This window comes from Macrosteles quadrilineatus, unplaced genomic scaffold (genome assembly GCF_028750875.1).
Source record: "Macrosteles quadrilineatus isolate MER2022 unplaced genomic scaffold, UCM_ALF_1.0 Scaffold_2__2_contigs__length_208266976, whole genome shotgun sequence".
NCBI lineage: Eukaryota > Metazoa > Arthropoda > Insecta > Hemiptera > Cicadellidae > Macrosteles > Macrosteles quadrilineatus.
Genome location: NW_026542595.1, coordinates 3,243,210 through 3,315,298, shown reverse-complemented (window position 1 = coordinate 3,315,298; position 72,089 = coordinate 3,243,210). Strand labels below are relative to the sequence as shown.

Below are 72,089 nucleotides of genomic sequence, written 5' to 3'. Positions count from 1 at the left end.
CAGCCACTACCTCAGGCAAATTTTTATTTCTCTACATACCTCATTTAAAATTTAAAAATATTTAAACTAAACATATTTATAATATATATTTAATTATTTAAAAAAATATTAGTAAAATATTGCGTTAAGGTCGGAATGGTTATAGAGGACGTACACGGAGAGCTCACGGTCTACACTGGCTGTGACACATTTGATAAACGCTGGACGTGATTGTCATACAGAGTGGCCTGAGGGTCAGAGGTCACCGTGCAGGAGTAGTCTCTGGCAAGTGTTTGGGTCACTGAGAAACAACTGTAAAACAAAACCGGGACAAATGTATGGACTGGCTAAAATGGTGTTCACATGATGAAAATAAATATCAAACTATTCTATCACGGAGTTTTATAACAAAAGGTATATTTCAGTAGGCCAGCATGTAACTGAGTTCGCGGTTCCGTAACGGGCAGCTTGCTACTTATTATTTTAATGTGGTTCAATTAAGATATATAATTCTAGATAGGCGTGAAAGTAGATAAATTCGCCTCCATAAAAGCAAAGTTATAACAGTTTATCTACTAATGACGGAGGCCGACACAGGAACCAATTTGCCAAGCAATCTAATTCGTGTCGTTGAATAAACAGAGGTAAATCACGAGGCCACTTATCCTTCGGTTATTGTATTGTTTGGCATCTTCTGAAGTTCCAGGCATTTGTGTGTATTCAGTGCAAGGCGTATGCACTTGCTGTTTCAGTAAAAAAAAAAACTCTATCACTAACACTGTCCCAAAATTATCGTAATTATTAACCGTACGATGTCCACTTACCTTGATTCTTGAACCTTGTTAAAAATTGTATTAGGGCTGTGCTGTTATATTTATATAAATACAAAAGTAACTTAAGTAGATTTACTAATTAGGACAGTTTTTAGATAACGCTTTTATAACCTTGTATTGTTAACTTTTTATTACTAGCGTAGGACTTTTTAATACACTCCAAACTATCGGAATCGTTTAGATCTTAAAATATCATTGAGATTACTGAGAGCTACCTGTGTACTACTATCACTACTATTTTATACTGCCACTACTTCTAATCTACCACTCTGGATTGCCACTAAGCACTGAAACTAACTATAATAAGTACTAGAAGCGTTTCGCCGACGAATATCTATTAATATAAATATAGAAATTTTAAAATTGTATCATTAATATTAAATTACTTCGTAACGAACACCTGTCATTACATACACCGAGTAGCATATAAATAGCACGTTTAGAGCTCACTAATATAAACATAACCATAGTTATCAGAGGGAGAAGTCTCGACGTGGAGAAGCAGAGATTACAGTAATCTCCGCAACACGGCGCAGCGTAAGGCTATCAAGGATCTTAATAATTATTGACCATCACAAAAATCTATTAGGTGATGAGTGGCTGTGGGATTACTGGAGATTTGAAACTTTCGAGGGTACCCGCAGGTCACGTTATCGGTACATCACTTATGATTATCAATTTCCTCGGACGATATCAAAAGTTGATTATTTTCATTATCACCAAATAAAGGTGTTATGCTTGATTCGTCTAGTATGGCCGGGTTTAGTAATTTTCAAAAGATAGTACGGTACGTAAAAATGTTAACACAACTTTTTATATGCCTAGTTGAGTAGCGTAAGAACATTGAAAATAGACATCCTTACATCTGTATTCAATGGAAGAACTACAAGACAAAATAACGTTGTCCTCATTTAAATACATCCACCTACATTAAAAGATTTCATATTCATCCATCGGGTAACTTATCTAAACATAACCATTATGTTCACAATAGCAGTGTTATAAATAAGTCAATTTTGAGGACACGTACACACGGCCAGACACTATGAAGACTTAAGACTCACTAAACGGTAAATGGACACAATAATCAATGTTTGATATCGGTGAATAAATAAATTGACATTTTACACAAATATTGTCAACCTTACTCATAATCTATTACCAAATAAATCATCTTGCACACATGAGCGTCAACTTAAAAATTACACCCACAATCGTTCTTCCACTTCCATTGGATGTATCATGTGATGATCCGCGTTGTTAGTACAGCAGAGTCCCCTCCTCCTGATCTTGTTTCCTCCTATTATTTCAACGCTCTTCGTCTAACAACAATGTTTACTGAGCAATGACTTTAAACCATTTTTTATTGCCTACTTGTAAATCGAAGTCATCGAAGTGAGAAGTGATAATGTGATGGAATTATGAGCTGTATTACTGGATGATGATAAGTTAGTTATGAAGTTTATTATGAACTTTAGATTGGCTTTGAACGGTTTGTAAATACAGAAGGGGAAGGTGGGGCAAGATGGGGTACTTAAGCATTCAATGATTTTTGGAAAGCTTCCTAATTGATTAACAAAAATAATTGATATTGCAACTTAAACTTCAGTCTTTATAGAGTATATATAAATATTTGTACTCGTCCAGCTTAAAAACTTATATATAAAAACCCTGTTTTTGTATAGTTTACCAAGTACCCCATCTTGCCCTACAGTGAGGGCAAGATGGGGTGCACTGATGGGGCAAGATGGAGTACCATTACAAAGTAAGATAAATAAACAAATAAACACTATTCAAAATTAAAAACATTTGTTATAATATAAAAAGTATTATGTTGTCAATAGTGATATTACGTTTTAACCGAAAACATAAAAATTACTCCTATAAACAATAACAAATTACTCCGATTTATATTATTGACACTTTACTATGTAGGATTGCAGTTACTAAAAAATTAATGATATTACTAACTAAAAAGATTCTTCTCCTTAAAATAAAAATGTCTGCAGTTAAAAAATTATAAAATAACAAACTAAAATTACTCTTCTCCTTCAAATAAACCTTACCCGTCTTGCCCCCTAAAAAGTACCCCGTCTTGCCCCCGTGGACAATGTTTAGGTTAGGTTAGTAAAATTTATCAACAATAATCAATGAAGCTGTATGTTGTAATAATTACTTCCCTAAAAAAACTCTCATTTAATGATAAAAATAAGTTGTATGAGAAAAAAGCATATCTCTGAGATTTTTTTGCGTAAAAACAAGCAAAAATTACATCACGGTTGGTGAAAAACGGTATTTACTCAGGGTAGGTATAGAAGAGCCTACGATGACAGCTGTGGGCTTTTATTAGCCGAGGGACCGCCATTACCGTCAATACAGTTTGTATTCCATCGTCCAACTAGACCAACTAGTGGTTAGTGTGCTGGGCTGATATGCTGAAGGTCACAGGTTCGAATCATTCCGCTGGTTGCATTAGCTTTTTGTCTAAGATTTTTTCATTCTCAGCAAGTTTGGTTGGTTTGGTTCGGTTATGACAGTTTAATTTGGTTATTAAGTCATTATAAAATTTGTTTTGAGCAATTTCTAGTTTTATTTAATGAACAGATTTATTTTTCTATTAGTAAACTTTTTTTATATTATTTCATTATCAGCAAGTTTGGTTAGTTCGGTTAGGTTATAATAATTTAATTTTATAATTAAAAAATTATAAAATTGAATTTGAGGCATTTATAATTGTATTTTATGAACAGAACTATTTTTGAGATTAGTAAACCTTCATTGCCAAAGTGCTCTCTACTACAGCGCTGTTAACGGAGGAATTTGGAACTAATGCCTCATTCGTACCTCCCCTAAGCCAGACCCGTGAAAAAACACACTATGACCCGTACACAACATGTGGTTTGCTTTAACTGGCTGGCTGCATTATCAGACAAAGGCATAGCAATAATCTACTACTTCAACTATTTACCGATAGGCTGAGACACCCACTAAGGTAGACATCACAAAAACCCCGTCTTGCCCTCAACCCCGTCTTGCCCTTCTTGCCCCACCTTCCCCTATGTAATCAGAATCGTGTTTCATGACCAACAATGTTAGTCACGAATTTGCTACAAAATAAGAGTTCAGCCTGTTATAGTCCTTTGGTTTGGACATTTAAATATCTATTATGTATCAGAACAATAACGACACACTGAATTTCATAAAAGTTAAAACACAAGCATGATGTCTGTATATGTGTAAATAAAAGTAAAACACACTCTCGTGACAGGGTGCCATACTAATCTTAGAAACCTTTCCTGAAAACGAAAACTATGAAATACGAAGATCGTACAATCAGATGGTGGTGGTATGTGAGTTGAAAAGTTTTTTTACGGTGGATAAACGAGCCGATAGCCTTGATCACTATAAACAAACCACGCTCAAGAATTAGTACGGTTTCTCAGTCAGTAACAGAGCTTTCTCGTAATTTATTCAGTATTCTTCCTTTATTCGCTTCATCCCTTAGCTGGGAAGGGTGGGTAGCGTACTGATGTATCGGCGCCGTAGTTCCATGATTAAATATAAAACTAATTAATTAAAGTACAATTTGTAATAACAACTATAAAAGTTATTGACGTTATAGCATTATTTGGTTAGAGATTAAAAGGTTTGTATTGATGTATTGATAAGTTCTACAAGGATTAATTAGGCTGTATCGTATTCACTTTCCCTTCGTCTTGAAATCCCATATTCAGATTTATGCACATTTAAAAAAGTGTACTAACTGATTAACGTTTTCCTAACTTTTTAAAACGTACCAACCGTTTGATCCTGTATATTGGGTCGCAAAATGCATTTTATATAAATAAAGAAAATATACTATTTTAGTGAATTTCTCATATAGGAAGTAAGCTATTGCCGTAATACTCATAGTAAGACCTGGACCCGGGACCGATTTACTTTTTTCTTTTTGAGGTCACCAGAGGCAAAAACGCCATCCGTTCAAATTCATATATACCGGGTGTCCAAAAAGTAATGCACTCATTTGGTGAAGTCCCTGCAACCAAAACTGTGAACAGAGAACACTGACAATAATTGTTTTGGTGAAGAATAACACATCAAGTTTTGTTTACTATGCAACAGTTTGTGACATTGTTTGTTGTTAACCGTTAACGAATTTACACGTGTTTTCACAGTAGCAATGGCGACACCGCAACAGAAAGCACAATGCGTACGTAGTTTGACTGGTTTAAAAGAAGTCGTTTAATTATTAACGTTCAACGCAATTTATGCCGTGTGTTTAGTGGTAATTCACCGCATAAAACTACAATTCGTCGGTGGGAAGGAGCAGAAAGTGTTTTAAATCGAAAGAAAACTAGAATGCCATGAGATTCCGAAGATACTGTTGAAGAAATCCGCATCACGTAGTTCAAAGACGCCAGTTAGGCGCCGGAGTTTGCAGACAGGAGTACCCAAATCAACCTTTCACAAAGTGATTCGTAAAAGACATCGTCTAACTCCGTATAATATTCAACTATTACATGAATTTAAGCCAATGATCAAATCGAGAAACTTTACTTTGCTGTTTCTACGACGGAAAGAATTTCGGAATATGACACTTTTTCTTTAAACAAATAGCTTTTACAGATAAGGCAATATTCCACGTTAATGGGGTTCACGGTTCACAGCCACCACATGAATTTGTCGAACATCAGAGAAACTCCCCGAAGATCAATGTTTGTTGCATCTTGATGCATAAAAGTGTTATTGGACCATTCATTTTGCTGAGAATGTAGTAAATGATCCATGGTGATAAGTTAGAACTGTATGTTTTTCCTCAGTTGGATGATATTGAAGAAGATGAGGGCCTCTAATCTTTTCAGCAAGTTCAAGCTGGAGCTCCTTCTCATTACAAGGACCGAGTGTGCCAAGCTCTGACCAACAGGGTTGAAGATCTATGGATTGGAAGAGCAGCACCAATTCCTTAGCCACCACGAAGCCCGGACACCTAAAGCGGCGTTTTCCTAGCGACGCGATTAAGCCTGTTACGCTGCGTGCTTCGTGCTCCGCGGTTGCCGGAACCACCGATCCCTTTTAAACTAATGAGACTGAAGGTGCGTTTTCCTCCAACTTCAGTAACCGCGCTGCGTGCTACGCGATTAATCTAAAGAACGCAGCGTGGACAGGAACAGCGTGATTAAAATTTTACGCTGCGCAAAAGTGTTTTCCTAGAAATCCGGCAATGCGTTGCGTAACATCAGATTCGCGGTTTCCACAGTAGCGTTCTGCTACGGATCTCAGAAAGAAGAGTCTCATACATAAATAAATGATAAATAAATGTGGTGACTCATACATTGGGGTATGTGAAGTTGGCCTATCAAAAAAAACCTACCCACAATTATTAATTCCATTTGTTAGTTCCGTGTTAGTTCTTCATAGTTCCGTTAAAATTTGCATTTGTTAGTTAGTTTGTTCGTTAGACGGAATTATTGGGAACTAACTTGTAACTAACTATTGACACTGTTTGAAACCCAATTTAGGGCATGGATATGCTGGCGTAAAGTTAGCCCGCCCCAAGGCCACACACGTGGATTGTGCCGGTTACATAGTGTAACATGTTAACTAAAAAAAATTAAACTAAAATAAAAAAATATTAAATTAGGGCCTAAGTTAAATTGAAATTTTTTGATATGATGTTTAGTTTAAGTATTTAATGTATTAAATTAAAGAAACGTCCTAGGTACAACACTTTAAAAATGTATTTACACTTATACTGTTTTCAAGACTTTAAATATACATGAAATTGGTAAAAGTTTATCGATTTCGAATGGTCACACCAAATGATCACACAGTCAATTAATAAACTGTCATCATCAACAGTGAACTTGGTAACATCACTACAACTTATCGTTTTCTCCATATTTCCAATGTAAACAATGGCCCAGTTCGGCAGCGTGGTTCACAACTGACTGCTCTCGAGGCAGTGGTCCCAATCACGCTGCGCGCTGCGCACTGCGCAGTTGGCAGTTAGTCGCGCACCGCGCCGCTAGGAAAACAGTCACATTCGTTTAAAAGGGATCGGTGGTTACGGCAACCACGGAGCACGAAGCACGCAGCGTAACAGGCTTAATCGCGTCGCTAGGAAAACGCCGCTTGAGACTGTTTTCCTAGCGGCGCGGTGCGCGACTAACTGCCAACTGCGCAGTGCGCCGCGCTCAGCGTGATTGGGACCACTGCCTCGAGAGCAGTAGTTGCGAACTACGCTGCCGAACTGGGCCATTGTTTACATTGGAAATATGGAGAAAACGATAAGTTGTAGTGATGTTACCAAGTTCACTGTTGATGATAACAGTTTATTATCGGACTGTGTGCCCGATTTTGCAATTCTGTGGAAAATGAGCCATCCTGATTTTAAAAATAACTTTAAGAAGGACAATTAAGCTTTGGAGTTGGATAGGTCAATGTCGAGCTATTAGTCGATGTTATAAATATGTCGACATCTTCGTCCATCTCTTCCTCTTCCACCAACAACATAAAAGCGAGACTCTTCTTTCTACGATCCATAGCAGAACGCTACCGTGGAAACCGCGAATCTGCTTGTTACGCATTGCCGGATTTTTAGGAAAACACTTTTGCGCAGCGTAAAATTTTAATCACGCTGTTCCTGGCCACGCTGCATTCTTTAGATTAATCGCGCAGCACGCAGTGCGGTTACTGAAGTTGGAGGAAAACACACCTTCAGTCGGAAAAGTATTCAGTCAACTTTGAGCTTATGGGCTAACAGACTTTGACCAACACTCATCAAAATAGCCTTAAAATTAATTACACAGTACAATAGTATGAGTTGACTTATTTATTTGGGTAAGGCCAATTACTTAATATAGCTCGCAAGAACAAACAAGCTATCAACATTAATCTATGCTTTCATCTTCGTTATAATAAAAGCCAAAACATATACTGTACCTCTCTGTATTCATCTTCTCCTTCACCAGCTGTTACGTCGGCTACGCTAAAGCGAGAACGAGACGCTAAAAAAAAACTACAACCTAACCTCTCATATTTCTTTGTTGTTATTTATTTACACTTATCAGTAGGTTGGTATGTAAACTCATTCAAATAAGCCTACAAGTTTACTTCAAACAAACCAAACTTTACAATGGCTTTAGTAAATGTGACTGAAGAATCAATTGAGATGGATCAAGAATTAGCGAAAAAACTATTTGTAGAAGGAGCTTGTCTCATCATTTTAGGTGTTCCACTTGGAACCGAAATCGGAATTGATTTGAAATCTTGGGAAACTGCAGAAAGATTTAGAGGCATAAAGATGATACCTCCAGGACTGCACTTTGTGTATTACAGGTAGGCCTAGGTCTATCTATTTTTAATCTTCATTTACTGTGGTTTGTAAAATTTAAACATTTGTTGAGTACCGTAATCCAAGCTAGGAATAGCTTTTGGAACAGGGGTTAAGCAAGTTTAAATTAAGTCCAAAGACCTGGGTTTATGTCCCAACAATCTGCAATGGATTTTATTAAATAGCACAGCCCTTTCTCAATGAAATTATATTTTAATGTATTCATCTAGACATTGTATAAGTTAAGTTATTTTAGATGCACATAGGCCAAGGCCTAGAATGGCAAATACCTAGGATGACCAAACGTCACCGAATACACTGACTGTCCTGGTTTTTTTTGTCATAACACATGTTGCATGTTGTCCCAAAAAATTGTCTTATGATGCCTAAAAATCATAGAGGTAACTTATGTATAAGTTACAATTATTTATGTAAGTTAATTTACAAAAATAGTTATCAAGTAATTTTATTCATATTTTACTTAATACAAATTATCTAGGCCTATACATTTTTTAGACTAACTTAAGTAGTTAACTTAAGCACACTTACTAAGTTATCCGAATCCTGTAAAACATTTCATGATGCCATACAAAATGTACGATTTAGCCTATGTACAGGCGTTCCTTAATATCCAAGCAATTATTGTAGCAGCTTTACAGATCAAATAGGCCTTACTTCAGGCCCGTTTTTGACCATGTCAGCGCCCTAGGCACAACTAAAATAGTAGCGCCCCTTTGCAATATTGCAATATATACAGGGTGACCACCAACCGGGAAATCCGGGAATTAAGCGTGATTTTTTTGAACCGGGAATTATGTGTGCATTTTGTATTTCTACCTGGAATTTTCAATTTACCGATGGCGCATGACAACAGTGACGTTTCCATGACCACGGTAGACGGGAGACGATAATATGTCTCCACAAGGCCGCGAGAGATGATCAGAACTTTGCCGTGGTCGCTTGAGATGATGATAATGTCTAAACGACCACGGGATTTGATCATGCATGATTTTACTGCGATCGCGCGAGACGATGATAATGTCTTAACAACCGCGGGATATGATCATGATTTTACCGCGATCACGCAATACGACAATCAGATCTACAGAGCCGCGAGGGATGTTCAGAACATTGCCGCAATCACAGAAGACAAAGATAATGTCCACACAACAGCGGAAAACAGTCAGAAATTTGCCAAGATCGCAGAAGACGATAATGATCTCCACAACTGCGGGATATTATTAACATTTTGCCGTTATCGCGGGAGACGATTACGATGTCTACAGGATCGCGGGAGTTACAATAATGATGTCTACTCTACACGGCTGCGAGGGATGATCAGAATTTTACCGCAATCGCTTAAGACGATGATAATGTCCACTCGACCACGGGAAAGATAAGAATTTTGCCTCATTCGCGAAAGACGATGATGATCTCCAAACAACCGCGGGAGATGATTACCATTTGCCGCAATGGCGAGAGAGGATGACAATGCCTCACGACTGCGGGAGACGATGATGTCTTCACGGCTGTGAGGGATTATCAGAATTTTATCGTGATCACACAAGAAGATGATAATGTCCACACGACCCCGGGAAAAGATTACAATTTTGCCTCATTCGCGGTAGACGGTGATAATCTCATCACGACCGCGGGATGTGTTCATATATTGCCGCGATCAAGGAAGACGATAATTATGTCCACACATCCGCTGGAAATAGTCAGAACTTTGACGCGATCGTGGGAGACGGACGATGATGACGTATATACAACCGCGGTAAATAATTAACATCTTGCCGCAATTGTGGGAGACTGTTAAGGTGTCTTCATGGCCGCAAGGGATTATCAGTTTACCGCGATCGCATGCAAAAACGGCCACATTTTTTTTTCTTTTTCCAATATTTTTGGCGCCCCCCAAAAATGCCAATTGCCTCGCGCCCTAGGCACGTGCCTACCTTGCCTATTCGGTAAATCGGCCCTGCCTTACTTATAAACTTAGTCCGCTTACTAATGAAGAATAGTTAATAATAGTGATCATAATCAGACTGGCTGAGTGGCTATATAACTCCACAACCAACAACACGAGAGCACACCCCAAGGGAGGGGGTTTTGGTTTTTTTTTTATTTTACAATTAAAATGTAGTCGGATTGAACCTAAGAAATGTCCAAAAAGTTGTAGCAGTGTTGTAGCCAAAGGGGGATTATGACCCTCATAACCCCCCCCCCACCCCCCCCCCCTACCGTGACTAAAGGATTTTGCCATGAATGTGAAAGATGTTTAGGGTTTTGCCGCCATTGCGGGATACGATCATTATATGTCCTTGGTCTATGAAGATGTTAATAATGTCTCATTGAGATATCAGAAGATGTTCATGATGTCTCTATAACCGCAGAAGGTATTTAATGCCCCCATGATCGTAGGAGATGTTCAAGATGTATCTATGATCTCGAGAGAATATGGCGAATTCGCCACACTAGTGGTAGACGATCACTATGTCTCTGTGATCGCCGAAGATGATCACAATAATGCATCAGTGATCACGGAAGGTGTCCATAAATTCCACTGTGGAAGATGTTCATTATGTCCACATGATTACGGGAAATGTTTATCGACTCCGTAATCGCAGAGGATTTTTTAACATGACAACAATGTGAATAAAGGGCAAACGAGAATTATTGGGTGAACTTACCAGCCATTATTTAAATTTGTCGATTTCTCGCTCGGCTAAACATCCTGTAAAACATCTGTATAAGTACTGAACCAGAAAGGGTGCACCCCACTTACCGTCACATTTTTTTAACTTAGCACTCACTAGAAAATCTTATTATTCAATATTCAAATATGGTGCATTTGAAAAAAATACACAAATATATTAGAAGGTAGGTACCTACCCAACAAATTTTTAGATAACATTTTACTTTTTGAACAGAGAACACTGACAATAATTGTTTTGGTGAAGAATAACACATCAAGTTTTGTTTACTATGCAACAGTTTGTGACATTGTTTGTTGTTAACCGTTAACGAATTTACACGTGTTTTCACAGTAGCAATGGCGACACCGCAACAGAAAGCACAATGCGTACGTAGTTTGACTGGTTTAAAAGAAGTCGTTTAATTATTAACGTTCAACGCAATTTATGCCGTGTGTTTAGTGGTAATTCACCGCATAAAACTACAATTCGTCGGTGGGAAGGAGCAGAAAGTGTTTTAAATCGAAAGAAAACTAGAATGCCATGAGATTCCGAAGACACTGTTGAAGAAATCCGCATCACGTAGTTCAAAGACGCCAGTTAGGCGCCGGAGTTTGCAGACAGGAGTACCCAAATCAACCTTTCACAAAGTGATTCGTAAAAGACATCGTCTAACTCCGTATAATATTCAACTATTACATGAATTTAAGCCAATGATCAAATCGAGAAACTTTACTTTGCTGTTTCTACGACGGAAAGAATTTCGGAATATGACACTTTTTCTTTAAACAAATAGCTTTTACAGATAAGGCAATATTCCACGTTAATGGGGTTCACGGTTCACAGCCACCACATGAATTTGTCGAACATCAGAGAAACTCCCCGAAGATCAATGTTTGTTGCATCTTGATGCATAAAAGTGTTATTGGACCATTCATTTTGCTGAGAATGTAGTAAATGATCCATGGTGATAAGTTAGAACTGTATGTTTTTCCTCAGTTGGATGATATTGAAGAAGATGAGGGCCTCTAATCTTTTCAGCAAGTTCAAGCTGGAGCTCCTTCTCATTACAAGGACCGAGTGTGCCAAGCTCTGACCAACAGGGTTGAAGATCTATGGATTGGAAGAGCAGCACCAATTCCTTAGCCACCACGAAGCCCGGACACCTAAAGCGGCGTTTTCCTAGCGACGCGATTAAGCCTGTTACGCTGCGTGCTTCGTGCTCCGCGGTTGCCGGAACCACCGATCCCTTTTAAACTAATGAGACTGAAGGTGCGTTTTCCTCCAACTTCAGTAACCGCGCTGCGTGCTACGCGATTAATCTAAAGAACGCAGCGTGGACAGGAACAGCGTGATTAAAATTTTACGCTGCGCAAAAGTGTTTTCCTAGAAATCCGGCAATGCGTTGCGTAACATCAGATTCGCGGTTTCCACAGTAGCGTTCTGCTACGGATCTCAGAAAGAAGAGTCTCATACATAAATAAATGATAAATAAATGTGGTGACTCATACATTGGGGTATGTGAAGTTGGCCTATCAAAAAAAACCTACCCACAATTATTAATTCCATTTGTTAGTTCCGTGTTAGTTCTTCATAGTTCCGTTAAAATTTGCATTTGTTAGTTAGTTTGTTCGTTAGACGGAATTATTGGGAACTAACTTGTAACTAACTATTGACACTGTTTGAAACCCAATTTAGGGCATGGATATGCTGGCGTAAAGTTAGCCCGCCCCAAGGCCACACACGTGGATTGTGCCGGTTACATAGTGTAACATGTTAACTAAAAAAAATTAAACTAAAATAAAAAAATATTAAATTAGGGCCTAAGTTAAATTGAAATTTTTTGATATGATGTTTAGTTTAAGTATTTAATGTATTAAATTAAAGAAACGTCCTAGGTACAACACTTTAAAAATGTATTTACACTTATACTGTTTTCAAGACTTTAAATATACATGAAATTGGTAAAAGTTTATCGATTTCGAATGGTCACACCAAATGATCACACAGTCAATTAATAAACTGTCATCATCAACAGTGAACTTGGTAACATCACTACAACTTATCGTTTTCTCCATATTTCCAATGTAAACAATGGCCCAGTTCGGCAGCGTGGTTCACAACTGACTGCTCTCGAGGCAGTGGTCCCAATCACGCTGCGCGCTGCGCACTGCGCAGTTGGCAGTTAGTCGCGCACCGCGCCGCTAGGAAAACAGTCACATTCGTTTAAAAGGGATCGGTGGTTACGGCAACCACGGAGCACGAAGCACGCAGCGTAACAGGCTTAATCGCGTCGCTAGGAAAACGCCGCTTGAGACTGTTTTCCTAGCGGCGCGGTGCGCGACTAACTGCCAACTGCGCAGTGCGCCGCGCTCAGCGTGATTGGGACCACTGCCTCGAGAGCAGTAGTTGCGAACTACGCTGCCGAACTGGGCCATTGTTTACATTGGAAATATGGAGAAAACGATAAGTTGTAGTGATGTTACCAAGTTCACTGTTGATGATAACAGTTTATTATCGGACTGTGTGCCCGATTTTGCAATTCTGTGGAAAATGAGCCATCCTGATTTTAAAAATAACTTTAAGAAGGACAATTAAGCTTTGGAGTTGGATAGGTCAATGTCGAGCTATTAGTCGATGTTATAAATATGTCGACATCTTCGTCCATCTCTTCCTCTTCCACCAACAACATAAAAGCGAGACTCTTCTTTCTACGATCCATAGCAGAACGCTACCGTGGAAACCGCGAATCTGCTTGTTACGCATTGCCGGATTTTTAGGAAAACACTTTTGCGCAGCGTAAAATTTTAATCACGCTGTTCCTGGCCACGCTGCATTCTTTAGATTAATCGCGCAGCACGCAGTGCGGTTACTGAAGTTGGAGGAAAACACACCTTCAGTCGGAAAAGTATTCAGTCAACTTTGAGCTTATGGGCTAACAGACTTTGACCAACACTCATCAAAATAGCCTTAAAATTAATTACACAGTACAATAGTATGAGTTGACTTATTTATTTGGGTAAGGCCAATTACTTAATATAGCTCGCAAGAACAAACAAGCTATCAACATTAATCTATGCTTTCATCTTCGTTATAATAAAAGCCAAAACATATACTGTACCTCTCTGTATTCATCTTCTCCTTCACCAGCTGTTACGTCGGCTACGCTAAAGCGAGAACGAGACGCTAAAAAAAAACTACAACCTAACCTCTCATATTTCTTTGTTGTTATTTATTTACACTTATCAGTAGGTTGGTATGTAAACTCATTCAAATAAGCCTACAAGTTTACTTCAAACAAACCAAACTTTACAATGGCTTTAGTAAATGTGACTGAAGAATCAATTGAGATGGATCAAGAATTAGCGAAAAAACTATTTGTAGAAGGAGCTTGTCTCATCATTTTAGGTGTTCCACTTGGAACCGAAATCGGAATTGATTTGAAATCTTGGGAAACTGCAGAAAGATTTAGAGGCATAAAGATGATACCTCCAGGACTGCACTTTGTGTATTACAGGTAGGCCTAGGTCTATCTATTTTTAATCTTCATTTACTGTGGTTTGTAAAATTTAAACATTTGTTGAGTACCGTAATCCAAGCTAGGAATAGCTTTTGGAACAGGGGTTAAGCAAGTTTAAATTAAGTCCAAAGACCTGGGTTTATGTCCCAACAATCTGCAATGGATTTTATTAAATAGCACAGCCCTTTCTCAATGAAATTATATTTTAATGTATTCATCTAGACATTGTATAAGTTAAGTTATTTTAGATGCACATAGGCCAAGGCCTAGAATGGCAAATACCTAGGATGACCAAACGTCACCGAATACACTGACTGTCCTGGTTTTTTTTGTCATAACACATGTTGCATGTTGTCCCAAAAAATTGTCTTATGATGCCTAAAAATCATAGAGGTAACTTATGTATAAGTTACAATTATTTATGTAAGTTAATTTACAAAAATAGTTATCAAGTAATTTTATTCATATTTTACTTAATACAAATTATCTAGGCCTATACATTTTTTAGACTAACTTAAGTAGTTAACTTAAGCACACTTACTAAGTTATCCGAATCCTGTAAAACATTTCATGATGCCATACAAAATGTACGATTTAGCCTATGTACAGGCGTTCCTTAATATCCAAGCAATTATTGTAGCAGCTTTACAGATCAAATAGGCCTTACTTCAGGCCCGTTTTTGACCATGTCAGCGCCCTAGGCACAACTAAAATAGTAGCGCCCCTTTGCAATATTGCAATATATACAGGGTGACCACCAACCGGGAAATCCGGGAATTAAGCGTGATTTTTTTGAACCGGGAATTATGTGTGCATTTTGTATTTCTACCTGGAATTTTCAATTTACCGATGGCGCATGACAACAGTGACGTTTCCATGACCACGGTAGACGGGAGACGATAATATGTCTCCACAAGGCCGCGAGAGATGATCAGAACTTTGCCGTGGTCGCTTGAGATGATGATAATGTCTAAACGACCACGGGATTTGATCATGCATGATTTTACTGCGATCGCGCGAGACGATGATAATGTCTTAACAACCGCGGGATATGATCATGATTTTACCGCGATCACGCAATACGACAATCAGATCTACAGAGCCGCGAGGGATGTTCAGAACATTGCCGCAATCACAGAAGACAAAGATAATGTCCACACAACAGCGGAAAACAGTCAGAAATTTGCCAAGATCGCAGAAGACGATAATGATCTCCACAACTGCGGGATATTATTAACATTTTGCCGTTATCGCGGGAGACGATTACGATGTCTACAGGATCGCGGGAGTTACAATAATGATGTCTACTCTACACGGCTGCGAGGGATGATCAGAATTTTACCGCAATCGCTTAAGACGATGATAATGTCCACTCGACCACGGGAAAGATAAGAATTTTGCCTCATTCGCGAAAGACGATGATGATCTCCAAACAACCGCGGGAGATGATTACCATTTGCCGCAATGGCGAGAGAGGATGACAATGCCTCACGACTGCGGGAGACGATGATGTCTTCACGGCTGTGAGGGATTATCAGAATTTTATCGTGATCACACAAGAAGATGATAATGTCCACACGACCCCGGGAAAAGATTACAATTTTGCCTCATTCGCGGTAGACGGTGATAATCTCATCACGACCGCGGGATGTGTTCATATATTGCCGCGATCAAGGAAGACGATAATTATGTCCACACATCCGCTGGAAATAGTCAGAACTTTGACGCGATCGTGGGAGACGGACGATGATGACGTATATACAACCGCGGTAAATAATTAACATCTTGCCGCAATTGTGGGAGACTGTTAAGGTGTCTTCATGGCCGCAAGGGATTATCAGTTTACCGCGATCGCATGCAAAAACGGCCACATTTTTTTTTCTTTTTCCAATATTTTTGGCGCCCCCCAAAAATGCCAATTGCCTCGCGCCCTAGGCACGTGCCTACCTTGCCTATTCGGTAAATCGGCCCTGCCTTACTTATAAACTTAGTCCGCTTACTAATGAAGAATAGTTAATAATAGTGATCATAATCAGACTGGCTGAGTGGCTATATAACTCCACAACCAACAACACGAGAGCACACCCCAAGGGAGGGGGTTTTGGTTTTTTTTTTATTTTACAATTAAAATGTAGTCGGATTGAACCTAAGAAATGTCCAAAAAGTTGTAGCAGTGTTGTAGCCAAAGGGGGATTATGACCCTCATAACCCCCCCCCCACCCCCCCCCCCCCCCCCTACCGTGACTAAAGGATTTTGCCATGAATGTGAAAGATGTTTAGGGTTTTGCCGCCATTGCGGGATACGATCATTATATGTCCTTGGTCTATGAAGATGTTAATAATGTCTCATTGAGATATCAGAAGATGTTCATGATGTCTCTATAACCGCAGAAGGTATTTAATGCCCCCATGATCGTAGGAGATGTTCAAGATGTATCTATGATCTCGAGAGAATATGGCGAATTCGCCACACTAGTGGTAGACGATCACTATGTCTCTGTGATCGCCGAAGATGATCACAATAATGCATCAGTGATCACGGAAGGTGTCCATAAATTCCACTGTGGAAGATGTTCATTATGTCCACATGATTACGGGAAATGTTTATCGACTCCGTAATCGCAGAGGATTTTTTAACATGACAACAATGTGAATAAAGGGCAAACGAGAATTATTGGGTGAACTTACCAGCCATTATTTAAATTTGTCGATTTCTCGCTCGGCTAAACATCCTGTAAAACATCTGTATAAGTACTGAACCAGAAAGGGTGCACCTCACTTACCGTCACATTTTTTTAACTTAGCACTCACTAGAAAATCTTATTATTCAATATTCAAATATGGTGCATTTGAAAAAAATACACAAATATATTAGAAGGTAGGTACCTACCCAACAAATTTTTAGATAACATTTTACTTTTTGTCTTTTAAAGTGGCACTTAAAAAGACCTCTAGCCTTTAGATCACGGGGTTCCCCTTAGACACCTCCCTCCTCCCCCCTATTGCAATTTAACCCCCCCCCCCCCCCGTGCTTTGTAAGCAGTTTAGCTGTGACATGGGTTTTATTTAATAAAACCTGGTCGTTTTATTTAATAAATTTAATAGAAAGAGATTCATCTCTACCTTTAATATGCTGAATAATAAGGGCTTTGCATTTTATAGCTATAGATTATACTGGATGCTAAGTAGCCAAATTTTTTTTAATCTTCACATTTCCAAAATATATTTTTGAATCTTTCTAGCGGGACAAACAAGTATGGAGAAGTTGCTCCAAGGAGTGGATTCATTCATTCCTTTAAGAGAGCTGAGATACTTGTAAAAAAGTGGGATTCTGAAAAAGAAGAAATCAGCAACGAAGGTACATAGGCATGCTATTTACGTATCAATTCTTATTTAGGTGGGCCTACCTAATTTGGTGCGCAGCAAACTTTCGGAAACAAACTAAGAAATTAAGTCCTAGTGCAATCAAAACTGTCTTTTTCATTTCATATTTCTCCCTATCTTAACATTTTTCTTTTCAAATACAGGTATATACAATTCTTACGAAGCCTTTACCAGGCTACATTTTCTTTTTTTGCATAGATTTATTTAAGTTAATTGAAAATAAAAATAAATTTATAACGTAGTTTCAATAAACAGTTGACAGTATGCTTCTGGTTTCATAATGAAGTACTTATGTCCCTTTTTGCAAAGTTTGCTACCTTTTTAGCGAATTTCCCATATAGGGAATAAGCTATTACCGAAGTACTCATGGTAAGACCAAAATATTCGTCTAGTTGCAGGGTCAGATTTAGCATTTTGGGGCACGGCCCAAATAATTTTCCGCCCTCTAGTCTGGTCACAGTTACTTTCCTTCAAACCTTTATTAAAAACTATATGGGCCTAATGCCTATAGGCCTATGGTAATTAATTGCTTGAATAGGCACCACTCCAATTGAGTTTTATCTTTGCAAGTTTTTTGAAGAATTGACTTGTTTAACCTTAACAAAATGCCGTCTTAAACACTTTTAGCAATTTTATGCTTTTTATAAATGCTCACGTTTGTGGGACTGAGACTGAAACAAAACAACTCAACCCACAAAGCATTCCTAGACAAAACATGGCCATTGATTCCGAATTCAGGCCCAAAAACATGAACTCCATACAGTATGTGATACCATAGATTAAGATTAAACATACTCTTTCAGTAGATTTTTCATCTTTATTAGCTGAAAACAATTATTGTTATTTAAACCTAGTTTGTCCAAAATAAAACGATCTAATCATAAACAATAGTTCGTCTCCTGGTTGTATTACAAGAAATTAAAACACACATCATAGAACGACAACTAACCCTAAAATAATAGAAACAAAATTATGTAGGTACTAATGTCCAGTGTCACCAACATAGACTAACTTAGACATGAAACGAATTTAGAATTAACAATGTGATAAGACGTCTACTTGAGTTATGTTTAATCTATGGTGGTTCTGTATCAAGATTATATTTCCAAAGCAAAACAGAGCAATATTCCGGCCAGTCAAACGGATCCTTAGGTCTGAGGAGAAAATGACAGCATTAATGGTGCTTTGAATTTTTCTAAAACCTATTGCAAACTGAGATTAATATTTTTTTTGTTAATTTTAACAATCTATATATATAAAAGGCAAAGCCCTCACTGACTCACTGACTGACTCACTCACTCATCACTAATTCTCTTACTTCCCATTTACCTAGGAGGCTGAAATTTGGTACACTGATTCTTTAGGCATTAAATAGGAAAACTAAGCTGTTTTTATTCTGATCGAACTCTCAGGTTCCGCCCCAGTGGCCCTGGAGTTTCCCATGTTAACCTTACGAATGGAATTAATGAATCTTAACAGCTGTTTCAATTAAACAAGTTGGTTCTGTTCTATGATGTTCAATAGCATTTAAGTTACAAGGATTACCAACAGGGTGCAGCACTATTATTTCTTTTACATTTATGGCAACAGCTAATTTGCAACCAAAAGGTGAGTGAGCGTAGCGAACGAACTTCTACCTGGAGGCGAGTTAGCGTAGCGAACGAACTTCAACCAGGACGTGATTGAGCCATGCGAACGAGCTCACTTATGAAGTTAAACGGGGCAAAGCCCGCGGGTACAGCTAGTGAATTTATATTTTTTAAATATTCAACACAACGTATTATATATTTTAACTTGATCCTGCAGATTGTTGTAAACTACCTAATAAAAAGATTAGTTAATAACCTTCGTTTTGTGAGGTAAGGATTGTAACTGTGTCTAGCACGCATGCGCCCCTACTGATCAGTAGCGCCAAGCTGGTGATACGAAAGCGTACCGCTCGTCAACATCCCTACAACATACTCCAGTTTAACTAATGTTCGTTACCAATTTTTTAACAAAATTGATGCCTAATGTTAAAAAATACTTTAAATTTTGTAACAATTATTTCTTCTAATGAACTTCAAAATCATAATGCTTTATTAGCCAGAGTTTTTTAATCAGCTCAAAAATATGTTAATTAGCTATATGACTAATTGTTTTCATTTTTAGATGATAAATAAATATTATCCTCTTGGCTGTGCGCCCTCTGGGAGCTCGCGCCAGCTGTCTTAGATTTGCAAACTGACCTTACATTTTAAAGTTCCCATTTTATACTTAAATACCCCCGCCGCAGCAAACCTGCCGTCTAAGCAAATTTCCATTTGGATGAATTGATTTTCAATTGATCTATTTAAATAACATTAGGTTTAACGAGTACCTAGGTTTGCTGCTACAAGGAATCTAATAAAGTGTGTGTTTTAAGTAAAATAATTATTGCTTAGTATTAAATGAATATATTTGCCAAATTTGATCAAAAGATATCCATAAACAAGCAAACTACAACATTTTAAAATATTCTCCATAAGAATAACATGGGAATTTTAAATTTACAATTTTTTTAGTTTTCTCCGTAACCAATAACTGTACAAAAACACTTTGATATACTGAATTGTTTGTTTTTTTAAGCTCTTTAAGAAGGTTTAGAGAAAAATTAGGAAATTTTGTGTTTTGAGGGTCAAAAGTGAGAAAAACCAATTTTTACCCCATAAAATCCCCCATAAAACCCTGTGCCCATGCTCCGATCATGCTGGATCGCAAACTCATTCAAGTTTATCCCGCCTTACACCTTCAAACCAAATTTTATCAAAATCGAATACAAATTACTCAAGTTATCGTGTTCACGGACACATATATATATATAAATCTATATATATATATATATACATACATATATAAAAATTTGAACGAATGGTGTTTTTGGCCTCTGGGGACATCAAAATGAAAAAGTAAATCGGTCCCGGGCCTAAGTCTTACCATGAGATCTACGGTAATAGCTACTTCCCTATAAGGAAATTCGCTATATTTTTTTGCATTTATGATCAGCTGGATAGTTTAATTTCTGTTAATATTTTAGTTGCAATTTCAGGAAATGTGTGCTACAAAAATTTAATGACTTGGTTGAAATGAAATATTTACTATTTGAATTTGGGTTTACGTAAATATTACTATGAAAAAGAGATAAAGCCTGGACAATTTGATATTACTAAAAAGAAAACTGAATTAACAATGTGCTGCATTTCTTGAGCAATCATTGAAATAACCCATTTTCAAACTATGGAAACATAGGAAAGTCATAGAACACCACCAAGTAGAAAAAATAGAATTAATGGGTTTTTTTTTAATTTTGTTGTTATGGACAACTTAATGCGTCTATGAATGGGAAACATTTGTAGAAACACTATAAAACAAGATCAGCTTTTGAAAAATAATAAGATATTTTCATATTTACAAGAAATGTTGATTATATCGAACTGTTATGTAAATCCAAACGTAAGCATTTAAACTACATTTAACATTTAAAGCATTTAAACTAATGTGCTGATGTGATTAATTCCATTTGAATAATAAATGATCCGATGGCAGGATTAAACTTGAGTCTCCATCAAAGGTTTTTCAATGTGTATTTTTCTGAGGAAGGGCTTACTTTGTGATATATTAGTTTTTCCCCTTTATTTACAACACATCAATTTAGAAAATATGTTTGATACGAGTCTACAACACAAGTTTCCAGGTTGTATTTTTCTAAAGAGGGGGGTGACTTTTTAAGATATATGTTTTTACAACAAACATTTATACATCTTGATTCTTTTTTACAACACCTGAATTCAGAAAAATCATATCAATACCAGTTACTAATAGCCCACCATGAAAATAACATGTGGGTAAGTAATAAATGAAGGGATGTATTCTTATAGGAAAGGACTAATTAATTAAAATCATTGCAAAACAGGTCTTTGATACCTTAAAATTTAATAAAATCCATAGTATGTACTCGATTATGTTAAGCGTTAGAGGAATATTTACCTTGTGGATTCTGAAATGTAGAACTTCCATTGGTAATCTATTTTAAATTAAAATATTAGGCCTACATTTTGTGTTGCAGAAGTTCCTGTTGAAACTGTTGAGAAAATAAGAGAAGACATCAAGAATTTAGACAAAAATTTAGGAGTCTATCCTTATGACATATATGGAAAATGGGTGAAACTGGTAGATCATATTTCAGGTATATCTTAAAAAATGTATACCTAGTTTGAAAAATAATTAGGCCTAAATATGTTACTAGCTCAAAATTGTACCAAAGAACTTCAACAGCAAAGAGGGTACCGGTAACCAGGATGGTTGCCAGGAAAAATGTGCTTACAAACATTATTGTAATGAATTTTTAAAATAGTTTTTTTTCTAGGACGCTAGGCGCGAGCCTGGGATTGTTTTTCACATTACTTAAGGCACTTAGATAAAAGTATTTATCTGAATTTGCTTAGGTTTACAACTTGAGACTCCAATCCCAGTATCCCTTGTCAGCAAACCTAGGGTCACAAGGAATGAGTATGGATCATTCTGTATCAGTGCTAAAGTACCTGTGTACCTCCCTTGTGTTTTCCTACCCACCCCTCTTAATTCTTTATGAGTAATTCCTTATTCACTTATGATTTACTGCACATGACTATTTTAAGTAATTGTTATTAATGAAAAAATATCAGTCCATCAAAATTTATCCACACAGTAGTGTCTCAATCATCCAATCTTTGGTTATCTGGCCTTCTGTATTATAAACCCTCCTGCCAAACAGCCAACAATCGAGTACCATACCGTGGCATCAGTGGCGTAGCCAGGATTCTGCTTTGGGGGGGGCCCGATCCGGGGGGTCTGGGGGTCCTCCCCCGGGAAAAATTTTGGTATTTTATGGTGATAAATTGCAGTTTACAACACCTCTGGAGGCTCTAAAGTAGATAATAATATTGGTGTATTACTACTAAAAATTATTTTTTTACTGTTCTGAAATCTAAACAAGTTGCCTAAACTACTATTAATCTGCGTGACGTAATTTTAATAAAATAAATCAAGCTAATAAAACTGCACTCAACTTATAGAATAAAGCATACTAATGGTCGTCCAGTGATCGAAAACTCGACCAAAAATATGTAATGTAACCGCAATGACTATTGGATACTGAAGTAGACACTATATGTACCAGTTGCCGTCATTTTTTTAATTATAAAACATTGTACAGAAGACCCTATATAATCGGCACTGTACCACTCCGGCACTCCAGTAATCCGGCGTCTTTTGGCGGGAGGTCTTCCGCGGTCGCGGCAAAATTCTGATTATCTTCCGCGGCCGTGTAGATATCATCATTCTCTCCCGCGGTCATGAAAACGTCATCGTCGTCTTGCGCGATCGCGGCAATATCATGAACATCTCCCGCGGACGTATAGACGTTATCATCGCCTCCCACGGTTACGGAAACGCCATCGTCGTCTTGTGTGATCGCGGAAAAATCATGAACATCTCCCGCGGTCATGTACTGTAGACATTATCATGGTCTTTCACGGTCGCGGCGAAGATTTTATCATTTCCCGCGGCCATGTAAACATCATTGTCTACTCCCGCAGTCACAGAAACGTCATCGTCGACTTGCGCGATCGCGGCAAAATCATAAACATCTCCCACGGTCACGTAAACGTCATCGCGGCAATAGCGGTTTCCGATCGCGCGATCTTCGGAGACGTGTTTTAATTGCATTTTAAGTGTTTTTATTGATAACATTCCATTAATCCGGCATTTTATATAATAACAACATGTATTGTGTAGTGTGTACGCACTCATTTGAGTGTTTCTAGAACGCGCATTGCAACGCTCCCGTGTGCCGTGTGTACAGGGTAACTAAAAAAAAAAAAAATTCGGGGGGGGCCCGGCCCCCTTGGGCCCCCTCCCTGGATACGCCACTGCGTGGCATTGTGTGTTTTTTCTTTACCTCCACTTAACTGAACTCTCTAAATACTGTAACTCGCTTCATATCACACAGTTTTTCAATTGCTCATACCTGCATAGTTGCCATGTCTTAGTTACAGTGCTGCTAGTGCTTTTCTTATTTTTTACAGTTAATTTTCAGTAGTTACTTTGACTTAAGTTCTGGTTGTGGTTGTACAATACTTACATAATAATACTTGTTCTGAACAAATCTTTTTTACCACTTTTTGCGAATTTCCCTATAGGGAAGTAGTTATTACCCTACTTCCAACGTAACGTAACGTAGGTGGCACGGTAACACCTGGAGCCGGGACCGATATACTTTTTTTCATTTTGATGTCCCTAGAGGCCAAAAACACTATTTGTTAAAATTTGTATATATATATAAATGTATATATACGTCTGTGAACGCGATAACTTATGTACTGTATTTGTTGTCCGATTTTGATGAAATCTTTTTGGGATAAACTTGAATGAGTTCGCGAAACAGCATGATCGGACCATGGGGACAGGGTTTTACTGCTACCTGTGACGTATACGTACACTCTAATAGCCAAATATGACAGGTCTAGTTACTAGTATACTTAGAGAGGTTTTATGAGGTAAAAAATTTGTTTTACTCATTTTTTGACCCTTAATACAAAATATTTCCCAATTTCTCTCTAGACCAGTTAAAAGAGCTTAAAATAACAAATGATTTGGTATTTGAAATTGTTTTTGTACAGTTATTGGTTACAGGGAAAATTACAAAAATTGCCAATTTAAAATTCCCACGTTATTCTTATGGAGTATTTTGTAAAATAATGCAGTTTGCTTGTTTATGGAAATACTTTGATCAAACTAGGCAAATTCATTTATTTTATAGCAAGCTACTAATATCTTACTAAAAAACACACTTTATTAGCCTCCCTGTAGTAGCAAACCTAGGTACCCGTCAAACCTAATTTTATTTAAATAGATTTAATTTAAAATCAATTTAGGCAAATGTAAATTCGCTTAGTTTTTAGGTTTGCTGCGGCGGGGGTATTAACTAACACATGAGGATTTCTTGTGAAGAACCTATACAGTTAAAAATTTCATTTTAAACTGCTTATTTTCATATTGTTTATTTCATCCTAATTAGTTATTTACAAAATTAATACTTCCATAAGATGGAATTGGTCGGACAGTGAACTTGTTTTATTATCAAGGTTAGTGAGAAAACACTTCACTTATGTTGTAGAGAAGCTAGTAGAAAGGCTAGTACCGGAGTCTGGATGTATCAGATCAGCACTGGAGTATACATGTGCTCCAGCTACCAACCAGCCAACCGCACGCAAACGGCGCAGTAGACCCTCCACTGCAGAAGAGAAGGAGGAAGATCTACTACCACAACTGACACCATCCCCCGGCACTCAACTGCGGCTCACGGAGTATCCAGAGCACAACTATCCTGAAGGATCTACTCCACAGGATATCACCCGACACTCCTTGGATTCAACTTACACTCTGGATACCCTGATAGCCAAATATGACAGGTATGACTAGTATACTATCAAATTTGTAAAAAAAATCTAACACAAAAAAAGTATGTAAAGGTACTAAGAATAAGCATTTATATTTTCAGATGATTTATGTAGGTCTTTAAGGTAGACTAACACTAAGAGAGTTTGAAAATATAGCTCATGTTCGCATTCTTCGTTTAATCAGAACCTTATTTAGGGACTATAAAAGTATGATTTCATACGTCCAAATAAATTATTATAAATAGATCAAAAGTTTTAGTTTAGTCTCTGATTTAAGAAACTGGAACAAACTGTCTTTTACTAAGTGAATAATTTATTGTACCTATGTGTTTTCTGTTGACCTTTCACACAATTTTTTAAAGGGTTCGTTCCTATGTCCATTTTAGTTAGCAAATAGTATTTTATTCAATTCGTATTTTGTCAAAGTTGGCCAAAAAAATTGATAACTTAAATATAATTTTTACCAATATTTCACTTAGTAAGTCTCAAACGCAAGCAGAAAGCTGAATTCAGCATTTAAAGTGTCCGTTCAATTTTTAACCGTTAAATTTTAATTTTACTGTTACTGTTGTACAGTTTTTCTTTGACATCAAATTCTGCTACATACTCTTCTTCGTGTGTAGTCATGTGGACCATGCCATTTTCTTGTACCTGTACTCCTAACATTTTTTATGCTACCGTATCAATTATGTATTTGCTTACTCTTGATGTACTAACTAACTGTAATAATTGTTTCCAGGCCCAATGATCTGCTCGGAGAGATTCAGTTCTGTTTTGTTTGTTTCCTGGTTGGTCACTGCCTAGAAGCCTTGGACCAGTGGAAGCAGCTAGTCAGACTGATGTGTAGTTGCGAGTCTGCGGTCTTTAAACGGACTCAAATTTACTCTCACTTCCTCGATGTTTTAGAAGAGCAATTACACCAAATACCTGAGGACTTCCTTGTGGACATTGTAGCGTCAGTCAATCTCATTTACATAAGTCTAAGGTGAGAAAAGTTTTCAAATAAGCAGGTTAAGTTTAAAATTCAAAGTAAAGATGAAAATTGATTAGGGTGGAAATTGGGAAGGGTAATGGGAGGGACAGAAGCCTTTCCCCACCTTTCTTCTGCTACTTTGATGAATACGACTTACAAAATAACAAAAGAGATGGTTGTGGAAAAAGGGACAAATGCACATGGGCATCCTGCTCACCACTCTATATTATGATTCCATCTATAATAGTAGAGATAGTAATGTTAATTTTAAATAATTTATGTCTGGCCTTACTAGATAGAACAATCCAACCATGTGTATACACAACACATGTACATTAAGTACATTTAATGCTGTATGTTTCTTAGGAATCTTTTCCGGACAATGCAGACCAATAGTGAAGTCGATGGCAGACTGAGAAGTAAGGCTGAACGTTTTCAGCAACGATTGACACAGAAATTTGAGTGGGACTTTGAGGATCTCGACCAAGAGGAAGAAGATGAAGCACCTGTAGTTGTTAACTTGTAAATATATTTATTTCCATACTTTTTTAATCAGTTTCCATATTCTCAGCCTTATTATTTTGTTTAATTCATTTAAAGTATAATATCACATAATGTATAATATGATTGGGTAACAACTAACAAGTAGTAATGTAGGGCGCTTAGCTTCAAAACCTTCGGTTGCTAGTTTGATTCACCAAAGGATCAATTAGTTGTGGATTCTGTTTCCATCTGTCATTTACTGGCTGGTAACAAAACCAGGGTTTAAACTGAATGGCTTACAACGGATCTAAAATAAAATAAAGGCATCAGCAATCTGACACATCCTTTCTCCCATTAGCTTATCAACAACCCTTTATCATGGCACATGGGGGGAAAGTTGCATCAACTTTTAAACCGTAATTTTTACAGCAATATGGCTACCGTTTTGTTTAGAGTTTAAATGACTACCTATATCATACACACAATTTGAATCCAAATTGGTCAAGTAGTTTTTAGAAAATCCAATTTTTCAGTTGTTTTATGGGGGAAAAAAATCACAAGAGATACTATAACTTTTGAACCACATTTTTGCAGATGGGGATTGTACCATCTCGGCTAGCTTTAAGAAGCTAGGGCTTTAATCAAAACCAATCAGGCGAATTTTAAGAAAATTTTATATTTTTTTTGTTAGTTTATGGGTTTTTTAAAAAAATCACCATTAAAAATCTAAATTTAAAAAAAATAAAAAATACCTAGAGATACCTTCCATGGTTTAGTAACCACACACAAAATTTCGTCAAAACCGGACCACAGACATCACTTTGAAAACCACTTTTCTGGAGAGGTCTAAAATGTATATAGATCCCAAAACTCAAACTAAAATATTTGATGAAAACAATACTTTATCCATAATTCTATGTATAGGGAGGGAGATAAAAAATACTACTAGGGTCTTTGTGTACACAAAAACACATTTTTGAACTGTAAAAAGATTGATGTAAAACACTTTTTTGTTAACCACATAAGAATAGAAGAATTAGTTTTCAGTAATTTCTCTATCTTAAAGTCATTACTTTTGACCCTATTACTTCTAAGAACTCTTGCAAACGCGATTTACATTACACGATTAGGCGAAGAGAGGACAAGCAGCAATTTGTGGCATATTTTATAGATTATAGACTGTGGCAACATATCACACTTGCACTTTTTACTGAAATTAACTTATACTAGTGTACCTTTTGCTCGAATTCGAGCAATTGCAAGGTATTACAGGTGTTATTTTAAAACGAATAATATTCATAATTTCCGATGACTTTAATGGAGCCGACTCAAAGATTATGGAAATACTTATGATGTACAAACAGTTCGATATAATCGTTTCTTGTAAATATCTTATCATTTTTCAAAAGCAGATCTTGTTTTTTAGTATTTTCTACAAATTTAATGTTTTTCACTTAAATAGCCGCATTTGGTTGTCCATAGTAACGATTATAAATTCTTTAAAAACATTAGCCTATTTATATTTCTTCTACTTGGTGGTGTTCTATGATTTTTCTATGTTTCCTTAGTTTGCAAATCGGCTCTTTCAATGATTGCTCAAGAAATGCAGCACAGTGTTGATTCAGTTTTCTTTTTAGGATATCTAATTGTCCAGGCGTTCTCGCTTTTGTCCATTGTAATATTTACACCAACCAAAATTCAAATAATGTTTCATTTTATTTTAACCTTGTAGCACACGTTTCCTTAAATTGCAACTAAAATATTAACAGCAATTAAATTATCCAGATGATCATAATGTAAACAAATATGATCTTCATTAGGATAACATGGGAACTTAAATATCCACTGGGGCAGAGCCTAAGGGACTCTTTCAAAAATCTAAGGTCAGTTTCCAAATCTACACACCTAGACGAACATTTTGGAATATAATATGTGCGGTTAAATCTTGAAACAAAAAGCCTTGTTTTTTACAAAGTTGCATGTAGCGTATTAATAATATAGATTTTTTCTGACTCAATATCTGCAAAGGTGCAATCAGTAAGAATAATTGTATAAATTCTAACTTTATATGCTATATAAGAATAAACTCAGGAATCAAAGACTAGAAAAATAAAATTATCTGTATTTATTGATGCATGATTAACAAATACATTTTTAAAGTAGCTGGTAGGCCTACTTTAATTGACTTGTGTGCTCGTTAGTGCATTTACTTATCATTCAAAATGCTAACAATAACTAGCTTAGTGTAACACAACAACAACTGTAAAAAAATATAAGAGCTCTATAAATATAAATGTATACAAGCGTTTTGATTGGCTGTCATAATTGTACTATATAAGTAACAAAACACAAGATGTATTTTTAAGTAACAAACAGATCTATCTATCTATTAGGCCTTTAACTCAGATCTAAATCTTCTATATTGTAAAAATACTTTTTGATTCTCAAAGAATGAATGGTGCATGAAAAATGCATTCATGCATTTCCCAATAATGTACAATAGTAAGCTTCTTATAAATCAGAACTTTGGTATGCTTAATCAATAAGCTATGCCTTTTAAAAATGAATTTCAAAAAATTACTATGGATAAGTATCATGTTGTTAAACGACTTGAATGTTTGTTTTAAAATGAATCAAAAACTTTAAATAGCTCAAAACGGGCTCCAACCAGTTGTAAAACAGCTGCCATTAAGTATGATATATAACTATTTTTCAAGTACAACTTGTATAAGAGTACCTATAATATAAAAGTAACATAAATAAATTTTTCAACAACACAGCTTAGCCGAATCAAACAACATCAAAACAACACCTGCCTTTTGAGGCAAATTTTGACACAAACAATATTTACAAATAACAAAATCGTAGAAAACTAAAACCGAGGAATGGATGGGACAAAGCAGGTTCTAACATACAACTCGTTATACGATGGACGAATATCAACGACAATAACCTTGATACTCAACTTGAGTGCATTACTCAGTCAGGAACACAGTTCTTGTAGTGGTACAGAGCTGTCTGAAGCAAACGTGCACCGAGTGCTCTTAAACTGTCAACAAACACAAAACTATTATTATACATTTCTGTAATTTATGGTTTTAGCAATGTCTTTTGTGTTGCATTGTTTATAAATATATCAATTTCTTTTTGGCTGTTAAAAAATAGATCTTAACCGTCCTCAGCCTTCGCACTCATCTGTTTGTATGGTCTATCACCACCTGATGGTCAAGGTAGTAAATGAGGTACAGTACGCATGTTTACAATGATATTTCACGTTTAACTTGTAAAACGATTTGTTCGTATACAAACAAATCAAAAACCACTGAGTTACATTGTGTGTAATCTATATAAATAAAATTAGAGTTTTGTCTGTACATTGTTCAGAATCATAAACTTTTAGGTTATTTTTACGTTTTATACATTAAAGAAAACGAAACAAGTCTTATCTAAATTTCTGCCTGTCTGTCACGGCCCAAGAGCCATTTTACGCGGCCTTCTCCTGAAAAACGAGAGTACCTATCAAGTTCCAAATCATTTTAATGTATTCACTGGATTGGCAAAATTGTCTTTAGCCATTCAAATATGGCGTCACTACTTTGTAAATAAAATGACGGACGTTTAAAAACCCAATTTTATGCGATTTTTTGTAAAGTTTTCCCAATGTTTATCACATATTCATCTATGAAATAACGAACAGCTGTTCGAATCAAGATTATTTCTTCTAGCTGTCACTGATATGTTTACATTGAATGTTGTTTACAAATACCGCAACCATTTCCAATCACGTTTTGAAAGCAAATCCAAACCAAGTAAGATTAAAAACGTTTTTCCTTACATAACGGATTTAATTAATCGCAAGTGCAATAATTTGTAGGGTATCCGTAAATGAAAATAGAGAATCTTTGTGTATAAAATTGTTCTTGAGTTTTGACAACCAGGAAAAAGACCTTGAATCAGTGTTATATATGGCTGGGAAACAGAAATTTTTTAAATGAGTGTTTTCAGTCGAGACTCGGCACACGACCGACGTGTGTCTACATGCCCATAGTAAAAATAAAAGTAGGCATACCGTGTATTTATGTTTTATTCGTCATGTGTTTTGCCGAAATGCATCTCCTGTAATAGGATACATTAGGATCGACCGGCGGACACAGGTAATTTAACCTTTTATTGATTGTCATACCGATCCGGAACAACAACAAACAACCTAAAATGAAGTTATGTATACCGGTAATAGTTTGGCCAGCATATCTGAAAATATGCAAACCAACTGCTGTTTTTATATATGAAGGTTTCAAATGAATACTAAAAGATCCCCGTGCGTAGAACGGGTACACAGCTAGTTTAATATAAACTAGTGGCCATCCAGTGGTCAAAAACTCGACCAAAAATATGTAATGTACAGGCTTTATTATTTTCACCCCACGCTGTAAAGAAAACATGTGATTGGAATTTCTTTCATTTATTTTGATTTTCTGCTTATATTTCGTTTTTATTTTGTCACCAGCATAGCAACCCATAAGGCCCATGTTAATTTTTTTTACTTTATTAACTCATTTTTTGTGCTTATTTTAAAACCTATTTTAATTCTGCACATCTACAGGAAATATCTTTCCAACAGTAATAGGTACATAGATATTTGCTGCAATGCACACAAGCTGAGAAAAAAGGTTTTAAAGAAACATGCTTTAAATATATAGATTGCAAACAAAAATAGTTCTGTTAAAAACAAACAATGTAATTATAACAAAATAGATGATACTAAAAAAATTTGATTTGAAATTTTTTAAACAATGCTTTGGATATATGAAAACAATTTTTAAGTGCTGTTTTTGCCTACAGCTCTTTAGTTTGGATGTACACCGCAACAAGGCTCCTTGCCGCTTTTTTTAACAAAGGGCCAGGCTTACAAGTGACCATGAGATTGCATCGCAGCTGAAACAGCTTATTGTGCACAATTTTACTAGCATACAACTACTACTACTAGCATAGTCCTCGCCGCTTACTAGTATTATTATTTGTGAACAGAATGACCATTTGCAGCTCTGGAGTGGACAGTACACTTTGCTGTGTGTTTCTAAACATTTTCAAATTGTTGAATCTCTTGCCACATGCGGGATAAAGTCAGTGATACGTTTTGTCATTACAAGAAACATATGATGCGGACATATATCTCCAGTATTGGCTCTGGTGCAATAATAGATAGTAATGGCAGAAAGAGGTTAGGGAGTTTTAAAATGGCTGTGAAAATGTTTATTTTGAAAGTAATAGTGTATTTGGTGTATTTGGACTTCTCACAGAGGACCACAAAGGAAGAAGGATTTCACGGCCATTTTTACGCTCCATAACCCAAATCCGCACTTTACCCTCACTCATTGCACTAGGGCCATAACCTTCAGTCATCTGGCAATGAATTTTGGCTCTGGATATGTCTCTTGTAATCAAAAAACGTGTCACTGACCTTATATAGCAAGCGACGGGAGATAAAAAAAAACACACACACAGGGAAATATACACATCAGCTACAGAGCTCTAAATGGTATCATTCTTTTCACAAATGATGGCAGTAAACGGCAAGGAGCCTGTTGCGGAGTACACGCAAACTACAGAGCTGTAGACCAAAACTGCCCTTACTTAAAAGTTGCACTTATACTTTTTATTTGTAATATTACTCATAAAATAATTTATCATATACAGCTTTGCCTTTGCTATTTTATTGCTGTTTTAAAATTAAAAAAAAACTGATTATCAATTATTTTTTGGGGTTATATACAGTACTGAATCAAGGTTCTGTTGTTTCTAATGCAATACAATGTAGTAGACGTACCATCCCAGTATGGGTGTAGCCAGTTTTATAGTAAAAGTGGACATAGTTGAATTGAGCCACCCATCAATGTGTATAGTTTAACTGGATCACTCCCTGGCACGAGAACAAAAAAACTGATGGTGCAAAGCAAATTAGACAGTTATCACACTCTATGAGTGGCCCATTCAACTAAGTTCTATAGCCCCATTCACTCGGGGCGAGATTACAAGCTACAAGCCGGCTATTTTACATGCAGCTAGTAAAATAGCTCAGTGTGAACGACGTACTCGCTCAATAGCTGCTTGTAAAAATGCTCTGGAAAAAGTTGACTCTGCAGCTACTTTACACGCCAACTTGCCAGCTTTTGAGCAAGTAGGTGTGTAAATTAGCCCAGTGTGAACACAGTTGTGTGCACAGTGTGTGTTGTGTGTGTACAGTATGTGCTTCTGCACATGTTATTCAAAGATGTCGAAGGATTTGGTTCAAGTCAGCTACTGGGCTAGTGGAAAAAGCATATTGTGAACGACTACAAGCGCACTCGCCGGCGCTTTCTAAACTTCGGCAAGTTGGCGAGTGGACAAGCTCCATGTGAACGAATACAAGCGCAATCGCCGGCTTCTTACACGCTGGCGAGTAGCTTTTAAACTCGCCGTGTGTGAACAAGGCTTATATAAATAAAATATTTGCAAAATCTGGTCCTTATAAATGGGACGTCTACTACAGTATCCAATAGTCAATGCTAAAGTGTACTATGTTAAGCATTATTTATATACTTATGCTTGCAGCAGTTCTGCTCGAATGTACCTAGTTTTCATATCAATAAAAACTCTGTATAAAGCCACTTTAAACTCTACCAGTTTAACCATACTTGCTGTTAAAGCTATTCAAAATTACAAGTTAATTCTACAAATTCATCTTGTGAAATTTCATACTTAACTGAACATGAATGCAAACAAAGCACCCTAAAAATAAATGATATGTTATGGAGAATATTGGGTCTACATGAAAGCTCAAGTCTTGACATGGTTAAGAATAAAGATTTAAAACATAATTATTTTTTATGAGTTTGATTTTTTTATTCAGTAAAAGCCATGCACACCTACTATACAAAGAATGCCTCTACAGATCTAATGAAACTTCAAAAGTTATGAAACTATCAAATCCTGCAGTAGAAAATGTGCAGCTTTAAGTTTTTAAGTTGATACCTACTAGTCCAGCAGAATTTCTAAAGAAATATCACAAACAATTATTATCGGGACCACATAAGTTTGCAGTTGAGGGAGGAGTCTATTTACCATATGGGTTTGAATGAACCAATGAGAACCGTGCGGTGTTGCCAAATCTAATAATACCAGCTGATTAAAAAATATTGCTAAGTATATTTTATTAGTGCGATGTGGCAACGTTGCACTAGCCTTGTCTTGTGATTGGCTGCCACCAACTGCAAACTTACGTGGTCCCGACTATAGGTAAAAACTATTTGTTAACACTTTACATATTTTCTTATAAGTACCTGGGGACCGAGCTTTGCTCAGGTAAAATCGTTAGTTTAATATGAAAGCAGTCTTAGTATTGCAGATACATTAATCCATTCCCAAACTCCACACTGCTCACCTTTACTACTTCGTTCACCACTTCCTACGTCGTGGGTCTGTTTCCTTCACTTCCCATAGCATTTTAAGATTGCAGATACCTTAATCCAATCGTCATAAACTGTTCCCGCACTCCGGACTGCTCGCCTTTACTACTTCCTTCACCACTTCCTACGTCGCAGACCTGTTTCCCTCCCTTTCCATAGCATTATAGGATTGCAGATACCTTAATCCAATCGTCATAAACAGTTCCCGAACTCCGGACTGCTCGCCTTTTCTACTTCCTTCACCACTTCCTACGTCGCGGACCCTTTTCCCTCCCTTCTCATAGCATTTTAAGATTGCAGAAACCTTAATCTAATCGTCATAAACAGATCCCACACTCCAGACTACTTGCTTTGACTACTTCCTTCACCACTTCCTACGTCGCGGCCCTGTTTACCTCCCTCCCCATATCATTTTAAGATTGCAGATACCTTAATCTAATCTTCAAAAGCAGTTCCCACACTCCGGACTACTCGCCTGGACTACTTCCTTCACCACTTCCTACGTCGCGAACTTGTTTCCCCCCTTCCTATAGCATTTTAAGATTGCAAATATCTTAAATCAATCGTCATAAACAGTTCCCACACTCCGGACTACTCACCTTGACTACTTCCTTCACCACTTCCTACGTCGCGGACCTGTTTCCCTCCCATCCCATAGAATTTTAAGATTGCAAATACCTTAATCTTATCTTCAAAAACTGTTCACACACTCCAGACTACTTGCTTTGACTACTTCCTTCACCACTTACTACGTCGCGGACCTGTTTCCCTCCCTTCCCATAGCATTTTAGGATTGCAGATATCTTAATCTAATCGTCGTAAACAGTTTCCACACTCCAGACTGCTCACCTTTTACTACTTCCTTCATCACTTCCTACGTCACGGACCTGTTTCCCTCCGTTTACATTGCATTTTAAAATTTCAGATACCGTAATCTAATCGTCATAAACAGATCCCACACCCCACACTGCTACCCTTGACTGTATCGAGTTCAGTTTAATCTTTGCTTAATAGTAACAACTGGATGTTTTTCCTTTTGTACTGTATTTTGTTTTGCTAGTATACTGTGGATAGAGAACTTCTGCACATGCGCAAGCTAAGGTGCCCGTGGGTACAGAACGTCAAGTTATGTCTTAAAATGTAAACAAAATGACAACAATGGCGGAATGTTTTCTCATAAGGCCCATGTTAAATTTTCAAAAGTTTGTACTCATATTATGGCGAAAATAGATTTTTCCTGGCTATACCACTGGTTTAGAACTTATTTTTGACCCAGAACTTAGTTATTCCGTAAATATAAACGTTTTTGTTAGAGCCGATTCCCAGATCGAAGTAACAATTATTCAAACTTTACTCGTATTATATATAGGATAATCATATTATAGCCTATATGGTTTTTGTTGTTTACAAAAAAGGAGAATTTGATTTTAGTCTGGTGAAATGTACATAGAGTAATAATATACAATTACTACCCAAGAACACAGGCAACAAAAAAGGAAATAATTTTTCCTACAGTCATCCGACAAAGTTGGCTTCCTTGTACTGTTTATAGTACAGAAAGCTGCTAATTGCTGCATATTTATACTTTGCCGTACGGTTTATACTTTGCCGCACATCAGGATTCCAACGAAACAACACAAAACAGCGTGGTTCCATTATGCACGTAATCCGTGTACGCTTGGAAATAGGTTGGCAACACTTAAAGATAATTATACTATGAGCAGCTGATTGACTATTATAACTACGATTTAACCTGTCATTTCGTGTTTATAGTTTCGGTATTTCTGAACTTTCTGGACTTTTCTTTTAAACGTTTTTAAAACCTTCCTACGATCTCAATAAACAAGAAAATACCTTTTAAGAATTTTTTTTTAGGCGCAGAAACCACTTCAAATTACAAAAACATACGGAACTATATTCTCAAAACGCGGAGCACATTTCTTGCCGAGGAAAAATAGCGGAGTGATATGGACCGTGGGTACTACTTTCTCTAGGGCACCATTTGTGTTGCTAGCTGAACCTTAAAACGTGTTGCATAGTGTTTGAAAGACTAATTATTTATATGCTTTATAGTGACTGTAGGAAAAATATAATGTGTAACACGAGTGAAAAAGGCCTTTGCTGCACTCGAGATCATTCCACACTCGCCTGCGGCTCGTGCGTAAACATTGCTCTCGTGTGCAGCAAAGTGCCACTTTCACCACTAGTTACACAAATAACTATTTCCTACAGTCACCCGACAAAGTGGGCTTCCTTGCACAGAATATTATAGTACAGAAAGCCTTACTTTGGCGCACAGTTTTTACTTTGGTGCACACCAGTTTTCCAACCAAGCAACACAATACAGTGTGCTTTTATTATGCACGTAATCCGTGTGTGTACGCTTGAAAATAAGTTGGCAATACTTAAAGATATTATGACAACGATCAGCTGGTGCAGCATTTCCCATTTCGTTCAATGTTTGGATTGAACATAACCTAAAAACATGTTGTACAGTGTTTGAAAGACTAATTATTTATATGATTTACAGTAACTGTAGGAAAAATATAATGAGTAACACGAGTGCAAACTACTGCCTTTACTACACTCGAGAACATTCCACACTCGCCACAGCTCAAACATTTCTCTCGTGTGCAGCAACGTGCCACTTCGCCCACTAATTTCACAAATAACTAATAATATAAAAATTGTTTTGAACATTAAAATGGTTTTAACTTTAACCTTCCATTGGGCGCATCACTGAAGTTACCTTCGGGACACAAAATTTTTTGTTATAAAGACCATAGTTTGCGTTCGGCAGGGCTGTCGCCTGCTGTACCTCACGCACCTCTTTTGCAGAATCGGTTTTGGCTACTCTTACCCCTTTCCCAGTTGTCAGTCGACCTTGGGGAGAGGTTCGGTTCGGTCAGCCTCACTACTGGAAGTAGCTTCCGTGAAAGCCCTGTGATGGAACAGGTTTCCTGGAGTCTTATTTTACGATATTATCAAATGGATGGTGAAGAACAAATTGCGTGATTGTTGGCTAGTGTTGAAAGGGAGGACAGGGAACAACATTTAGTGGAAAGACCTACTGGCGTGTGTTTGTGATTTTTTTTATTTATTTATATTTTTTTTAAGACCTTTGACAAAATGAGTAGTCCTCTTACAAATTTTTTCTAAGAGCTTTAACAAAATAAGTTGTCCTTGTATGAAATGATTATTTACATAAGACCATAGGTGTTTTTGTTTTTATGTCATACACTTATGTTTGTCTAAGAACATTTACAAAATGAGTTGCTCTTGTAACAAATGATTTTTCATTAGAACATAGGTGTTTTTATGTCATATACTATTGCAATTTTTTCTAATTTTATACGATAGTACTGTGTACAAAAATTAAGTTGTTTTTATCCACACTTATGTATTTTTATCGTTTGGTAATATATCATTTTCTATTTTATATACAATTCAAGTAATAACATTGACTATTGGATACTGAAGGGAACTCATAAAAAATGTTTTTCTTACAGTTTTATTGCTATTAAAATGTTACCTACTTATCATTGTATGGTTTTTGTACTCCCGGAAGTAACTTCCATAAGCGCCCTTTGATGTTTGAAAATCAATGCGCCCGTCAGAAGGTTAACAACAAACTAGCACTCTTTGAACTGTTGTCAACTGTTTTTCAAATCATTTTTTAATTGCCACTTTAAATAATATTAAAAGCAGCATGTTTTAAAACTAACTGCGGATAACACATTTCATAAGTTACAAAAATTTGAGCTATAATTTTATCTAAGAAATAATGTTACAATTAGAAGAATATTTTATTATCACAGTTTTATTGTCTCCTAAATGAAGTTATGTATACCTTAGGTTTAGTGGCAATACTCACAGTTAAGCAGTCCCTTGGCCTTCCCCAGCACAGAGCCAATGCCAGCCTCTGCCTCCCCTGTAGCCTTGCCTGTGGCGTCCTTGATCTGCTTCACCACCTCGTCTCTCTTCTCATCTACAAAGTGGTCAGCCTCTTTCAACTTCTGGTCAACCACTTCTCCTACCTTTCAGACAGAGAAACAATATTACTTTCAAATATGAGTAAACTGGGACGTAATGAGGAGGATATGGATAACTGAACCTACTAGACAAGATGTGTTGATAAGCCAAAGTACCGTGCAAACGACCAATTTAGTAAGTAAGTAGGAAAGTCTTGGTACGGTGTAATAGCAGCATAGGTCGAGTTTGGTACCAAAGGCTTAGTTCGTAAAACACATCATTACCGCAAACCCAAACTCAAACTGACAACCTAGTAAAAATTGACAGCTGTTTTAAGATTCATTGAATTTACTCGGAGGGGCGCCCGCTAGAATTCAGAAGAAAATAATAACTTAAGCACAGATCGATATACACATAAAATTAAAGGTCTTTATTTGTAGACTACAAATAAAGATTCAAAATGTGGAGATTCAAAAAATATTTAAAAGTCTACCATTTTTGACTCAAATGTCTGTTCGAGTTCGGGTTTATGGCAATGCGTTCTGACTAAACCCCCTAAAACTTCAGCTGTGCTTTAATCCGAGGCAACAAAAAAGTAAGAATGTAGTAAGAATGTATTTTAATACATTGATTGTACAGTTTTGGTTGTTGCAAAATACAAAAAGTTGATGAAACAATAACAGATGTTATTGTTTATGTCGGCAAAACTCAAAAAAGATAGTAAACATTATTTTTAAATAGTAAACAACTAAACAAAACATTCTTTTTGCGTAGTAAACAAAATGATGAATTTACGTAGGTGATAAAAAAAACCTATAATGAAAACAGGTGGCTTCATTTCACAGCAGTGTAGGGAAAATATTACTTCTTTTCAGTACCTCACCCACCATCTTTAATGTCATACAATCTTGATCTTGTAAACCCATTAAAAATAAGGGTTTAAATCTCCTAAAACAAAAAATGTATTTTGCAATCATCTGTAAACAAGTAGAAAACTTTATAATAGTGAACGATGAGTTTATAAAATCTTTTTACCTGATGAACTGCACCCTGCACTGCCCCATGGATCTGGCTATCCAAGCCTCCTATTGCACCAGCGATTGCTCCACTGACAGCATCACTGGCGCCACTAGCAGCATCACTAGCGCCAGCGGTGGCATCTTTAGCTGCTTCTGTGGCTGCCTCTGTCTTAGCCGCTGCTTCCGTCTTAATTTCTGAGGCCTGTGACACCGATTTTACAACATCCACAATCCAACACACTTAAAACTTAATAAAAATAAGCAACCAATTTAAAGAAAACATTTTAAGCTCTGATTATTGTATGTTTCAAAATAAAGGAAAACAATAGTTTTTAATCATGCTGCTTTCATATGCGGTGTGCATTAAATAAATGATTGAGCAACAAAGTGCAACAAATACAGCAAAATTATTTCTGGGTTTCATGTGCCATTATTTTTACAACCATGCTGCAGTATAAGCATTTGCCAAGAATGGTTCTCTCATGTTCAGCACCAAGATTTCTTTCATTAGCCAATTTAAGTCTCAAAACTGAACACTGGGTGTGTGCTTGTCCACTATCGGAACATAGCGTAGTGTAGGCCTATGTTCAATGGTGACAGTATAAATATTTGGATTGGGTACAAATTAAAACTTTTTGTCAATGGCTTTGGACTTATTTTCTAAATGTTGAGATAAAACTAGAATGTACAGAATCTGAAAAATTAAAATGTTTATACTTCAAAGTTTAGTAACATATATCATAGTTTACGTTTGATAAGAATCCAAGGTGACAAAACACTAATTAAAATTGAACAACAGAAAAACTATTTAACATGTACAAAATGAAGTGTTGGGAAATGTTTTAAATTCTGGGTAACCTTAAACTAAGTTATTTTTTGTTAGTCAACAAAACACAAAACCCCAAGAACGAAAGTTTTCAAATTCCAATAATATATCACTCCACTTCAAACTGACATACCGGAATTAGTTTTCCTAAAAGGGGAACTAATCCTCCTATCTGAAAAAATCGTGGTCAGATTTAGTTTTTGATTAACTTAAATATTACTAAAAACATTAGTAAGCTTTTATTTAATACAGGGTGAGGCAGTGAAACGGCATGATTCCTATACCAGCTGACAAGGAATTGGGGGCTATTAGAGTACGGGGGAAATGGTCATAGCCGTCTAGAAAAGTGGAAATTTCAGTAGCCATGGAGCGTTGGACGAGTGCACAACACACGTTTGCTGGAAAGGCATATTTATAAAAACGTGTATATAATGGTTTGTGCTCAGCGCGCTTTTTGTTGTGAGTTCAGTCTATCGCAGCGGGCTCCCGTGCCATCAAGGAAAGCTACCCTCCTTTGGGTGAATAACTTTGGAGCCACTGCTAGCACAATAAAGCGCTATAAAACGATTGCAGACTTTATGGAAACGCTAAAAACTGTCATGGGGTCATTTCAATTCATAATTCAAAAATGTGTGCAAAACCTAACACGCCATTTTACTGACACTGTATTAAACAATATTTTTATTTTTAAGGTGAAACATTAATTTCCACTCATGTACTTAGGATTTATGTTAAAACAACTATCTTTTTCTTCTAAATAAATTATTCATGATTTTTTTAAATCGTGCCGTTCCACTGCCTCACCCTGATACAACACATAATAACTAAAAAAAAACAAATAGGCTATTGATTTGAGTTCACACCAAGTTATATGAAAGCCATTATATAGAATTCATATTGGTAACTTTATTCGACTTATTTGAGCTGTTAGTACAGGAGGTTTTTTTTCTCATTATTGGAAAATTTTATTTCCTGTAGTGCAAGGAGGAACATTTAATACAGACTGCCGAGGGAGTAGCGTATTTTTTGAGTTTATAAAACTCGATCTTCATTGTAAAAACTAGCAACTTTTCTTAATCTCATGTTTAGTTTTGCCCATAAACTGAGAGTAACTACATTACAAACAAATTATTGCAGAAAGTATTGGTATTATTGTGACATGTTATGTTTATGTTTAGGCAGTAGGCCTACTGTTTTTACAAAAAAAGCACAACATTACAGAACAACATTAATGCAAACGGAAAAATTGTTGGAAATCATTTATAGCTGTACCTGCATTGCCAGTTTACTTCAAATTCACAGCTAATTACTTCTCCAGTACTGCTTATGTTAGCTAAGCTGTAACTGTTAAACCTCCTCAGTCCTCTCTTACCTCCTTAACTGCTCCCTCTGCGGTTTTTTCAGCATTGGCACACTCCCTGTCAAAACCATCAATGGCAGCCTTCTTGGCATCACAGGCAGCTCCTACAGCTTTCTGCTCAACCTGCAGACATATTTAGATTGTCTCTACAAAGTTACAAAAACTAGAATATTTATCGCCATTAGCCATCACAAAGATAGTTCTTGATTTAATTATTTGTACCGGTACTCAAAAGGAATCCATATCCTTTAACAAAGTTATGTTAACATCCCATCATATTTCTTGCCTTGTTTTACAATTTATTTTTAGATGTGTGCACTTGCACTTATAGTTTATTTCATGAATACCAACAATTTATAAAACTTAACCCCAAGTCCTTGGAGCGCCTCCTTCTTAGGGTTAACTTAGAAGCCCTTGACTTCAATTTATAGTCAACCAAGTTTTATTAAGGTAACTGAGTAGAAGTTGTGTCAAAATTTTAGCAGTCTCAGTAAAATTTTGATATCCTTTTTCATAACCCCTTGAGTGCACTTTCTGACAATAGATAGGATTAGCTTTGTGATACGATCAAGTTTTTTTAATAATTTTAGAAGGAATGGATCTAACTCCACTTATCTTCTCAGGTAGCTTTTAGTAAATGTAAGTAATGTAACTACCAAGACCTGAAGGAATTGCAGGAGTGGAATTTCCATGTAGATATAGGGCCTATTCAGATAAGCCTGTGTTGAAAATAAAGAATAAGAAGAAGGTACTACTATTCTGTTAAGTTGCTGTCAGTTTGGCCATTCAATTACCGTAATTATAAGATCCTTATAAGCATAAGTCATGCAAGGACCAATGAATAAGCTATGTGAGCCTTTGGAGCTATTGCCAAAAATATGGTTTCCAGACAATTTTTGAATTTTACCAGACTTTCAATAGGCTATATTATCAGTTGACCATTATGGATGTTTAAGGTTTACGTCACCAAAATAACTTTGTCAATTTTCCAGTCTATATTGTATGCCAACATAAAATCTAGTGATCAAAGTCATCTGCATGACTACTCATACCTATACATTTGACTATTCCTATACCAACAATATCTATTGCCACTTGTATTTTCCTTCCAATCCTAAAATTTTGCTTTCTTGGAGTGCAAGAATATTATTGATTATCAAGCAGGGAACACACTCTATGATCCTTCAATGTTGGAACCGAAAAAAGTTCATTTCTTAAGCTACTTCTGATTTGGCCCTCAATGGGTATGGTATGACTGTGACTATTCAGTCACTAAAGTTGGTTTGTTTAACACCACCAGGGGTGCAAGTTCCAGTCTTGTGTATGTGTGTACATACCCCAGCCTTGGTGCTGAGGAGAGCTTCACTTGTCTTCTTCACCTGCTGCTGAACCAAGGTCTCAGCCTCCTTCTTCTTCTCTATTGCCAACTCCTCTACCTCCTTCTTTGTCTTCTCCACCACATCCTCAACTTGGCTAGTCAAGTTTTTGAGAGCTGTAAAATAAACAAGTGGATTAGTAACCATTATTTGAATCTGAATACATCAGTATATCAGTAACTTGATTTGTAAAATTTAATGACGACTATATGAAGTCATAAATGCTATTAAAGGTTCAAAAAGTGTATAATTATCTGTAATTTTTATTCTATTTCGTATTTATTTTTGCCTACAAGGCAATTACAGCAACAGGCAACAATTAGTCAACAACAAAAATATATTGATGTTGGTAGTATACACAATTCACTTAAGCTTAAAGATATATCTTAATTGTGATAGTAATACTGTCATTTGACAGCAAAAAATAATATACAAAATAAAGTTATCGTGTAGGCCGTTTAAAGGCGGGCAACTATTGGTGGCGCCTTCAACTGGTCGATATACAGACTGCAATGCATTAATGTTGAGCTGGCAGACTTCTGACGGGGAGCTTCCGTTGGAAATTAACACAATTAATATTTTATTCAGTAAAATCTGTAGTTAGAGATGTGTAACTAATTTACATTATCAAACTTTCAGTTTTATTTGTGGTCCTTGGATTTGTATTAGAGCCATACCCAAAACTACGTATTAGAAAATCGCCTGCGTTTTGTTTTGAAATATTTTTTGCACCTTGATGTTGCAGGATGATAAAAACATGACGCTAAAATAATGTAGAAGAATTAAGTGCAATATTATTGGTGCTTTACAATAAGTATTTCGTTTTCTGTGGTAACGGTAAATGTAGTATTTTGTTCTCTCCATCCTCGATGTATTATAAAACATTCACTTGAAAGGTCACAGCTTCAATATAGGTACTACCACAGTACAGACAAAATACCATTAGTCTGTTGTGCTATTTGTAAAATATGTTTACCGCGGTTGCCTATAAACAAAACTAATCGTTAAAACATGCTAATACAATATTAGTGTCAGTGATGGTTCCGCAATAATGTACATAAATCGCGTATCTTTAATTATGGTGTACTATTTTTAACTTAACACGAACTTTTGAAAACGATACAGTATTGTTGGCAACTTCATTGTTGGCTTGATAGATAATTAAGTCTACTAAAGTTGTGGCCATATTATATCTTGAGGTCATGATTGAAACAAGTGATTACACAGACTATCGAGGCAACAAATGAGCAATCTGCCTCAACAAGACTCGGTGTTGCCAACAGATAAACAAGCAGAAGAGAAATAAATACTGTTTCAAGTCTGCTGGGACGGTTCCAAACTGATGCTTTCTCCTAAAATACTCTCCACAAGGTTAGTCACGTCTTTTTCTGCAAATAGCTATGTGTGTTCATATTAAATCTACGAGGATATCAGTTTAAATTCAGTTGCGGTTCCAGTGAATTTTGTCAATTGTTTGTTATTCTTTCAATTTATTACTTTATTAAAATAAGGTGTGATTATTTGTTTGAATCACTGTAATTTTTTATTTTAGCAACTTAACCAATCAATAGTTTTATTGAAGTCAAACATACGGGGTGAAGCCCGTGGGTAACAGCTAGTTGATATAATTAATATTTAACCAAATACACGAATAATATCTGGTGAGATGGTCCTGAACTTCACATATTTTCGTGGCTTAAAAAACTTTTAAATTACATCACATGGTAAGTATATTCTGTGTATAGGCATGCTGCTATGCTCTACCTTACTGTACTGGACGTACTATTTATATAACTATTGAAGAATGACGCGAATACATTCATGGATGTTCAAATTCACACTTCAAACGGACTCGACGTCAATGCTTAAGGGACCGTCTGTCTGTGTATGTGTATTGTCATTGAATATTGGATACAGAAGTTGTTGTATTAATAGTCAAATGTATTGCACAGTCTCGAAGCAGCAGCAGAAGATAGCGTCAACATCAACATAACACAGCCTTGTAACCTTGACCATCACAACTGCGCGGCTCTGGACCCAGACCGCCAGACCCAGCCCAAGGCCAGCTCCATATTGAACGCTCGTCTCTCTACCAACCTTGCGCTTGCCTCTTCCTTGTTAACTCTTGTTGGCGTCTTCCTGGTATGGGGGTTTTCAAGAAAAATTACATTATCTCAATAAAAATGGCAATCCGTTTTAAGTTTTAATTTTTTCCCTTCTCTGGTGGTCTCTAATGATTTGAAATTGGTGAACATTTTATAAATATTGTTACAATAAATAATAGATGATTTTGGCAATCATTTTGACCGGTAGTCACAATAGGTACTATTTCACTATTTTTTTACGCAGCTTTAATGCGTATGTTAAACCAATACACCAATGGGAGATAGTTGAGATACCTCGTGTACCTTTGTTATCGTTTAAGATCAGCTGATTCTCAACCTGAATCATTTATCCCAGTCAGTGGTCAAGGACAGCATCGTCTTGTTTCGAACCATAAAAAAAACTACTGAACTTTTATTTAACATTCATGACCGATCGTAACTACCAAGTGCTGGATTGTATGTGAACATTAAAGCCACTGAACTGATAGCAATGGATCGATTGTTATTCATGAAGCACGATTAAATTAGCTGGTTAAAACTTATTTCGTCAGCAACACTAAATACCCCCGCCGCAGCAAACCTGCAGACTAAGCGAATTTCCATTTGACTAATTGGATTTACACTGAAATGTCTACTTAAAAATATAACACTTATTCCCTATTTAAATAGAATTTGTTTAACAAGTACTTAGGTTTGCTGCATCAGGGAGGGTAAAACTGTTTTTTTTTGTAAAATATTAATGGTTAGTAAGAAATAAAAACTTTTTCCAAATTTGATCAAAATATGTTCATAAACAAGCAAACTACAACAGTTTACTTATTCTCCATAAGAATAACATGGGAATTTTAAATTTACAATTTTTTGGAATTTTCTCCGTAACCATTAGGCGCATAATAACGCTTCAATATACTAAATTATTTGTTTTTTTAAGCTCTACAAAGTGGTTTGGAAAGAAATTGCTAAATTTTATGTTTTTTGGGTCAAAATGGGAAAAACCTATTTTTACCCCATAAAACCCCCCGTAAACCCCCGTTCCCATGGTCCGATCATAATGGATCGCGAACTCGTTTGAATAAACGTAGGTTTACACGTTTGTACCAAATTTCATCAAAATCGGATCATTTTTGCTCGAGTTATCGTGCTAACGGACACATATATATATATATATATATATATATAAACATATAAATATATAAATATATATATATATATATGAATTCAAACGGATGGTGTTTTTGGCCTCTAGGGACCTCAAAACGAAAAAAAAATCGGTCCAGCGTCCAGGTCTTACCATGAGTACTACGGTAATAGCTTATTCCCTATATGGGAAATTCGCTAAAAGATACCATACCTTCAACAATGGAGCGGATGTCAAGGTTTCCCGCCCTACCATCACAGGGTGTGCGACTAGACCATTATCATCACGACACGGACACACCTTCGTGATGAAGTTAACATGCAAACGTCGCATTTCACAGTGGATACAGCGTGGAGTTATTTTACAAAACAAAGAGTTTTCATTTATTTAGCTTCACGTGCAGCCTAAATAAGTATTTTCATATGAAGAAACAGCTGGTCTTAGTCAGTAATAAAGTAATGCCATCATATACAGTATAAAACATATTCCCTTGTGTTGGTTAGTCTATGGTAATACCTTTATAGTCAATGGTAATACAAAAGCATATCCATAATATATCCATCCACTCAGTATTTTGTCCCCAAATGAATTGGTAAAAGCGATGATAAATTACAATAATAAATGACACTTAAAATCATCTGATCTTATCCTATCTAATCATTCGACATCCCAACTTTGTACGTTTCAAATGGTTTAGTTGAATTCATTTTAGGATAAATCTAGAAAACCGTAGAACAGCCACGTACTGTACCAGAATACGAGTGCTCCTGAACCTGTATGTTAACAAACTGAGTGTTCCCAATAATTCTTTGGATTTCCAAGACTTGAACTACAGAATAAATACTTATTCCCTAGTCTCTGCTTGAACTTATTCATATTACAGTAGTTTGAAACATCTTTATTTCAACATATAGGATTATGTTTAAGGCTACAGTATCTAGTATAAACTACCACTCAAAACAGCAGCAACCACTCTAGCAGAATAAAGCAGAAATATTAAAAAACTAAACGATTTAACATTTTTACCACTAAATGCCGTTCATCGCACTTCACGCCTGATATAGAAATATAGCATTGTCTACAGTTTTATAGTAGTTTCATTAATGAGAAGTAATATTCGTATGAATATTGGATATTGCTAAGTTAAGGCCCAAAGCCTATAAATTGGTAAGAGCACTTTAGTCATTCGCCTATTGGGTCTGTGTGATTGGAATCGTCTTGTATAAAAACATTAAAGGCAAATAAGTGTAAATATATGTTTCAAGTGTGATTAGAAGTATTTTTATTTACTCTCCGTAAAATTAATTACACGTATTATGTTGATTAAGCAGTTATTTAGCATATTATAAATCTAACAAAAAACCACTAAGTGGTAACACTTTCCCCGCCAAGTCAGCAATCCAAAAAAGTTAATAAATCATTACTTTTTCCGCCAAGAAAAACAATGTAATGTATGTAAGTTTGGCAACTTGGCGGCAGACTTTTGCTTGGTTTTTTTCATTTAAGTTACGTTCGTGGATAATTTCACAAATCAACTTCTCTAATTAATTAGTCCAACTAAGTATAATTTATGAAATGTGGCACAAATAAGGTCAAATTTTGTAAAATAAGCTCTCACCTAGCAATGTACCAATGGGAGGGATACTTGCTCAATGAAACTAGTTTTATGGTATTTTTTAAAGGGATCGAGCAAAAGTCTGCCGCCAAGTTGCCAAACTTGCATACATTACATTGTTTTTCTTGGCGGAAAAAGTAATGATTTATTAACTTTTTTTGATTGCTGACTTGGCGGGGAAAGTGTTACCACTTAGTGGTTTTTTGTTAGATTTTATTTATTTTTGTAGAAAATTAACAGTTAAAATAAAAATCCTCTTTTCTCTGATATATAGACCACGGCACAACTACATCTCATTTAATTTCAATAATATTGTTAATGTAGAACTAAATTCTACATTTTTGGTCTTATCTGCTTTAAACAGATTAAAAACTTTTTGACACACGTACCAAAATTACTATTTAACAAACCCACTGGGCTTAAACTCAGTTTCAAATTTCATCAATGCTCATCTTGAACAACATAAAATGTGTTGATGTTACATAAGTGTTCTAATAATTAAACCCGTATATCTAAAGACTAGTGTAAATTGAGCCCTTATTAGAGATGTAATAATGTAATCAAACTAATTAGGTTTGTTAGAAATAGCATAAGGCAAAACAAATATTGAATAACTCATTTATCCTAAATTTACATATCACTTTTTAATTGTTTGTTTAACATATGTAGAGTGATTTTCCCGATCGTTTTATTTGTTTTAGTGTATCAAAACATAGAACAAACCTTAGTACTAGCGTACTAGTACTAAGTTTCAAGTTCCTAGGTTTCATATGTTTTGATAAGTAGTATTAAACTGTTAAAAATGACGAGCTGCTGTACCAGTGTACCATCGGTACACTGCATTTTTCAATGGAAAGTATCGGGGAATATCACTGCTCTAAGTAATTTTATATAGTAAGTAGTTCAAATCATTCAGTATACCTGAAAAAAATACTTTATAAAAGTATTAAAATAATTTTTCAGCTGTTCCTATGAATTTCTCTAACATTTAATTAATTAAGATTTAATCGCAGCTGGTCCTTCTTTTGTTTTGATTTTAATCCCATGTTATTTAAATGGGCCAAACTCGTACTTTGAGGGCTTGCCAAGGGTTTATGGGTCAACGCACCGACTTGAGACCCTCAAAAGGCACATCTACACGCTAAGGGCTTTCAAACAACATAAAAAACATTAAAATTGAGCCAGTGGTTTGGGCTGTAGGTCCGTCAACATTAAAGGAGAAGAAGGAGAACACGGAAAATTTGTGAATTTTCAAACTAGTTTTTCTTGGCTCAAACACAACCGTTTTTTAAATTCTTTTTTTTAATTTTGTTGAGAATGATTGCCCCTATCCAGTAGATGAACAATTATTTTAATAGCTTTTGTTTCTTCAGAGCTATAGACGAGTAAAAAAGCCACTTTGTCACGTCATGTATATATATATACACTGCAGCAGCTGTGTACCGCTGGGGGACTTGGCGGGGCGGAACGCTGCCGCGTTCCTTAATTTATAAAATTTATATACCCTAACTGAGCTTTTTGCAAAATCCAAAATCCAACATGTTTTTCATCACCTCTTCATCTAAAAAAAAAAAATAGTATTCCAAAGTACAGTGGATATGAAAAAAATCCGTAGCGTAGAAATCTGAATTTAAGTTGTGAGTCGCTAGAATATCTTGATTTAGAAAACAATGGAATAATCAAGATTTTCTGAGGTCATCGCCGATTTTAAACGTAATCGTAATGGAAGGTCTGCAAAGTGCACAGGAGTGTGCAGCCAAGGATAGCGACGTGATTGGTGATTATAGAGCCTCACGGCACGACGATGACGGCGTGTGTGCGACGTCATGGCTGAGGCATGGCGGATACTCATCTGGGTAAGTATGGAATGACGCCAACAAAATATGCTATGGCGCCTGGTGCCAACAAAATATTGACCATCTCTCAGTATTGTAGTAAACAATTAGTTAGGTAAAAACGTTTAAAGTAAAACTTCAACGCTCAACATAAACTTCTTTAGTCGCAAGAACTTTCTGCAAAATTATAGATAAAATGTTCAAATTACTGAGCCACTTGAAAATAAGGAGGACACTTGACTATTGGTTGAAGACTTCCATAGCCAAATAAATAAACAACCATAATTCGCAAAATATTATCAATACGATTTGATAGATTAGGCTTATATGGATAACCACTACCTCGATCAAGACATATGTACCAGCCAATTAAACACGATACTGTTAACTGTTACCGAAGCTAATATAAGTGAGAGACAGACTGATTGACAGCTCATTCATAACTAACAAAGCTGTTGTTGGCTGTTGTAGACATGAATGGGCGCGCGTAACGGGGTCGTAACAACAAGGAGGAGGCGTAGATACTGTAATTACCTAGACACTTTATAGCCTACTGAAAGTTGTAAATCTTCAACAGCATAACCTGCAAACATTGACTATAGACAATTGATTTCAAATTAGATCACACAAAGGTAGGAAATAAGGATAAATTTATGTGTTTAATTATGTACTAAACCAGTGATGCGTGGACTTCGTGTCAGAAATCGAGATGTATTGGCCACACCAATTGTTTCAAATGTCGTACCATTATTTTGTTATGATACTGGAAAGTAATAATACAAATCATAATTTTTATATTATTTTATAACATTTTATTAAATTTTTTACTTAGTCTATTATGTTAGCAGACGCCTTACCTGTTTTGAATTTGTTCAATTGTTTCAGTGAACAGAACGTTTAATTCTCTTGTGCCTAATTAATTAACCTATAATTAATCGACATTAAAGGATAATTAATTAGATAAGGCATTCGATGTGTTGCTCGTATCGCACATAACATGTGACCAAATATGATATTTTTTTCCTTTATCTGCGTATCATGTAGCTTTTTATCGCACATCACTATTATAAACCGGTTGTTTGTATAGATTCAACCTTCCTTAATATGACATCACCCAGTCGGCGGTCACACACGCCGCGTATATAAAGACTCACACTATACACTATACTGTAGTCTAGTGTCGCAGTCGCACTCTCTGGTTACCGCAAAAACTCCAACTGGCGTCCAACTGGTGTGTGTCCCTAGACCCTGGGACATCTGACACTTCCGACACTACAGGCCAGGCCTACAACCCCGCCAGAGATCATCGATGCTGCGCCGCTGCTACAGCCTACAGCCCTCACACCGATATCACACAGCTCCACAAAAGGACAATACGTTCATATTTGACCAATAGTCCAGACCAGACAATGACGGAAAAACGTGTAAACTTTGTATTTATCCCATACAGCACCGATTTGTTGAACAATTGGATTCGAGTACTTAGGCTACAGTCTATTTCAAAATCCACCCTGTTCCGGGGGTTGCTCTTTTTACACTGGGGGTGTATGCCAACCCTTCTCGGGGGTGAGCAAATTTTTTTATTAAAAATAAGTGCAGAAATCAATAAACTTACTTAAACCAAGAAAATTTGGTTTTTTTGACTTTTTTTCTGACGGACAATATTTTTTGCAAGTGAAGTTATTGTACACGCAAAATTACACACAGACATCACTTCGAAAACCACTTTTATGGGTTGATGGTGCCCCAAAACTGATATAGCCTATATACCCAAAACTCAAAACAGATTTTTTTACGAAAACTATACTTTCTCCTCAAAAGTTACTTTTGTGAAGGGGGAGTGGGAGAATAGTACTTGGAGGAGGGGTATTGTCAGGTCCAAGACCACCTGCTATTGAATCCTCCTCACATCCTAAATTTAAGGCATGGACCAAATAACTTGCCATTCGTCAAGAAAAGGTTTTTAAGTTCGAAAGCACTGACCATCCAACAAAAACTAGGATACTGATAGTATTCCTGTGGAGGCCTATGGGCCCACAGTTTTCAGGGATTTTAATCAGCCGAATAAATACACCATTTTGAGGCAAAATTTGAATAAGTTATTTTAATTTCATATTTCTGTTGATAACATTTTAAAATTTGGTACAAAGTTATAAAGAAATAGAGTTTTCTAGCATGAGCTTAGCTAGGATATCAAAGTAGTTAAGAAATTGTTAAACGGCGTCCAGTGAATGTAAACTTCGAGCTACTCCAATTTTGGTTATCAGCTGACAAGACAATGGCGTCAGAGCGGATGTTGATGGTCAGTAGTTGTAGTGAGTGACAACGCCCAATAGTCTATTCTACACAACGCTGTGACGCTAGAAGGGGCAGTTCCGCCCTTCACCCCACACCATCGATATATAACTACACACAGGATCTTGTTGCGTAACCTTTCAACTCATCGCGCGACCGACATATTAGAATGAATTGAAATCAGTTTATGAAGGGGGGGGCGAACAGATGTTGTCGTTCCTTGTGAATACTGCCTTATTTATTCCTATACTTAAAATTTCAAAGATAATTCAAATTCAAAAGTGTTGTAGTTTCCTATCTGTAACCAACATTCATGCTTGTACGACGTACGTACTTAAGACTCGGTAACAAAGGCTCGTTTGGTAAAATTCTTGTACCAGAATCAACATACTGTAATTGAATTTATTTATCAGCTGTTGATTCAGTAACATAACTGTACTGTACAGCGTGACGGGAAGTAGATTTGAGATCATACAATTGCATATGGGTTAAGCATAACCAAGAATGGATTTAAACATAGTCTGCTGACACCCTTAAAAAGAAGATATGAAGAACTAGCAGAGTACCCGTACGTCGTACGGGGTTGACATATAAGTTTAAAATACTTATTGCAGTTATACTCAAGCTTTGCATTTGCAATGGGGGAGGACAAAGTTTGATAACATTTTCTTAGTAATAACATAAACATAACTGTATAACAATCCTACTTTGACATAAATGCAAAAATAATTATAGTGCTGCACCCTGTTGGTAAATCTTATAATTTTTTAATGCTTTTGTATATCATAGAAACAACTTTTTGAGTTGAAACAGCTGACTAAATTCCTTAATTCCCTTTAAATATGAATACTCATAAGGTTAACATGGGGAACTACAAAGCCACTGGGGCGGAGCCCGAAAGGATTTTTGAGATAAGAATATGACTAATCGGGAATGTGAGCTATCATCATGCTAAATTTCAGCCCAATCTGTCCAGTGGTTTATGCGTGATTGAACTTCAAACAAACAAACACACAAACTTTCACATTTATAATATTAGTAAGATACTTGGTAACAAAGTTTATTGTTATATGGGCTGTTCTTGTACGACTTTTTTACATCCGAGATCACCTCACATGCATGGAAATCAGAGAGGTCAATTTGACTAGACTGAAAACTCCACGACGGTCCGCTGCTAAGTAAATTTCAGTGCTATTACTTTGTCCCAGTTCTGGGCTGTTGGCAACTTTGAAAAGCATAATCCGTTAAAATAGTTTATCCCAAGCAACTGCAAAAAGGTTGATATATCCTTCAATAATTGTTTCTCATTAACTAAAAATGCAGGTACCGCAGTAATATAATTGAACGCTCATAATTATTTATTACGATACCTTCTCTGTAACTCATACAGTGGGGTCAATAAAAAACTCAGTATAATTAATTTCGCCGTATAATACCATGTATCCAGAATTAATTAGAGGGTTAGGAAAAAGGTTTTTCACAAAGCTTAGGGTTGGGTGTAGTTTATTTGATCATTGCTTCACTTGCGATAAATGAAAATAATGCTAGTAAATGGACTACACACTACACTGCACATAATGTCACTGGTTTGTTTGTATTATAATTGACAAACTATGTTTTGAGTTAGCTAATGAGCAAACTCCCCTATTGCTTGTTTATCACAAGATACAAGGAAGGTCAGCGTATGTCGCAACAGCTACTAGATATTATACGTTCAGGAAGGCATTCTGTGTGTTTCGCCGACGTCGCACATTCCTGACCTGACGCGCATGTGGAGAATGCCAATGCTGGGAAGCGCCATCTTCTCTTGTTGCACAACAATCATCGCTGTCAGTTCTAAAAATATAGAAATTGTTTTGACCCCTTCTTGTATAGTTCAATTAATCAGGTGCCGGTAAGTGTATTTATTGATTAGAATTCATATTTTTAATAAATATTTTATTTATTAATAACCACGGTTTTAACATTTTCTATTAATTAAAACACACAAATGAAGATGAAGACATTGGCTACAAGGAGTCTCATCCGTAAACGTTTTATTTATTTAAACTGTTTAGAGGAATAACCCCCGGATCGTAATAGTTAGGAATACAACCGGGTCTCGGCAGTCCTCGCCCACATTGGAGTGACCCCGGCTGTACCGTATCATTATCAGTTGTTGCACGGCCGAGGTGTGGGTCTGAGGTCGTCTATGTCTATACAATAACACACGTCAATACTTCGGAGCTACCCAGAGTTCTTAACGTATCATTGTACAGCATTGCATTAGAAGTTGTAAAATATCTACTCACCTCTAGTCAAAATGTCACATACTTGTTTTTAACCTGATTAAAGTTTTGATTCAAATGACGACTCAATTACCAAAACATCTAACTCTCTATTAAATCATTATAGACGTTTGCTAGTTTACGTATACCTACATTGGGTGAGGTGAATAAAAGGTAGTATTTGGTAGTACGTACTTCTTTTTGAAGTATTTACTCGGTTTTCGGTGAATAAACATGCTAGTTTATACTACCCTCTAGTACAAACTACGACTTGCAGGTGAATAACATGCTAGTTCGTACTACCCCTATCACATATGGAAAGTAGTATCTACTAGGCTTTTTCGGTGAATAAAAACCAGTCGGCGTAGTAGTTACTTCATTTTTATGTAGTACGCTCAAGGGCATGCTTCAGTTTGATCGTTTGCGAATATGGCGATGTTTTTACAAGTCCGTAACAGGAAAACATACCTTGAACGAAGAAATATTAGTAACTGTATGCAATTACTGCGATTCGAGAATGACAGTGTTGATTTTTTTGACCAACGAGTTTTTTCCTGGCAATGGTGAAGTTGAGAGAAGAGGAGGGGCACTGTTATCTCGACAGAAAATTGAAGTTTTATTTTGTTATTTTGGTGATCCGGGTAAGTTGAGCTATCTTTAGTACCTACAAATTAAAATAACTTCTTATCGGTTGTAAATAAGATTTAATTTTATAATAACAAAGTAATTTAAATAAACGATATTTTTTAATTGGATAGAATATTAATTGCATATTAGGAATTATGTAAAATTGCAAATTATTTGTTTATTTCTTATCTCGATAGGATTGTTGCGTTTTGTTATTTTCTCTTTTTAGTGAATTTCCCTATAAGGAAGTAGCTATTACTGTAGGTGGCATGGTAAGACCTAGGCCCGGGACCGATTTACTTTTTCATTTTGATGTCCCCAGAGGCCAAAAACACCACAATTCGTTCAAATTTGTAGCAATGCTTAATCACTCAACACGTCTGATACAACTGCATGCGCTGTCAGGAATGACCAACCTAGGAGGATTAAACATTAAGGAGAGGGCACGCGAATAGGAATACACGTGTTGCGGTGAAGCCAGCTTTAGCAGAACACTAGAGGGGCACGCGGAGCCGTATAGTGGCAAAAAGCCTCGGCTATAACATGGGAGAGATAGGGAAAAACGCGACGCGCGCTGTTTCGAATTAAAATTGCAGCTAAACTAAAACACCCGTGTTATTCACCGATGGCATTCTTAAAGTAAATTAAATTTCCTATCGAACGGTGTCAATCATTTCTATAAAAACTATTATTTATTATTTATTATTGAAGATCAAAGTTGAAAGAATTGACCTGGACTTTGAACATATGATTACTATAATTACGTTTTTGAAAAAAATATGATGTATCTACACAAATTAACAATTTATTCATGTTCCTTAAGAGTTTCTCGAAATAAAAAATATATATTTACCTATATTTAAAAATGGTATTTATAAAAATAATTACAATAAAGTTTTTTTTTTATTTTTCCAGTTTATAAAACAAACTTACTAATAATAGGTTAAAATGAAAATTTTAATTCGGGTGGTGAAATACATTTTAAATTTGCATTTTTCATAGTTTTCTTGATTTGTTAATATCATTTTTTACTAGTTTTAAGTCATTGATGTGCTAGACAGGTGATTTTAAATAGCCAAAGTTAAGAAAAAATGCAAAGCCGCTCTAACTTTTTTTACACCAACAGCCGTTACAATTAAATTACAATCATAAAAAGTAAAACAATTTCTTGGCAAACAAATTCTTGATTTTTTTAATATCATATTAAACTATATTTGATCTGTTTGCCCAAAGAAACTTCGAGTAAAAGTGTAAATGTTCAACAATCATCGCGTCTTCTGACGCCAAAGTGCGTTTATCATTCTTTTTAAGGATTAAAACTTATTTTATTTCTCTTTAAGAAAATGTTCAAATACACATACAGTACTATACTTATGATTAGAGTTTTAATTTTTGAACAGTAAAATCCATTGGTGATATGGCGGGATTTGAACCCGGGACCCCATGAACCGGAGTCCCGCGCTCTGGTTAAAGTATTATAAATAATACACAATACAAGTATGGCAAAAAATAAAAACAAGGACAACAAATTCTAAAATACAAGTCGTCCTTGTGTAAATTACTCACCTTTGAATGTACTATTGGTTCATAAATATGACTTTCCTCTTAATAGGTTCCTAATATTACGGTTAGAATTTTACTTTTTAATTTTCGTAGCATGATGAAGTCTAATTTTTAAATAGTCATTTGACATTTCTGTTACCAAATCTTCCAGTAACGCATACAACGCAGTATGAGAGGGGTGCGGGAGAGTAGCGCTGCCTCCCCCCCCCCTCCTCAGTACGCTGGCTTCAACGAAACTACAGCGTGTCCTCTCCTTAATGTTTAATCCTCCTAGTGACCAACGGAATAACGACAAACAGCTGATTATCGCCACGCGCTTGTTTTGGCTTGTTTATTATTGAATCACTCTAGTAGGTACTAGGGGGTAGTACGTACTAGGCAGGTAGTACTTACTACATCACATAGGGAACCCCTAGTACTTACTACCTAGTTCTAGCTAATTCTTATTCACTTCGATTTGAGCAAGTGCTAGAACTATGTAGTACGAACTATGTAGTATGTACTACCTTTTATTCACCTCACCCATTGTTCACGTGTATTGTGTATCGATGGATTTTATTGTTACCACAAAAATTAATGGAATATTGTTATGGATACAAATTCTTTACGTTTAAAAACTGACAGTTTCACAAAGCAAAATAATGTATCGACCGAGACATTCCTGAATCCTGACCTAGAAGAAGAACGGCAGTCACGTCATTGTTTTGACCTTTGCACGCCAACATGAAAGTGCACACAGGTAGGAATACCTTACCGACTTGACACACATCGGACTTGGACTAGATCCTTCCATGTGTAACAATAATAAGTATTTAAAGTTTATAAAATAATAAAATATCTTATCCTAAAAAAAGCTCATATTCTTTGGATAGTATAGGCAGGCTACAGTTAGCACTGATATGTTTCGTGTGGATAAAAATGTATACAATTTGCTGCTTCATACCAATTTTGTTCGAAAACATTTCACTTAAATTTAGATCGTTGTTCCTACTGTGTAAATTGTAATTGTATAGCACGAGCGCAATATAGCCTAGATTCTCCATTTCGATTTTTTAAATGTATGTACAGTGTATAATATCGGTTTGTCTCAATATTGTCCGTCTTTCCATTGTAAAAATATAAATCGGAGTGGGTACTGTCACTGTATTATTTTACCCCTTATCTAATCCATGAGTATACAGTATAGCAAAGCTAAACTATACGAGTCATCTCACCAGTAACCTTAAATATTTTATTATTTTTAGTAAGAATTCGCAGTTTTGAGTTTTGTCCCGATCGTCGTTGATGTAACGTTATGGCAATATCGTAAAACGTTTGAGGAATTGAGACGGATTCTGTCATTGCTTCAGTGGACATCTAGCTTGTGAATCAATCATTTATAAATTTATGTCATTGTCATTTATTTATTTAAATTTATTATTTAATCATTTATGGCGTCATTTATAAATATTGATTTACAAGCTAGATGTCCACTGAAGCAATTACAGAATCAGTTTTAGTAACAACCCATCAATCAGGCAAGCCGCCTCAATTATCAGCAAAATGTTAAAATATCAACTAATATCATAGCTTGACTAACCGAGGAAGAATAAGCTAGATATGTCAGGCTGACATGCCAAGCCAATGGCGAATCGTCACGTAGCTCAGTAGTTAATGGCGACCTTGTATGTATATTGTGGCCATTTACAAGCCACAACTTCCCACTACTGTACGTACAACTATTTGAGGGTGAGTCACACATACGAGGCCGCCGCGCCGGGCCGTATAGTTCCGCGATAAATGTTGATAACAACGTATTTACACCATTTACACAAATATTTCTACAATGTTTTTCCCTGTTATTATGCTTATATCTGGTAAAAAAAAAAAACTGATCACAAGACAATGTTTTGTTGTTTTATATATATTTGAATGTGATCGATGGATCGAGTATGAGTCGAATGGTTATTATCACGTATTAGGTACACTATGGGTGAGTATTTTTACACAAATTTGAGTAGATGCGTGTTCGGCTGCTCTGAGATTCTAAATCAATCTATATAAATAAAATTACAGTTTTGTCTGTACATTGCTTAGAATCATGCAGTTTTTGGTTATTTTTACGTTTCATAGCCTAAGAAAGCCGAAACGAGTCTTATCTCAATTTCTGTCTGTATGTCTGTCTGTTTGTCCATTCTGTGGTTGTGTCTGTAACGCCAAAATGTCATTTTACGCGGCCTACTCCTAGGAAACTACAGTACCGATCAAGATTCTAATCATTTGTCTGTATTTACTGGATTGGTAAGAGTGTCTTTGGCTATAAAAACATGGCCCCGCTTCCTTGAAAGCAAAATAACGAACCATCAAAAACGCAATTTTGTTCGATTTTTGTAAAATTTTCTCCTAATGTTTACTATTACATTTGGTGAAATAACGATCAGCTGTTTGGATTAGTTCTCACTTCTAGCTGTCACTGATATGTTTACAATAAAAGTTGTTTACAAATACCGCAACCATTTCCGATCAAGTTTTGTTAGCACATCCAAACCAAGTGAGATTACAAACGTTGTGCCTTACCTAACCGGTTTAATTAATCGCAAGTAGCTTACAAAAAAGGTTTCCACTCATTGACGGTGCTTCAAGGACATTTGTGTAAAGTGCAAAGTAAAAAATCACAACTGCAGTGGGTGACTGGGTGATCGTGGATGTTGCTGCGATCTTGGAAGATCTTTCTGATTTTGCTGTGATCGTAACAGAGGTTTTTATTACAGATGTAGCTAAACTTGCTTTTCCAATGTGTCACTTTTGAGGTTTTACTTACAGATGTAGCTAAACTCGCTTTTCCAATGAGTCACTTTTGGTTTTTACTACTTACATTTCGACAACGATATCGGTACTTTTCCTACTTAGGAAGTAAAACTACAAACGTCCAAAACCCCAGATTTGTGCGTTTTTTGTCACATTTCCTCCGAATGTTTGCTAGATACTATGTACCAATTATCGTTTTGAGATTACGCATTCTTTTACATAAGAAACCTTTGTTTGGATAAAGGTGGTTTCTTCAAACTGTCATTAATATGTTAACATTGAAAGTTGCTTACAAATAATGCTATTAATGGAAAATAACTTTGATTTTCGAAAACTTAAAAGACATTTAAAACCAAGGGAGATTAATAACTTCGGTACTGCACCACATCAAGTGAAGTTTTTTTTTTTAGCGAACCATAGTGAGTTTTAAAGCTTTACGTTGTTAACGTTACATGTTACATGTTTTGTGGCCTATGTATTTATTTATTTGCACCTATAAAACAGCTTGTATGGCTTGAAATGGCTGTCCATTTCTGTTGTCTCCGTGTTTCCGATTGGTCAGCCATGTTGTTTCAGTCTCATTGGTGGAGTCATTGCGTACGGTGCTATTAGTGTTCCATTGTGTGAGTTTTTAAGTTAAACTTTTTATAGATTATAGTGATTTGTTATTAATTGCATTTTGTATCATGACTTGACTGCTATACAGTGCATATTTTTTGACTACTACCCTTTGTAGTGTATTCCAACTTAGGTTGGGCGTTTGTGTATTGTTAGTTGTAATGTGTTAGTTAAGTTTTTTTCACCTGAAGACGGGATCAGATTCCAGATCCCGAAACGTTGTGTATTGTTTTTTACATTCGTGATGGAAAATGTTCGCAATAAACCTTTGAACAACATTAACTCACCATCACCAACAATGAACTTCAAACAAAGAATTATTTTGTTTGTAATTTGCTTTGGTTAAAGCGTAGCAAATCCCCTAATTCAATTCTGTTATTGTGTGTGTATGTCTGTTGGTAACGCATTAATGTCCATATTTCTCAGTGTTTCTTGGAAAAGACAAGATAGCACCTTTGTTAATGAACATTTCAACCAAAATAAAGTGTGCAGTAGTGAGGTTGAGGTAGTATTTTTAACTACTTTTAACCAGTGTGAAAAGTAACTTTCAATTACAGGCCTACCTTAGGGCTATGCCTCATAGATCTATAAAGCAATTCCCTTTATCATTAGATATAAAATATGGACTAACACGATCGGGTGACATTTAATTGCGAAGCATTCGTTTTGGCTTTGAAACTGTCAGATATTGTATTTGCGAAGGCTTATTGTATTCCTATACAGTACAGTAATAGTTTTGCCAGCATATCTGGAAAAATGCACACCAAATATGCAAACCAACTAATGTTCTGAATATAAGGTTTCAACTTGCCACAAGATTCCCGTGCGTAGAACGGGCAAACATCTAGTCAAATGATAAATTTTGTGTAATATGTTAGTCATGAGTATTTTGAATTGTTTTATTCTGTTGTACTTATTTGTTTTGCTGTCATTTGTTATGCCTATATTAAATGTTGACGGATGCCATGCAATTGTTCTTAAAAAAATGTAAAAATTTTAGGTCAGATTGCAAATCCACACACCTAAGACGAACATTTTGGTACGGTATATAATGTGTGGGGTTAAATCTTAAAACAAAAAGCGGTATTGTTAACAAAGTTTCATGTGTCGTATTAATAATATAAAATTGTTGGAATGTTATACAAGTAGTATTATAAGTATCAATGCTTTGATTTACTGATAATACTGTATTTTAATACAAACTTTGGATAACGAAATGTCAATTAATATCATAGGCTATGTTATTTTAAATCAAAATGGCTAAGGACCTTCTATTACATTAGGCCCTAAATAATATATTTTTTATATGTGTAGGCCTACAATGTAAATTACCGAATATACGTGGGCTCCATATGGAACCCAGTAAACACAATAGTTTTGTAATACACTGTACAGTACTGAATAACCAACCTACACTATTTTACATTTTTAAACTACTTTTTCTCTGTGCATTAATGGATGTTCGATTGAAATACACTGACAGCATAATGATCATAAATTGATTGATCATTTTATAGTTGTCAAAATTTACATCACTTTTCCAGTAAAATAAGAAATTATAACTAAATACTAAATCAAATGTTGAGAATTTCAAATTTAAACACGTGTTCTTTAATTAACACACAAATATGTAATAAAATCCACTTAAACTAATTAATAGGAGAAAAGTAATAACAATAGGCTACTGCAAAACAAGTAATTTTCGTTACAGGTAAAACTAACCTCCACCGAATCCTCCAAACATGTTGAATATAGCAACGCGGCACAAAGTAACGTCAAGAAGACTGAAGACTATAGACGATATCTGAAGTCAAGGTTGTTGTTCAACGCGATGTCTAGAGTGAATCTGAACTGAACTGACTGAATTATATTCTACACTACACTGCAGAGTGCAGAATAGAATGCAGAATTGAACACAGCTGGAAGAGCGTTGTGGAAGGGTGGGGTTGGCCAAGGTTATGTCGACCGGTCGATAGTTAGATAGTCGCGGTATCGAAGCGATGCGATACTAAATGTTCGATGGATCGAGTCGTATATTTCCTCTTCAACCATGATCTCCTGATTACTTTCTTATATTTTACCGAAGAAAACCGCTCTATTATCATCATCCTCCCCGAGAGTTTTCGTTCGTTATTGAGCTTGGGCACGATCTTCTCTAATACAAACAGTTCAACATGTACGGCGATTGTTTCATTTGTGAGGTTACGGAAGTTTATGTCCATATTGAATATGTAAAATATGTTACGACTATATTGAATAGTTGTAATATAGAGATCTATGTTCATCCCCTTAGAATTTGAGGTGGAATTTAAAAAAGAAATGGAAAAAACAAATCATATTTAAGATAGAGTGAATTGGGACAGGAATTTCACTCCAACAAATTTTATTCTTATGAGTTCAGTTCAAAACGTAAGATCCAGAATTTTACATCCTTGGAAATTTATTATTTACCAATTTATATTAAGGTTACATTTCAGTAAAAAAAAACCTTTGGATACATTTAAGCTTGGTGCTTTCCAAACATACGTAGATAATCATTTTCAGGTTTTAGGTTACATTAAAATTACAGTAAATACAACCCCTTATATATCTAACTTTTTAAATACAAACATTACTTTATATGATTTAAAAAATAATAATTATCGCGGATGAAAATTAAAATCCTCTGTGATTTATATACTTAAATTTAGACTACATGTTAAGTATGCACCAAAGAATCGTTTAAAACCCTGGGATGTGTCTTTTTGGTAAGAACGAAAATACTCCAAGGATGATTTTAGCGTGTAGGCTTTCAAAGTTTCCATGTGAAATCGTGTTGTTCTTTTTGTATGAATATGCTCAGTTTTATCATTGACTTAAATGGTCTTACCAGGTACAACAGATCTATCATTGATTATTCCGTCATAAAACTAATGGTTTACAGTCGATGGATTTATTTAGTCGAACTCTACAAGGTTTTACTTGCTATCATAAAGTTTTGATCAATTTGCTAATGCTCGATTTCATAAAACATCAAATCGAATAAAATTAAATAAAATAAGTTTATGCTTTATTAAAATTCATTGTTGAGCCCTAGAGCTATATTACTTTACGTCATTCGGTCGTTCAGCCCATCATTCTGAATGGTGATGTATGTTTCGACATAACTGTGTCATCTAAGCTGACCACTAGTGAAGTATATTCATCAAAATGGCTTCGTCGTTGTTCTTGAATTCACAAAACACTAACACGACACGTAGACAAATAATACTGTTGTTACCAAAACACATACGGACCACGTAGGCCTGCTGGGACGAGCATAACAGTCGCGCCGCGGGTCGGGGACTGATAAATAAATGAAATACCCCCGCCGCAGCAAACCTGCTGACTAAGCAAATTTCCATTTGTCTGAATTGATTTTTAATTAAATCTATTTAAAAACAACATTAGGTTTAATGAGTACCTGGATTCACTGCTACACGGAACCTAATAAAGTGTACCTATGTTTTAGTAAAATATTAATAGCTTAGTATAAAATAAATAAATTTGCCAAGTTTGATTAAAACATATCCATAAACAAGCAAACTACAACATTTTACAATATTCTCCATAAAAATAACATGGGAATTTTAAATTTACAATTATTCGAACTTTCTCCGTTGCCAATAACCGTACAAGAACACTTTGATATACTAAATTATTTGTTTTTAAAGCTCATCTTCAAAAATGTCTAGAGAGAAATTGGGAATTTTTGTGTTTTTAGGGTAAAAATTAAAAGCCCATTTTTTACCCCATATAACCTCCCGTAAACCCCCGTTTCCATGGTCAGATCATGCTGGTTCGCGAACTCATTCAAGTTTACCCCGCCTACTGCACTCGTATAAATTAAAATAATCAATTTTTTTAAACCTTGTCCTCTCCCATTACTGCAATAAGCATTTTACAATTTTATGCCAACCCTGTACGAAGGACGGGTACTCTGCTCTGCTAGTCTATATTTCAACACCACTATTCCAGTCCTTGATAACTGGTGCTGGTAAGTCATAATCGGCGAATACTGTCGATTCAAACGTTCATTCGATGTGTGCAAACGTCGATCTCGGTTCTATCGCGAAAGTCGCTCCTTTTCCATTGTTACTAACTACTTACTTGGCGCAAGCGCAGCGCTACACAAATCGATTCTTTGAAAAATAACATTATACAAGAGCTGGGAATGTTTAAAATTAAACTATTATGTAAATTCCAAATATAATATTTTTTTAAAAAAGGTTTGTTTATTCCGAGTTGGCGCCATTTCACATGTTTGGCGGAAGTCAGCTGGACTTAATTACAGTATTTGGCGGGTGAGCGTACGCGACCTTGAAGATGCGAATCTCGTCCCAAGACGCAAGTTCGCCCGCCGAGTATCAGGCGTTCAGAAGTAGATAGAGGTTTTTTGCACTACGTTTGCGAATCTCCCCCCCCCCCCTTTCACTCATGTGGTAGGGCCATGACCAACGCAATTGATTGAATAAATGTCAATTTTACAAAAGTCCTTGACGTAGCCATGTAGCCTATAATATCAGTCGCAAATACCTTTCATAAAATATTTTTAGAGCATGGGTAGAAGTGTAGTTCTATTCAATTTGTAACTATGCATGTCTACATAGTTTTGTGTAAAAGAATAAATGAGAACTTAGATTCCAACAGTCTTTTGAAATAATTTTAAGAGTAACTTATATTATAATTCAGACTTAAGTTATATATATTTTCATATTATTGAGGAATAACTTTTTTAGCACACCTTTTCTTAAATGTAATACTGTAGATTATTTAATATAAAAAAATCTCCTCCGCAATATGGTACTTCAATATGGAATATGAAACACCATCACTGTTAAATTCAATTTTTTAGTTCAATGGTTCTCTACATGTATTTTTTTCGTTCTGGTTGTCTCACTTTAATGACTTTAATGACTGTTAATGACTTTTTACCTTTTATTTTATTTTTGTACTTTTCACACCCTGGGGGATTATGATAAACTTTTATAATGATGTAATGGCCCGAGTCAACTTTACCTTTAAACATCAAGTCACACACTCTTCGCCAGAACTGAAATCGTAAGTCACAGTTTCTCAAGCAACCAGTGCCGGATTTACCACTAGGCCGATTAGGCCGCGGCCTAGGGCCGCAAGCAGAAGGGGGCCGCAGAGGATTGAAAAAAACATTTTTTAGATAATTTTTTTTTTTTTTACCACCAGCGATCACAGGTGACCATAATGATATCTCCGCGGACCAAGGGAGATGTTCACGATTTTGCCACGGCCGCGGGTGACGGCACAGAAAACATACTACTATAACCTTATAGTATAAGGTTATATTAGTATGTTTTCTGTGGTGACGGCGATGTGTCCTCATGGTCGAAACCCGCGAGAGACGTTCAAGAATTAGCCGCTGTCACGAGTGTCGATGATGTTGTCCCCGTGATTGCGGCCCACGGGAGACGTTCACGATTTAGCCGCGGCCGCGGGTGACGGCGATGTGTCCTCATGGTCGCAGCCCACGAGAGACGTCCAAGAATTAGCCGCTGTCACGAGTGTCGATGATGTTGTCCCCGTGATTGCGGCTCACGGGAGTTGTTTACGATTTCGGCACGACCGCGGGGGACAATTATGATGTCGTCATGATCGCAGTACACCGGAGATGTTTTAACACGACTTTGCCGCGATCGCAAGTGTCGATGATGATGTCCCCGTGATTGCTGCTTCACGGGAGATGTCTACGATTTGGCCACGGTCTCGAGTGTCGATGATGATGTCCCCGTGATTGTGGCCCGCGGGAGATGTTCACGATTTTACTGTGGTTGCGGGTGACGGTGATGATGTCCTCAAGGTCAAAGCCCACGGGATATGATTTCGCCGCGGTTGTGACTGTTGAGGATTATGTCCCTTTGTTGCAGCCCGCGGGGGATGTTTTACGATTTTGCCGCGGTCACGGATACCTATGATGGATTTGTCTTGGTTTAGGAGAGATGTCTACGATCACGGGTGTCGATAATGATGTCCTCTAGATGCATAGGAGATATTCACGATTACTTCCGCTATCTCAAGGAATTTCCACCACAGGGGGAGGGCCACTCAAGTAATTTGGCCTAGGGCCGCAAGTACCCTAAGTCCGGCACTGCAAGCAACAAGCAACTTCCCTGTGTACTCGAAAAAATAGTTAGGGGTATAGTTAATCACTTTTTGATAAATTGTAGTTCCACGTATCCATTGACTCTCAATTATCACTTTCATTCGGATCACTCAACTCGAAACTAACACATTTTTCAAAAATACCAAATTTACATTGTAGTTCAACGTATCCAGCATACTCGCCATCTCGAGAAAGTAACGGTTGTACCGCTGAACATTAAATACTGATCTTGAGTAAGATTCATTACCTATGATAAAATTGTTGTATGTTTCCCACTCATTAGCAATATTCTGTAGGCTACAACTTGCAAGCAGATTTCCATAGGATTGTCCTGGTGGCCAAAGAGAATAAATTATATTGATCGAAACAATAAGTTTCCGTCCCCTACTATGGGTTAGGGTATTATTTCACATTCCATACTTAAACTTAAACTCAGTTACCACTCTCCTCCAGAACCACTTAGCAGGAAAATAACACATTTATAAATAATACATTGTAGTATATACTCCTAGATTAATAAATTACATACTGAAAGTGAGGTTTTAAAAATAATAACAAATGTCTGACAATCATAAAACAGCTTACGAATAATTCACCGTGAATAATAAAACTGTGAATTATTCTTCAACAAGTATTGATTTGACTCGACCTTTGAAGGGCTCTAGGTCGTAGCCCTTAGAAAAAACGTAAATTCTAAGGAAGTTCGGCAAATCTACGCATTATCCCCTTTAATTTAAGACATACATCTTGACGATCGGTCCAGTAATGACTGAGAAAACAGACTTACAACTGTGTATTAAATATATAATAATAATAACTAGCTGTACCCGCGGGCTTTGCCCCGCTTAACTTCATAAGTATTCGCAGGGCTCAATCACGTCCTGGTTGAAGTTCGTTCGCTACGCTTACTCGCCTCCAGGTTGATGTTCGTTCGCGACGCTCACTCACCTTTTTGTTGCAAATTAGCTGTTGTCATAAATTTTAAAAAGTCATCCCTTTTATTGTTTATAATACACTACTTTGATAAAGGTTTTTATGTTTTAATATTTAACATTGGAGAATTTAAACGTTGTTAAGTGCACAGGTGTGCCGCGATTGGGGTTTAATACATTTGGACTTATTCAAAAGTAAAATAGTTTTCTGTGCTGCAATCTGTAGAAACACTGTGGCACTATTTCAAATCATGACTAATGCTAATACAGAATGTTGTGAACTTGTGATTCTTCAAACCTACAAAACAGTTGGTGAAAGTAAACATCTGCTTTTAAATTATATTTATTTGTTAACCTTGTAGATCAAAAAGTCTGACATTGGCCCACTTAAAAAAACCCTCTGAGGCAGAGCCCTTTTGACGGATCTGCAGCAAACTTCACTCGAAACATCCTTGAAAGATGCTTAATAATGCCTAAAAGTTTCATTACAATCTGCCGAGCGGTTTCGGAGTCCATAACGTGTATATATACGCACACACACACATACATACATAGTTCCTCTTTTATAGATATAGATAACTAGTGTACTTGTTGCTCAGATTCAAGCAATTGCTAAAAGTATTACAGGCGTTATTTTAAAACCAATAACAGTAATAATTTCTGATGACTTTAAAAGATTCAACTCAAAGATTATGGAAATACTCAAGATGTACGAGCGTAGCAAACGAACTTCAACCAGGACGTGATCGAGCCGAATAGAAAGACCAAAAATATTGTCTACCCACTAGCATTAATATAAGAGCAATAATAAAGAATCGGTTATCCTTTGTACTATATGTGTTTCATTAGTTGTCGTACGTATTTTAATTTAGTTATAAGCACTTCATACAATAAGACAATTAAACGTTACGGTACTTAAATTATAAATAGTCAAAGGCAAGACACAACGTCTGCCGGGTTCAGCTAGTAAATATATAAAACACCATTATTTCTATTTCTTCTCCTTGGTGGTGTTCTATGACTTTCCTATGCTTCCATAGTTTGTAAATCGGCTCTTTCAATGATTACTAAGAAATGCATCACAGTGTTATTTATTTATAGTCAAATATAATTTATGCCCCATGGTTACCGGTATAGCCTACTATTAGTTGGTTATACAGAGTGTTCATTTGAAAACTTTCCATATCTGTTCAGTGCAAAGGTAAAGCTTTTAACACTTAAAATGCCCCAAATTGGGGGGTAGGTGTTCTTTTTTAGAAATTTTCAAATGTAAACATGAGTTGTGTGATACATAAATTTAAAGGTCTAATCACCCCAGATCATTTTGGTGCAAGAAAATTTAATTATCTTTAACCGTATTTACAGGGTGGGTAAAAACGTTTTAAAAAAGGACTTTGAAGTTAAGTACCGTATTACCCTAACTACTGAACGGAACAGCGCCAAATTTCTTTCCAAGCTTATTCTTGAGCTACTCTTTAAGATAACTTGTAGTAAGGGCATTATCCATGTTATTTTCTAATAAAAAAAATCTAAAACTTAAAGAATAAAAGAAAGCTGAAAACTCAAAATTTTTAAATAGCGTGGTATATCAAATTTTATACCACGTGAAAAGTCATCTTTTAACAAACATTTTACGTATTTAAGTTTTCTTTCCATCTCTTACAGTCAGTTTAAAAATTGCAGTAGAAAAACAAAATTTTCCATGGTAAAATTTTAATTATAGTTTTAACACACCCAAAATTCATCCCTAGACATATTTAATGGTGCATTAACTGAAGGAAACAATTCATAATTATTGATAGACAGATGGACAAACAAGTTATTACGTTTTACTTTGAAAAACAAGTCTTATAGCTGATGAGAAAAACTCAAACGTGGGCCACTTTCTGTACGGTAGCGCCAATGACTAGTCAATGGTAGTACTAATTTCAAAAGTACTATTTTCTGTAGTACCTGATCAAATATAGTTTACACTTAAAAAATATACTTTATTTTTACTTATTGGGCAGAACAAAAGTGTTCCACGATAACAATAAGTGTTTAACAATAAATATCCAGGTAAGACCTCGAGTCATATATAGCTGTAATGACTTTATTGTGTTAATGATTATGTTTTTAAGTTAATGATTAACTTTATGTTAATGATTAGTTAGGAAGTTTTCTGAAACTGGCTCAGTTACCAATGAGAAAAGGACAGGATGAGGGGTCGAAGATGAAGTGACACAAGTAAAGGTAGTTGATCAATTCGTAATGAATCCTACTACATCGTTGAGCAAAGTACAATGTGTTTTGAGTTTCCAACTTTTTTTAAATCTTCAAATTTGAGATTTTTAAAAAATTAGAAAATATCATTGGAAATGCCCTTACTACAAGTTATCTTAAAGAGTACCGGTAGCTCAAGAATAAGCTTGGAAAGAAATTTGGCGCTGTTCCGTTCAGTAGTTAGGGTAATACGGTACTTAACTTCAAAGTCCTTTTTTAAAACGTTTTGACCCACCCTGTAAATACGGTTAAAGATAATTAAATTTTTTTGCACCAAAATGATCTGGGGTGATTAGACCTTTAAATTAATGTATCACACAACCCATGATTACATTTGAAAATTCTCAAAAAGCACCCCTAGCCCCCAAATTGGGCCCTTTTGGGGCATTTTTCAAAATTGAAAATAATTTTATTGGATTTGGCATGTCCAAATTAGGGGGAAATGAGAACAAACAAGTGTTAAAAGCTTTACCTTTGCACTGAACAGATATGGAAAGTTTTCAAATGAACACCATGTATATTTAAATTAACTCTGCTTAACTATGGTTATGAAAGACTGAAATGTTCAACAAGGAAAAATAATTAATGGTATGCTCTAAACTTGACCTGTCAATAAATGTACAAATGTTAAAAGACCAATGTAATCTCATGTCTTATGTATGGGTTTGAATAGTTGGTGTTTTTTGGCATCAAAACAAAAAAGTTAATCGGTCCCGAGTTTAGGTTTTACCATGAGACCTAAGGTAAATGCTTATTACCTATATGGGAAATTTGCTGTAAAATAATAATAAGACGAGGGATGTTATTTTAAACATGCATTCTTTTTTAAAACGGTAATTGGCAGCTTATGCAAATAACTGAGGCACCATCTTTAGCTTAAGCATAGGCTATATAGGCCTACTACTGTCGTACACTTTAAATACTCTTCTAAGGTTTTAAAAGAACTGGGTTACAAAAATGCTACGCAAAGAAAATACTGTTTTTATTAATAAATTGTATGTTGATTAATTTAACTGTATATAACGTAACAAAAAATCTAACAAAACTGGTAACTAAAGAATGACATCACCAAACCGATTAAAACAATAAATACAAGCAATTTATTATTTTTAATATTAAGTTATTTTGTAAAAAAGTACAAAAATCAATTTGATTTTCTTTAACCCCCTAGCATTTACAGAATTTAAAAGATAATTAAATGATAAAATATTCTCAAATGTCAACTAAAATATATGTCTAAGAATGCAGATGATAAAGTAGACTCCCTCTTAACCGAACTCCTCGGGACCGAGGCCAGTCTGGATAATGGGTTTTCCCCCCAAAACTTGTTAGAATGGTCTGTTTAAATGAAAACTGAAAACATATTTCACTTAAATTTAGGAGAGAGCATCTTTACCACGAGAACAGTAGTTTCAGTACCGCCCACTTCCTGCCGATCTAGTCCGTTTAAACCGATGTGCTCATAAAAATTGTCCGTTTAAAGAGATGCCATTTCCACCGAGTGTAGTCCGGTTAAACTAATGTCCAATTAAAAGGTGTCCGAATGTAAGAGGGAGTCTACTGGCCTAGAAAATTCTGTAGCCTACATAGACTACTAGTACCTTTAACATTTAGTTGATCAACAATTCAATATACATAGTTAACGAACCAAAAAATAACACTTTGGGCTACAGTACAGTAAAATCATACTTGCTCTTTTTTATAGCTGCAGCTTTACCAACTAAGTAGGCCTATCTCAAATTTAAAAGGATTTCGGATAAGCCCCTGAATGTTTTGCATGTGATACTCCAATTGGGCAAAACTGGACTTATTGAAAGTCTTTTTGCCACACTTCACATTACCATTTGGTTTCGGTCAGTCTCTTGTTAGATCAGACAAATTTTACAGAAGGGTATCGGTAAAATCAGCTAGGGTAAGTTCGGAAGCAATATGGGGCACTTTTCTAAAACTAAGCTATGTGATTAGCCTAAATATTAGATGGATTTGAACAGGCACATTGCACCATCACGGTAAAAAAATGAGAGGTTTAAAAAGTTAGCCTAGGCTACATTAAATTTGAATTAGACTATGTGTTAAATTAGTGTAGCCTAGGCCTACACTTTACTTACCCTGTATATTTAAGTTGCTGGTATTGTGGCAAAAAGTAGCCTATATGAGGAGTCTAAACCCGGAAAGGTGTTTAGGCCTACAGTAAAACTGGTCTAAAATCCTGTATCTGGCATTGACGAAAAAAGTATATGACGAGTCTAAACCGGAAAGGTGTTTACAGTAAAACTTGTATGAAATCCTGTATGAGAGCGTGGAAACTGTAATGCTTGTACCATAAAAACACATTTCCTGGCCGAGTAGCTTTACCGTACTAACCAAAAGCTTATTTTATTTAGGTTAACTATAGTAACTTAGTGTTCTTATTATTTACCAATAGGGTAGCCTACATTTTAGTTCCAGACGTAGAGTTATAATTAAAACTTATTCTAATTTTCAGACTTTTCTATAGCAACCAAGTAACTTAGGCTACGGTAGCCTAGATCAAGATATTCTTGGACTCACCGTAATATTTGCCCACAGTCCAATAAAATCTAGCCTTGGTTAAAATTTAATCAAATACTCGTGTTATTTGTAGATACATCCGAGACAGATGAAAAATGTATCATGTTGTGACTTGAGCTTGAAGTTGATGATTCATCCAGCGTAGATGAAGATGAGGTTAATGAACAATCACAGGATTCAATGACAGAACCTTCTTCTTTATGTTTAAAGCTTGGTGCTTCTTCATTACACCGGTGATAGGGCATGCTATTCCCATTGTGAATGTACTCGTATACTGGTAGCTTACAATAAGTACAATTATCGATTGGATTATGCTTCTTAGAGGTAAAATGATGTTTAAGTGATTTTGGATGAGTCTCAAAGTCCTCTTTGCACTCTCTACAATAATAATGGTCAATATTTCGATAACTTGTAAAAAATGGATGAACAGCATCAACATTGTTCTGGCCAATGGAAGATTGGTTGACCTTATTTTGGTCTTGGTGGCTAAATGTGGCTCCATCAACAAAAGAGGATTTCTTGATATCACTTAGGTCTTCAGCTGAACCACCTTGAAAACTTTCACTATTATTACTCATAAGTATTATTGCCCAAGTAACTAACTGTGCTAGTACTTAGGCCTAAATACCTACTTGAGTCCTTAACTTAATGCAGAGCAGAATTGTCTTGCAAGACTACAACTTATTAA

General features: G+C 36.0%; 2 protein-coding genes across 3 annotated transcripts; one reads left to right on the top strand and one right to left on the bottom strand.

Moving 5' to 3' along the window:
* Window positions 1–14,069: 14,069 nt before the first annotated feature.
* Window positions 14,070–26,724, top strand: LOC128986702 (protein AAR2 homolog). Its single transcript, XM_054407195.1, has 6 exons — window positions 14,070–14,355; window positions 17,601–17,716; window positions 21,827–21,946; window positions 24,917–25,211; window positions 25,939–26,184; window positions 26,539–26,724. The coding sequence occupies exons 1-6, from the start codon at window positions 14,153–14,155 to the stop codon at window positions 26,696–26,698; spliced, it is 1,140 nt and encodes a 379-aa protein (XP_054263170.1). The 5' UTR covers window positions 14,070–14,152; the 3' UTR covers window positions 26,699–26,724.
* A 2,041-nt stretch (window positions 26,725–28,765) lies between these two features.
* Window positions 28,766–61,379, bottom strand: LOC128986431 (tol-Pal system protein TolA). 2 transcript variants are annotated; one of them, XM_054406801.1, is made up of 7 exons: window positions 61,226–61,379; window positions 42,615–42,769; window positions 41,290–41,400; window positions 40,051–40,089; window positions 39,108–39,293; window positions 37,975–38,137; window positions 28,766–29,704 (listed from the first exon to the last, which is right to left on the bottom strand). In XM_054406801.1, the coding sequence occupies exons 1-7, from the start codon at window positions 61,245–61,247 to the stop codon at window positions 29,700–29,702; spliced, it is 681 nt and encodes a 226-aa protein (XP_054262776.1). In that variant the 5' UTR covers window positions 61,248–61,379; the 3' UTR covers window positions 28,766–29,699. The 2 variants fall into 2 exon arrangements, with proteins under 2 accessions (XP_054262776.1, XP_054262777.1); XM_054406802.1 differs by lacking the exon at window positions 40,051–40,089.
* Between the last annotated feature and the right edge of the window lie 10,710 nt (window positions 61,380–72,089).

Excerpts from the sequence above, each read along its gene's own strand:
- LOC128986702 (XM_054407195.1), top strand. The coding sequence starts at position 14,153 with ATGGCTTTAGTAAATGTGACTGAAGAATCAATTGAGATGGATCAAGAA. Across the intron at positions 14,356-17,600 it reads CTGCACTTTGTGTATTACAG|CGGGACAAACAAGTATGGAG; the intron begins GTAGGCCTAGGT and ends GAATCTTTCTAG. Across the intron at positions 21,947-24,916 it reads ACTGGTAGATCATATTTCAG|AGAAGCTAGTAGAAAGGCTA; the intron begins GTATATCTTAAA and ends CTTATGTTGTAG.
- LOC128986431 (XM_054406801.1), bottom strand. The coding sequence starts at position 61,247 with ATGTTTGGAGGATTCGGTGGAG. Across the intron at positions 42,770-61,225 it reads GTTTGGAGGATTCGGTGGAG|CTCTCAAAAACTTGACTAGC; the intron begins GTTAGTTTTACC and ends TTTATTTTACAG. Across the intron at positions 41,401-42,614 it reads TCCTCAGCACCAAGGCTGGG|GTTGAGCAGAAAGCTGTAGG; the intron begins GTATGTACACAC and ends ATATGTCTGCAG.